Source organism: Salvelinus fontinalis, chromosome 6, assembly GCF_029448725.1.
Source record: "Salvelinus fontinalis isolate EN_2023a chromosome 6, ASM2944872v1, whole genome shotgun sequence".
In the NCBI taxonomy this organism is placed as follows: domain Eukaryota; kingdom Metazoa; phylum Chordata; class Actinopteri; order Salmoniformes; family Salmonidae; genus Salvelinus; species Salvelinus fontinalis.
This window is the reverse complement of record NC_074670.1, coordinates 5,891,019-5,963,107: the sequence shown is the minus strand read 5'-3', so window position 1 is coordinate 5,963,107 and position 72,089 is coordinate 5,891,019. Positions and strand designations below refer to the sequence as shown.

Sequence of the window (72,089 nt, the reverse complement as noted above, 5' to 3'; positions counted from 1 at the left end):
TGGTTAGCCTTGTCCCATACCCTCTCTGTTGGTTAGCCCTGTCTGTTGGTTAGCCTTGTCCCATACCCTCCTTGTTGGTTAGCCTTGTCCCATACCCTCTCTGTTGGTTAGCCTTGTCCCATACCCTCTCTGTTGGTTAGCCTTGTCCCATACCCTCTCTGTTGGTTAGCCTTGTCCCGTACCCTCTCTGTTGGTTAGCCTTGTCCCGTACCCTCTCTGTTGGTTAGCCTTGTCCCATACCCTCCCTGTTGGTTAGCCTTGTCCCATACCCTCTCTGTTGGTTAGCCTTGTCCCGTACCCTCTCTGTTGGTTAGCCTTGTCCCGTACCCTCTCTGTTGGTTAGCCCTCTCTGTTGGTTAGCCGTGTCCCGTACCCTCCCTGTTGGTTAGCCTTGTCCCATACCCTCTCTGTTGGTTAGCCTTGTCCCGTACCCTCCCTGTTGGTTAGCCTTGTCCCATACCCTCTCTGTTGGTTAGCCTTGTCCCGTACCCTCTCTGTAGGTTAGCCCTCTCTGTTGGTTAGCCTTGTCTCATACCCTCCCTGTTGGTTAGCCTTGTCCCATACCCTCCCTGCTGGTTAGCCTTGTCTCATACCCTCCCTGTTGGTTAGTCTTTACATTTACATTTACATTTAAGTCATTTAGCAGACGCTCTTATCCAGAGCGACTTACAAATTGGTGCATTCACCTAATGACATCCAGTGGAACAGCCACTTTACAATAGTGCATCTAAATCTTTTAAGGGGGGGGGGGGGGGGGGGGGCAGAAGGATTGCTTTATCCTAGGTATTCCTTGAAGAGGTGGGGTTTCAGGTGTCTCCGGAAGGTGGTGATTGACTCCGCTGTCCTGGCGTCGTGAGGGAGTTTGTTCCACCATTGGGGTGCCAGAGCAGCGAACAGTTTTGACTGGGCTGAGCGGGAACTGTACTTCCTCAGTGGTAGGGAGGCGAGCAGGCCAGAGGTGGATGAACGCAGAGCCCTTGTTTGGGTGTAGGGCCTGATCAGAGCCTGAAGGTACTGAGGTGCCGTTCCCCTCACAGCTCCGTAGGCAAGCACCATGGTCTTGTAGCGGATGCGAGCTTCAACTGGAAGCCAGTGGAGAGAGCGGAGGAGCGGGGTGACGTGAGAGAACTTGGGAAGGTTGAACACCAGACGGGCTGCGGCGTTCTGGATGAGTTGTAGGGGTTTGATGGCACAGGCAGGGAGCCCAGCCAACAGCGAGTTGCAGTAATCCAGACGGGAGATGACAAGTGCCTGGATTAGGACCTGCGCCGCTTCCTGTGTGAGGCAGGGTCGTACTCTGCGGATGTTGTAGAGCATGAACCTACAGGAACGGGCCACCGCCTTGATGTTAGTTGAGAACGACAGGGTGTTGTCCAGGATCACGCCAAGGTTCTTAGCGCTCTGGGAGGAGGACACAATGGAGTTGTCAACCGTGATGGCGAGATCATGGAACGGGCAGTCCTTCCCCGGGAGGAAGAGCAGCTCCGTCTTGCCGAGGTTCAGCTTGAGGTGGTGATCCGTCATCCACACTGATATGTCTGCCAGACATGCAGAGATGCGATTCGCCACCTGGTCATCAGAAGGGGGAAAGGAGAAGATTAATTGTGTGTCGTCTGCATAGCAGTGATAGGAGAGACCATGTGAGGTTATGACAGAGCCAAGTGACTTGGTGTATAGCGAGAATAGGAGAGGGCCTAGAACAGAGCCCTGGGGGACACCAGTGGTGAGAGCGCGTGGTGAGGAGACAGATTCTCGCCACGCCACCTGGTAGGAGCGACCTGTCAGGTAGGACGCAATCCAAGCGTGGGCCGCGCCGGAGATGCCCAACTCGGAGAGGGTGGAGAGGAGGATCTGATGGTTCACAGTATCGAAGGCAGCCGATAGGTCTAGAAGGATGAGAGCAGAGGAGAGAGAGTTAGCTTTAGCAGTGCGGAGCGCCTCCGTGATACAGAGAAGAGCAGTCTCAGTTGAGTGACTAGTCTTGAAACCTGACTGATTTGGATCAAGAAGGTCATTCTGAGAGAGATAGCAGGAGAGCTGGCCAAGGACGGCACGTTCAAGAGTTTTGGAGAGAAAAGAAAGAAGGGATACTGGTCTGTAGTTGTTGACATCGGAGGGATCGAGTGTAGGTTTTTTCAGAAGGGGTGCAACTCTCGCTCTCTTGAAGACGGAAGGGACGTAGCCAGCGGTCAAGGATGAGTTGATGAGCGAGGTGAGGTAAGGGAGAAGGTCTCCGGAAATGGTCTGGAGAAGAGAGGAGGGGATAGGGTCAAGCGGGCAGGTTGTTGGGCGGCCGGCCGTCACAAGACGCGAGATTTCATCTGGAGAGAGAGGGGAGAAAGAGGTCAAAGCACAGGGTAGGGCAGTGTGAGCAGAACCAGCGGTGTCGTTTGACTTAGCAAACGAGGATCGGATGTCGTCGACCTTCTTTTCAAAATGGTTGACGAAGTCGTCTGCAGAGAGGGAGGAGGGGGGGGGGAGGGGGAGGAGGATTCAGGAGGGAGGAGAAGGTGGCAAAGAGCTTCCTAGGGTTAGAGGCAGATGCTTGGAATTTAGAGTGGTAGAAAGTGGCTTTAGCAGCAGAGACAGAAGAGGAAAATGTAGAGAGGAGGGAGTGAAAGGATGCCAGGTCCGCAGGGAGGCGAGTTTTCCTCCATTTCCGCTCGGCTGCCCGGAGCCCTGTTCTGTGAGCTCGCAATGAGTCGTCGAGCCACGGAGCGGGAGGGGAGGACCGAGCCGGCCTGGAGGATAGGGGACATAGAGAGTCAAAGGATGCAGAAAGGGAGGAGAGGAGGGTTGAGGAGGCAGAATCAGGAGATAGGTTGGAGAAGGTTTGGGCAGAGGGAAGAGATGATAGGATGGAAGAGGAGAGAGTAGCGGGGGAGAGAGAACGAAGGTTGGGACGGCGCGATACCATCCGAGTAGGGGCAGTGTGGGAAGTGTTGGATGAGAGCGAGAGGGAAAAGGATACAAGGTAGTGGTCGGAGACTTGGAGGGGAGTTGCAATGAGGTTAGTGGAAGAACAGCATCTAGTAAAGATGAGGTCAAGCGTATTGCCTGCCTTGTGAGTAGGGGGGGAAGGTGAGAGGGTGAGGTCAAAAGAGGAGAGGAGTGGAAAGAAGGAGGCAGAGAGGAATGAGTCAAAGGTAGACATGGGGAGGTTAAAGTCACCCAGAACTGTGAGAGGTGAGCCGTCCTCAGGAAAGGAGCTTATCAAGGCATCAAGCTCATTGATGAACTCTCCAAGGGAACCTGGAGGGCGATAAATGATAAGGATGTTAAGCTTGAAAGGGCTGGTAACTGTGACAGCATGGAATTCAAAGGAGGCGATAGACAGATGGGTAAGGGGAGAAAGAGAGAATGACCACTTGGGAGAGATGAGGATCCCGGTGCCACCACCCCGCTGACCAGAAGCTCTCGGGGTGTGCGAGAACACGTGGGCAGACGAAGAGAGAGCAGTAGGAGTAGCAGTGTTATCTGTGGTGAGCCATGTTTCCGTCAGTGCCAAGAAGTCGAGGGACTGGAGGGACGCATAGGCTGAGATGAGCTCTGCCTTGTTGGCCGCGGATCGGCAGTTCCAGAGGCTACCGGAGACCTGGAACTCCACGTGGGTCGTGCGGGCTGGGACCACCAGGTTAGGGTGGGCGCGGCCACGCGGTGTGAAGCGTTTGTATGGTCTGTGCAGAGAGGAGAGAACAGGGATAGACAGACACATAGTTGACAGGCTACAGAAGAGGCTACGCTAAAGCAAAGGAGATTAGAATGACAAGTGGGCTACACGACTCGAATGTTCAGAAAGTTAAGCTTACGTTGCAAAAAAATAAATAAAATAAAAGATCTAATTGACTAAAATGATATAGTACTGCTGGCTGGTGAAGTAGCCTGGCTAGCAGTGGCTGCGTTGTTGAAAGTGAAGCTGGCTAGGTGACCTCGACAATTTCTCTAAATTTCTCTAAACTACACAATTATCATGGATACAAGGACAGCAAAGACAACTAGCTAACACTACGCTAATCAAGTCGTTCCGTTGTAATGTAAGTTTCTACAGTGCTGCTATTCGGTAGAAGTTGGCTAGCTAGCAGTGTTAGTCTTGTCCCATACCCTCCTTGTTGGTTAGCCTTGTCCCATACCCTCTCTGTTGGTTAGCCTTGTCCCATACCCTCTCTGTTGGTTAGCCTTGTCCCATACCCTCTCTGTTGGTTAGCCTTGTCCCATACCCTCTCTGTTGGTTAGCCTTGTCCCATACCCTCTCTGTTGGTTAGCCTTGTCCCATACCCTCTCTGTTGGTTAGCCTTGTCCCATACCCTCCCTGTTGGTTAGCCTTGTCCCATACCCTCCTTGTTGGTTAGCCTTGTCCCATACCCTCTCTGTTGGTTAGCCTTGTCCCATACCCTCCCTGTTGGTTAGCCTTGTCCCATACCCTCTCTGTTGGTTAGCCTTGTCCCATACCCTCTCTGTTGGTTAGCCTTGTCCCATACCCTCCCTGTTGGTTAGCCTTGTCCCATACCCTCTCTGTTGGTTAGCCTTGTCCCATACCCTCTCTGTTGGTTGCCTTGTCCCGTACCCTCTCTGTTGGTTAGCCTTGTCCCGTACCCTCTCTGTTGGTTAGCCTTGTCCCGTACCCTCTCTGTTGGTTAGCCTTGTCCCGTACCCTCCCTGTTGGTTAGCCTTGTCCCGTACCCTCTCTGTTGGTTAGCCTTGTCCCGTACCCTCTCTGTTGGTTAGCCTTGTCCCGTACCCTCTCTGTTGGTTAGCCTTGTCCCGTACCCTCTCTGTTGGTTAGTCTTGTCCCGTACCCTCTCTGTTGGTTAGCCTTGTCCCATACCCTCTCTGTTGGTTAGCCTTGTCCCATACCCTCCCTGTTGGTTAGCCTTGTCCCATACCCTCTCTGTTGGTTAGCCTTGTCCCGTACCCTCTCTGTTGGTTAGCCTTGTCCCGTACCCTCTCTGTTGGTTAGCCTTGTCCCATACCCTCTCTGTTGGTTAGCCTTGTCCCATACCCTCTCTGTTGGTTAGCCTTGTCCCATACCCTCTCTGTTGGTTAGCCTTGTCCCATACCCTCTCTGTTGGTTAGCCTTGTCCTGTACCCTCTCTGTTGGTTAGCCTTGTCCCATACCCTCCCTGTTGGTTAGCCTTGTCCCATACCCTCTCTGTTGGTTAGCCTTGTCCCGTACCCTCTCTGTTGGTTAGCCTTGTCCTGTACCCTCTCTGTTGGTTAGCCGTGTCCCGTACCCTCCCTGTTGGTTAGCCTTGTCCCATACCCTCCCTGTTGGTTAGCCTTGTCCCATACTCTCTCTGTTGGTTAGCCTTGTCCCATACCCTCTCTGTTGGTTAGCCCTGTCTGTTGGTTAGCCTTGTCCCATACCCTCCTTGTTGGTTAGCCTTGTCCCATACCCTCTCTGTTGGTTAGCCTTGTCCCATACCCTCTCTGTTGGTTAGCCTTGTCCCATACCCTCTCTGTTGGTTAGCCTTGTCCCGTACCCTCTCTGTTGGTTAGCCTTGTCCCGTACCCTCTCTGTTGGTTAGCCTTGTCCCATACCCTCTCTGTTGGTTAGCCTTGTCCCATACCCTCCCTGTTGGTTAGCCTTGTCCCATACCCTCTCTGTTGGTTAGCCTTGTCCCATACCCTCTCTGTTGGTTGCCTTGTCCCGTACCCTCTCTGTTGGTTAGCCTTGTCCCGTACCCTCTCTGTTGGTTAGCCTTGTCCCGTACCCTCTCTGTTGGTTAGCCTTGTCCCGTACCCTCCCTGTTGGTTAGCCTTGTCCCGTACCCTCTCTGTTGGTTAGCCTTGTCCCGTACCCTCTCTGTTGGTTAGCCTTGTCCCGTACCCTCTCTGTTGGTTAGCCTTGTCCCGTACCCTCTCTGTTGGTTAGTCTTGTCCCGTACCCTCTCTGTTGGTTAGCCTTGTCCCATACCCTCTCTGTTGGTTAGCCTTGTCCCATACCCTCCCTGTTGGTTAGCCTTGTCCCATACCCTCTCTGTTGGTTAGCCTTGTCCCGTACCCTCTCTGTTGGTTAGCCTTGTCCCGTACCCTCTCTGTTGGTTAGCCTTGTCCCATACCCTCTCTGTTGGTTAGCCTTGTCCCATACCCTCTCTGTTGGTTAGCCTTGTCCCATACCCTCTCTGTTGGTTAGCCTTGTCCCATACCCTCTCTGTTGGTTAGCCTTGTCCTGTACCCTCTCTGTTGGTTAGCCTTGTCCCATACCCTCCCTGTTGGTTAGCCTTGTCCCATACCCTCTCTGTTGGTTAGCCTTGTCCCGTACCCTCTCTGTTGGTTAGCCTTGTCCTGTACCCTCTCTGTTGGTTAGCCGTGTCCCGTACCCTCCCTGTTGGTTAGCCTTGTCCCATACCCTCCCTGTTGGTTAGCCTTGTCCCATACTCTCTCTGTTGGTTAGCCTTGTCCCATACCCTCTCTGTTGGTTAGCCCTGTCTGTTGGTTAGCCTTGTCCCATACCCTCCTTGTTGGTTAGCCTTGTCCCATACCCTCTCTGTTGGTTAGCCTTGTCCCATACCCTCTCTGTTGGTTAGCCTTGTCCCGTACCCTCTCTGTTGGTTAGCCTTGTCCCGTACCCTCTCTGTTGGTTAGCCTTGTCCCATACCCTCCCTGTTGGTTAGCCTTGTCCCATACCCTCTCTGTTGGTTAGCCTTGTCCCGTACCCTCTCTGTTGGTTAGCCTTGTCCCGTACCCTCTCTGTTGGTTAGCCGTGTCCCGTACCCTCCCTGTTGGTTAGCCTTGTCCCATACCCTCCCTGCTGGTTAGCCTTGTCCCATACCCTCTCTGTTGGTTAGCCTTGTCCCATACCCTCTCTGTTGGTTAGCCTTGTCCCGTACCCTCTCTGTTGGTTAGCCTTGTCCCATACCCTCTCTGTTGGTTAGCCTTGTCCCATACCCTCCCTGTTGGTTAGCCTTGTCCCATACCCTCTCTGTTGGTTAGCCTTGTCCCGTACCCTCCCTGTTGGTTAGCCTTGTCCCATACCCTCTCTGTTGGTTAGCCTTGTCCCGTACCCTCTCTGTAGGTTAGCCCTCTCTGTTGGTTAGCCTTGTCTCATACCCTCCCTGTTGGTTAGCCTTGTCCCATACCCTCCCTGCTGGTTAGCCTTGTCTCATACCCTCCCTGTTGGTTAGTCTTGTCCCATACCCTCCTTGTTGGTTAGCCTTGTCCCATACCCTCTCTGTTGGTTAACCTTGTCCCGTACCCTCTCTGTTGGTTAGCCTTGTCCCATACCCTCTCTGTTGGTTAGCCTTGTCCCGTACCCTCTCTGTTGGTTAGCCTTGTCCCGTACCCTCTCTGTTGGTTAGCCTTGTCCCGTACCCTCTCTGTTGGTTAGCCTTGTCCCGTACCCTCTCTGTTGGTTAGTCTTGTCCCGTACCCTCTCTGTTGGTTAGCCTTGTCCCATACCCTCTCTGTTGGTTAGCCTTGTCCCATACCCTCCCTGTTGGTTAGCCTTGTCCCATACCCTCTCTGTTGGTTAGCCTTGTCCCGTACCCTCTCTGTTGGTTAGCCTTGTCCCGTACCCTCTCTGTTGGTTAGCCTTGTCCCATACCCTCTCTGTTGGTTAGCCTTGTCCCATACCCTCTCTGTTGGTTAGCCTTGTCCCATACCCTCTCTGTTGGTTAGCCTTGTCCTGTACCCTCTCTATTGGTTAGCCTTGTCCCATACCCTCCCTGTTGGTTAGCCTTGTCCCATACCCTCTCTGTTGGTTAGCCTTGTCCTGTACCCTCTCTGTTGGTTAGCCGTGTCCCGTACCCTCCCTGTTGGTTAGCCTTGTCCCATACCCTCCCTGTTGGTTAGCCTTGTCCCATACTCTCTCTGTTGGTTAGCCTTGTCCCATACCCTCTCTGTTGGTTAGCCCTGTCTGTTGGTTAGCCTTGTACCATACCCTCCTTGTTGGTTAGCCTTGTCCCATACCCTCTCTGTTGGTTAGCCTTGTCCCATCCCCTCTCTGTTGGTTAGCCTTGTCCCGTACCCTCTCTGTTGGTTAGTCTTGTCCCGTACCCTCTCTGTTGGTTAGCCTTGTCCCATACCCTCTCTGTTGGTTAGCCTTGTCCCATACCCTCCCTGTTGGTTAGCCTTGTCCCATACCCTCTCTGTTGGTTAGCCTTGTCCCGTACCCTCCCTGTTGGTTAGCCTTGTCCCCTACCCTCTCTGTTGGTTAGCCTTGTCCCATACCCTCTCTGTTGGTTAGCCTTGTCCCATACCCTCTCTGTTGGTTAGCCTTGTCCCATACCCTCTCTGTTGGTTAGCCTTGTCCCATACCCTCTCTGTTGGTTAGCCTTGTCCTGTACCCTCTCTGTTGGTTAGCCTTGTCCCATACCCTCCCTGTTGGTTAGCCTTGTCCCATACCCTCTCTGTTGGTTAGCCTTGTCCTGTACCCTCTCTGTTGGTTAGCCGTGTCCCGTACCCTCCCTGTTGGTTAGCCTTGTCCCATACCCTCCCTGTTGGTTAGCCTTGTCCCATACTCTCTCTGTTGGTTAGCCTTGTCCCATACCCTCTCTGTTGGTTAGCCCTGTCTGTTGGTTAGCCTTGTCCCATACCCTCCTTGTTGGTTAGCCTTGTCCCATACCCTCTCTGTTGGTTAGCCTTGTCCCATACCCTCTCTGTTGGTTAGCCTTGTCCCGTACCCTCTCTGTTGGTTAGCCTTGTCCCGTACCCTCTCTGTTGGTTAGCCTTGTCCCATACCCTCCCTGTTGGTTAGCCTTGTCCCATACCCTCTCTGTTGGTTAGCCTTGTCCCGTACCCTCTCTGTTGGTTAGCCTTGTCCCGTACCCTCTCTGTTGGTTAGCCCTCTCTGTTGGTTAGCCGTGTCCCGTACCCTCCCTGTTGGTTAGCCTTGTCCCATACCCTCCCTGCTGGTTAGCCTTGTCCCATACCCTCTCTGTTGGTTAGCCTTGTCCCATACCCTCTCTGTTGGTTAGCCTTGTCCTGTACCCTCTCTGTTGGTTAGCCTTGTCCCATACCCTCCCTGTTGGTTAGCCTTGTCCCATACCCTCTCTGTTGGTTAGCCTTGTCCTGTACCCTCTCTGTTGGTTAGCCGTGTCCCGTACCCTCCCTGTTGGTTAGCCTTGTCCCATACCCTCCCTGTTGGTTAGCCTTGTCCCATACTCTCTCTGTTGGTTAGCCTTGTCCCATACCCTCTCTGTTGGTTAGCCCTGTCTGTTGGTTAGCCTTGTCCCATACCCTCCTTGTTGGTTAGCCTTGTCCCATACCCTCTCTGTTGGTTAGCCTTGTCCCATACCCTCTCTGTTGGTTAGCCTTGTCCCGTACCCTCTCTGTTGGTTAGCCTTGTCCCGTACCCTCTCTGTTGGTTAGCCTTGTCCCATACCCTCCCTGTTGGTTAGCCTTGTCCCATACCCTCTCTGTTGGTTAGCCTTGTCCCGTACCCTCTCTGTTGGTTAGCCTTGTCCCGTACCCTCTCTGTTGGTTAGCCCTCTCTGTTGGTTAGCCGTGTCCCGTACCCTCCCTGTTGGTTAGCCTTGTCCCATACCCTCCCTGCTGGTTAGCCTTGTCCCATACCCTCTCTGTTGGTTAGCCTTGTCCCATACCCTCTCTGTTGGTTAGCCTTGTCCCGTACCCTCTCTGTTGGTTAGCCTTGTCCCATACCCTCTCTGTTGGTTAGCCTTGTCCCATACCCTCCCTGTTGGTTAGCCTTGTCCCATACCCTCTCTGTTGGTTAGCCTTGTCCCGTACCCTCCCTGTTGGTTAGCCTTGTCCCATACCCTCTCTGTTGGTTAGCCTTGTCCCGTACCCTCTCTGTAGGTTAGCCCTCTCTGTTGGTTAGCCTTGTCTCATACCCTCCCTGTTGGTTAGCCTTGTCCCATACCCTCCCTGCTGGTTAGCCTTGTCTCATACCCTCCCTGTTGGTTAGTCTTGTCCCATACCCTCCTTGTTGGTTAGCCTTGTCCCATACCCTCTCTTATGGTTAGCCGTGTCCCGTACCCTCTCTGTTGGTTAGTCTTGTCCCATACCCTCTCTGTTGGTTAGCCTTGTCCCGTACCCTCTCTGTTGGTTAGCCTTGTCCCATACCCTCTCTGTTGGTTAGCCTTGTCCCATACTCTCCCTGTTGGTTAGCCTTGTCCCATACCCTCTCTGTTGGTTAGCCTTGTCCCATACCCTCTCTGTTGGGTAGCCTTGTCCCATACCCTCTCTGTTGGGTAGCCTTGTCCCGTACCCTCTCTGTTGGTTAGCCTTGTCCCGTACCCTCTCTGTTGGTTAGCCTTGTCCCGTACCCTCTCTGTTGGTTAGCCTTGTCCCGTACCCTCTCTGTTGGTTAGCCTTGTCCCGTACCCTCTCTGTTGGTTAGCCTTGTCCCGTTCCCTCTCTGTTGGTTAGCCTTGTCCCGATCCCTCTCTGTTGGTTAGCCTTGTCCCGTTCCCTCTCTGTTGGTTAGCCTTGTCCCGTTCCCTCTCTGTTGGTTAGCCTTGTCCCGTACCCTCTCTGTTGGTTAGCCCTGTCCCATACCCTCCTTGTTGGTTTGCCTTGTCCCATACCCCCCTTGTTGGTTAGCCTTGTCCCATACCCCCCTTGTCTGTTAGCCTTGTCCCGTACCCTCTCTGTTGGTTAGCCTTGTCCCGTACCCTCCCTGTTGGTTAGCCTTGTTCCATACCCTCTCTGTTGGTTAGCCTTGTCCCATACCCTCTCTGTTGGTTAGCCTTGTCCCATACCCTCTCTGTTGGTTAGCCTTGTCCCATACTCTCCGTGTTGGTTAGCCTTGTCCCATACCCTCTCTGTTGGTTAGCCTTGTCCCATACCCTCTCTGTTGGGTAGCCTTGTCCCATACCCTCTCTGTTGGGTAGCCTTGTCCCGTACCCTCTCTGTTGGTTAGCCTTGTCCCGTACCCTCTCTGTTGGTTAGCCTTGTCCCGTACCCTCTCTGTTGGTTAGCCTTGTCCCGTACCCTCTCTGTTGGTTAGCCTTGTCCCGTACCCTCTCTGTTGGTTAGCCTTGTCCCGTTCCCTCTCTGTTGGTTAGCCTTGTCCCGATCCCTCTCTGTTGGTTAGCCTTGTCCCGTTCCCTCTCTGTTGGTTAGCCTTGTCCCGTTCCCTCTCTGTTGGTTAGCCTTGTCCCGTACCCTCTCTGTTGGTTAGCCCTGTCCCATACACCCTCTGTTGGTTAGCCTTGTCCCATACCCTCCTTGTTGGTTTGCCTTGTCCCATACCCCCCTTGTTGGTTAGCCTTGTCCCATACCCCCCTTGTCTGTTAGCCTTGTCCCGTACCCTCTCTGTTGGTTAGCCTTGTCCCGTACCCTCCCTGTTGGTTAGCCTTGTTCCATACCCTCTCTGTTGGTTAGCCTTGTCCCATACCCTCTCTGTTGGTTAGCCTTGTCCCATACCCTCTCTGTTGGTTAGCCTTGTACCATACCCTCCCTGCTGGTTAGCCTTGTCCCATACCCTCTCTGTTGGTTAGCCTTGTCCCGTACCCTCTCTGTTGGTTAGCCTTGTCCCGTACCCTCTCTGTTGGTTAGCCTTGTCCCGTTCCCTCTCTGTTGGTTAGCCTTGTCCCGTTCCCTCTCTGTTGGTTAGCCTTGTCCCGTTCCCTCTCTGTTGGTTAGCCTTGTCCCGTACCCTCCCTGTTGGTTAGCCTTGTCCCATACTCTCCCTGTTGGTTATCCTTGTCCCATACCCTCTCTGTTGGTTAGCCTTGTCCCATACCCTCTCTGTTGGGTAGCCTTGTCCCATACCCTCTCTGTTGGGTAGCCTTGTCCCATACCCCCCTTGTTGGTTAGCCTTGTCCCGTACCCTCTCTGTTGGTTAGCCTTGTCCCGTACCCTCCCTGTTGGTTAGCCTTGTTCCATACCCTCTCTGTTGGTTAGCCTTGTCCCATACCCTCTCTGTTGGTTAGCCTTGTCCCATACCCTCTCTGTTGGTTAGCCTTGTACCATACCCTCCCTGCTGGTTAGCCTTGTCCCATACCCTCTCTGTTGGTTAGCCTTGTCCCGTACCCTCTCTGTTGGTTAGCCTTGTCCCGTACCCTCTCTGTTGGTTAGCCTTGTCCCGTTCCCTCTCTGTTGGTTAGCCTTGTCCCGTTCCCTCTCTGTTGGTTAGCCTTGTCCCGTTCCCTCTCTGTTGGTTAGCCTTGTCCCGTTCCCTCTCTGTTGGTTAGCCTTGTCCCGTTCCCTCTCTGTTGGTTAGCCTTGTCCCGTACCCTCTCTGTTGGTTATCCCTGTCCCATACACCCTCTGTTGGTTAGCCTTGTCCCATACCCTCCTTGTTGGTTTACCTTGTCCCATACCCTCCTTGTTGGTTTGCCTTGTCCCATACCCCCCTTGTTGGTTAGCCTTGTCCCATACCCCCCTTGTTGGTTAGCCTTGTCCCGTACCCTCTCTGTTGGTTAGCCTTGTCCCGTACCCTCCCTGTTGGTTAGCCTTGTTCCATACCCTCTCTGTTGGTTAGCCTTGTCCCATACCCTCTCTGTTGGTTAGCCTTGTCCCATACCCTCTCTGTTGGTTAGCCTTGTCCCATACCCTCTCTGTTGGTTAGCCTTGTCCCATACCCTCTCTGTTGGTTAGCCTTGTCCCATACCCTCTCTGTTGGTTAGCCTTGTCCCATACTCTCCCTGCTGGTTAGCCCTCTCTGTTGGTTAGCCTTGTCCCATACCCTCTCTGTTGGTTAGCCTTGTCCCATACCCTCTCTGTTGGTTAGCCTTGTCCCATACCCTCTCTGTTGTTTAGCCTTGTCCCATACCCTCTCTGTTGGTTAGCCTTGTCCCATACCCTCTCTGTTGGTTAGCCTTGTCCCGTTCCCTCTCTGTTGGTTAGCCTTGTCCCGTACCCTCTCTGTTGGTTAGCCCTGTCCCATACACCCTCTGTTGGTTAGCCTTGTCCCATACCCTCCTTGTTGGTTTGCCTTGTCCCATACCCCCCTTGTTGGTTAGCCTTGTCCCATACCCCCCTTGTCTGTTAGCCTTGTCCCGTACCCTCTCTGTTGGTTAGCCTTGTCCCGTACCCTCCCTGTTGGTTAGCCTTGTTCCATACCCTCTCTGTTGGTTAGCCTTGTCCCATACCCTCTCTGTTGGTTAGCCTTGTCCCATACCCTCTCTGTTGGTTAGCCTTGTACCATACCCTCCCTGCTGGTTAGCCTTGTCCCATACCCTCTCTGTTGGTTAGCCTTGTCCCGTACCCTCTCTGTTGGTTAGCCTTGTCCCGTACCCTCTCTGTTGGTTAGCCTTGTCCCGTTCCCTCTCTGTTGGTTAGCCTTGTCCCGTTCCCTCTCTGTTGGTTAGCCTTGTCCCGTTCCCTCTCTGTTGGTTAGCCTTGTCCCGTACCCTCCCTGTTGGTTAGCCTTGTCCCATACTCTCCCTGTTGGTTATCCTTGTCCCATACCCTCTCTGTTGGTTAGCCTTGTCCCATACCCTCTCTGTTGGGTAGCCTTGTCCCATACCCTCTCTGTTGGGTAGCCTTGTCCCATACCCCCCTTGTTGGTTAGCCTTGTCCCGTACCCTCTCTGTTGGTTAGCCTTGTCCCGTACCCTCCCTGTTGGTTAGCCTTGTTCCATACCCTCTCTGTTGGTTAGCCTTGTCCCATACCCTCTCTGTTGGTTAGCCTTGTCCCATACCCTCTCTGTTGGTTAGCCTTGTACCATACCCTCCCTGCTGGTTAGCCTTGTCCCATACCCTCTCTGTTGGTTAGCCTTGTCCCGTACCCTCTCTGTTGGTTAGCCTTGTCCCGTACCCTCTCTGTTGGTTAGCCTTGTCCCGTTCCCTCTCTGTTGGTTAGCCTTGTCCCGTTCCCTCTCTGTTGGTTAGCCTTGTCCCGTTCCCTCTCTGTTGGTTAGCCTTGTCCCGTTCCCTCTCTGTTGGTTAGCCTTGTCCCGTTCCCTCTCTGTTGGTTAGCCTTGTCCCGTACCCTCTCTGTTGGTTATCCCTGTCCCATACACCCTCTGTTGGTTAGCCTTGTCCCATACCCTCCTTGTTGGTTTACCTTGTCCCATACCCTCCTTGTTGGTTTGCCTTGTCCCATACCCCCCTTGTTGGTTAGCCTTGTCCCATACCCCCCTTGTTGGTTAGCCTTGTCCCGTACCCTCTCTGTTGGTTAGCCTTGTCCCGTACCCTCCCTGTTGGTTAGCCTTGTTCCATACCCTCTCTGTTGGTTAGCCTTGTCCCATACCCTCTCTGTTGGTTAGCCTTGTCCCATACCCTCTCTGTTGGTTAGCCTTGTCCCATACCCTCTCTGTTGGTTAGCCTTGTCCCATACCCTCTCTGTTGGTTAGCCTTGTCCCATACCCTCTCTGTTGGTTAGCCTTGTCCCATACTCTCCCTGCTGGTTAGCCCTCTCTGTTGGTTAGCCTTGTCCCATACCCTCTCTGTTGGTTAGCCTTGTCCCATACCCTCTCTGTTGGTTAGCCTTGTCCCATACCCTCTCTGTTGTTTAGCCTTGTCCCATACCCTCTCTGTTGGTTAGCCTTGTCCCATACCCTCTCTGTTGGTTAGCCTTGTCCCATACCCTCCCTGTTGGTTAGCCCTCTCTGTTGGTTAGCCTTGTCCCATACCCTCCCTGTTGGTTAGCCCTCTCTGTTGGTTAGCCTTGTCCCATACCCTCCCTGTTGATTAGCCCTCTCTGTTGGTTAGCCTTGTCCCATACCCTCCCTGTTGATTAGCCCTCTCTGTTGGTTAGCCTTGTCCCATACCCTCCCTGTTGATTAGCCCTCTCTGTTGGTTAGCCTTGTCCCATACCCTCCCTGTTGATTAGCCCTCTCTGTTGGTTAGCCTTGTCCCATACCCTCCCTGTTGATTAGCCCTCTCTGTTGGTTAGCCTTGTCCCATACCCTCTCTGTTGGTTAGCCTTGTCCCACACCCTCCCTGTTGGTTAGCCCTCTCTGTTGGTTAGCCTTGTCCCATACCCTCCCTGTTGGTTAGTCTTGTCTCATACCCTCTCTGTTGGTTAGCCTTGTCCCATACCCTCCCTGTTGGTTAGTCTTGTCTCATACCCTCTCTGTTGGTTAGCCTTGTCCCATACCCTCCCTGTTGGTTAGTCTTGTCTCATACCCTCTCTGTTGGTTAGCCTTGTCCCGTACCCTCCCTGTTGGTTAGTCTTGTCTCATACCCTCTCTGTTGGTTAGCCTTGTCCCGTACCCTCTCTGTTGGTTAGCCTTGTCCCATACCCTCCCTGTTGGTTAGTCTTGTCTCATACCCTCTCTGTTGGTTAGCCTTGTCCCATACCCTCCCTGTTGGTTAGCCTTGTCCCATACCCTCTCTGTTGGTTAGCCTTGTCCCATACCCTCTCTGTTGGTTAGCCTTGTCCCATACCCTCCCTGTTGGTTAGTCTTGTCTCATACCCTCCCTGTTGGTTAGCCTTGTCCCATACCCTCTCTGTTGGTTAGCCTTGTCCCGTACCCTCCCTGTTGGTTAGCCTTGTCCCGTACCCTCCCTGTTGGTTAGCCTTGTCCCATACCCTCTCTGTTGGTTAGCCTTGTCCCATACCCTCCCTGTTGGTTAGCCCTGTCTGTTGGTTAGCCTTGTCCCATACCCTCCCTGTTGGTTAGCCTTGTCCCATACCCTCCCTGTTGGTTAGCCCTGTCTGTTGGTTAGCCTTGTCCCATACCCCCTCTGTTGGTTAGCCTTGTCCCATACCCTCTCTGTTGGTTAGCCTTGTCCCATACCCTCTCTGTTGATTAGCCTTGTCCCATACCCTCTCTGTTGGTTAGCCTTGTCCCATACCCTCCCTGTTGGTTAGCCTTGTCCCATACCCTCCCTGTTGGTTAGCCCTGTCTGTTGGTTAGCCTTGTCCCATACCCTCTCTGTTGGTTAGCCTTGTCCCATACCCCCTCTGTTGGCAGTGGTGGAAAAAGTACCACATTGTCATACTTGAGTAAAAGTAAAGATACCTTAATAGAAAATGACTCAAGTAAAAGTGAGTCACCCATTAAAATACTACTTGAGTAAAAGTCAAAAAGTATTTGGTTTTAAAAGTACTTTAGTATCAAAAGTAAATGTAATTGCTAAAATATACTTAAGTATTAAAAGTATAAATCATTTCAAATTCCTTATATTATGCAAACCAGACGGCACAATTTTCTTGTTTTTAATTTATGGATAGCCAGGGGCACACTCCAACACTCAGACATCATTTACAAACAAAGCATTTAGTGAGTCCGCCAGATCAGAGGTAGTAGGGATTACCAGGGATGTTCTAGTTAAGTGCGTGAGTTGGACCATTTTCCTGTCCTGCTAAGCATTCAAAATGTAACGAGTACTTTTAGGTATCAGATTTTATTGGTCACATGTAGACAACTCTAGGCTACAGTGCAGCCAGGGGGACAGGATTCCAGGTGTAACATCAGTGACAGGAGTGAAAATGATGGACATGAATTCAGTATACTACATCAGATACAGTATAGGGCCAGACTACTAATAGTTGCTCTGGGATTATTACCAGAACACATTTAACAAAGAATCAGATGTTTTTCCCCCTCACACAACAGAATTCACACAGTGTCTCTGAATGTTTCTTAAGAGACCTTTAATTGCAAGATGTTCATACATACAGTTGTTGTTGGAGGGGCGAAGACGCAAGAAAAGCTCACAGAGTCTGGATGTGCTTGTGTCCAAGTCCCACACTGACTTACAGTACAGCAGTGGGTGAGAAGGAGATAATATAGCCAATCACAGAAAACATGGGTGTGCATCCCAAATGGCTCCCTATTCCCTACACAGTGCACTACTTTTGAACTCTATGGGCCCTGGTAAAAAAAAAGTTGTGCACTATATAGGGAATAGGGTGCCATTTGGGACACAAACCGTGTTTTATTGAGTGCAATGTAATGAAAGGTTGCTGAAGGTTCCATAGGAGTACTAGGGGCTGAAGCGTTACAGATTGCGTCGACATATGCAGTGTTTACCATGAATGCAGTCTATGCTAATGCAGGAACATTTTCAATCACGCTAAAACGCTGAACTTCAGCGATACAGATTGAATCCAGCCCTAGCTGGTTACATCGACCTCTCCGTCTATCCTAATGTGTTTCAAGTCATGTGCAGAGGAAAAACAATCAAACATAACAAATGCTAAGCCTCTGAGCATTCAAATCAAATCAATCTCCCTTTATCCATAACACGCCACGTCTGTAGACATTTTTTAAAAACCATGCATGGTTTGGTTATCACTTAAATTACAATTTCCATAGAATAACACTGCTTTGTTTAACCTATAATACACTATTCTATACAAAATACCAACAATTGAAAGACATAAAATACATCGTTGTGACTTTTACATAATTTTACAGCATTCTTCCCCCATTATTACTTTACATGTACTCAGAGTTACAATACTCAAAATGACCATCTGAGAAAAAGGCTGAAAGAATATACTTTGTCACTGTTAATGTTCTGGTTGTCCTCAGTAAAAGATGCATGCTACAAAATGGTGTATAAGGTGCTGGATAGTTTCATACCAAATTGTAAGTTCTCCATGAGAAAGACATATAGGTGTGTGACTGTTATGTTGTGGCTTGTGTTGCTGCAAGCATATATTCTTTCATGTTTAGTCGACAATGGCTGTTTCCATCACAGTGAATGTTTGTGACTGTGTAGAATCATCATACAACTCTCTACACAATTCCAAATGTAAACTGGAATTATGCACTTTAAAAAACTAGCTAGCTAGCTGACTGTAACCACTACACCTCAATAAAAGTCAACAGTGTAGGAAAGTTCAGATATACTATATGCCCTAATTCTACATTAAGGCAAATGGAAACAACTAATATCTTTTTGTAGAACATTTTTTGTGACAAAACTGCTAAAATGGAAATATTGTCATTAGACAATCAGCTATAACCCTAGTTTAGTTGTGATTCAAAATAAAACCGCAATGCTCAAATGGAAGAGGAGAACTGTTTCCAAGACATAAAGCCATGGAACATAGTACTGAAATGTATTCATCTAGGAAAGAATGAAAACAGGAAGTCACAGCTGTTGAATTGACCTAAGGAGGAAGTCCTTTCATTACACACAGTAACATTTTCTGTAACAAATATCTCCCTGAACATGACTGAATAAATAGACTTGTCTATAAAAGGCACTCATTCAGTTGAAGCTCATATCGTTTTTCTATAATAACCTATTATTCATCTCTTACTTGAAAACAAAATCTTAAATGTTGCCTAACTCTTTGACACAGAGAGTAGAGAGAGAGTACGTAAATGTAACTAGTGTAAATATATCTCCCAGTCAGTTCTAACACTCCACAATAAGTGTGTCTCAACCATAGAAGAAAGGCTTTGCAGCGAACAGCAGGAGCTTGCGTAACACTGGTGTCATGCATGCAACACGTGTGCAATTATAGGTACTAGGCAGGCCTATAGGCTAAAGCTGGAACATGTATGTTGTAGGTAGGCCTATAGGTTAAAGCTGGAACATTCGCTTCGCGTGATTGACAGACGTCAGTCTGTCTGGACCCAGTAGCATCGTCCCTTCTGTACACTTGTCAGCTCACAGACTGTTCTCATCAAAGTTGATGACTCTGATATGCTATGTGTTTTTTAAAAGTGGAATCCAGTAATTCAATTGTATGTAGTAAATGATACCTTCCCTCTTAACACATCATGGTGTGTCCTCTTGGAATTCCACTTTGTTCCATCTCTATCAAATCCAACTGAATCAACAACATGCACAATTGGAAACGTTTTAGTTTGCAAAAGTCAAAGGAATCTGTTCACTTTTCCTCCAAAATTAGAGTGTATAATCAGTTGTGCTACTGTCTCATTACTGGTTCTATCTGGTGAATTCTTGAATTCATCTGATATCTGATTGGTACATCAGTGTGTGTCAAGGATTTCACCTTCCTTTCCTCTAAATATCCAACTTCTACATCCAGTGCAAATATTCCTTCTCTGAGCACCTTTTTCTCACGCATTAAAGTATTTTAAAACCAAAAAACTACCACAGTAGTATAGTAGAACAAAACAGCCTGTGGACACAGACATTTTTTTTATATAAACAAAAATTGTTCGAACTAAAAATACTGTCTGACACCAAGCCCAACACACATGCTCATCATAAGTGGGGATAGATAGCATCAATGCTAACGTCTTTAACATCAATGCTAACGTCTTTAGCATCAATGCTAACTTCTTTAGCGTCAATATTCAACTCCGAGGCCTTTTTGGTTCAGACACAAGTCCACAGTGATTCAAGCACTCGCATGTCCCTCCCTTTAGAAGTCCTGAGGCTAAAGGTCTTCTGTGTAGGTTCGTCTCAGTTTGTATCGTTCAATCTTAGGGTGAATCTCAATTGAGGAAAAGGTTAGGGAGGAGGAACCTCAGATCTAGTCCTCCAATGCCTTGTATAGACAGGTGAGGATAGAAGACACGAGTAATCAAGGAAATACAACTGAGATTCACCACTAGTCATGTGGTCACTGTGGACTTCATCAAGTGATTAAGACTTACAGTTGGGATGGGAGCTGTTCCTCAAAGGCCTCAGCCTCATATTCAAAGGTCAGGAGAAACAACTGATTGGAACAACAGGATTAAGAAGCACTCACGTTGGCACAGCAGCATAGTGTAGTGGTTTGGATGCTGAACTTTACCTGAGTGTGTGTGTGTGGAGCTGGGTCAGCTGGATCACTCAACCCCTTCACCTGCCCCTATACCAATACCACTGAAAACCATCTATTATCCTGGGTGAGGACCATATTCCTCATGGTCTCTTCCTGAACATTGTTTACCATCTTAACCAGGTGACACACTGTGTCACAGCTACCTGCACAAACCACAGACAGAAAGGTGAGCTACAGTCATCATAAAGCTGAACCAGGGGAAATACCAAGCTAAGCTATGGTGCAGCGGTTGACGGGCTGGCTGGATGAGCAGGGGTTAGAGGTCAGGGGTCAGTGAAGGGCGGTAAGAGGGTTTCCCAGGTGTCTGTGTGTGCTGTGCTGCCGGATCCAGCTCTACTTCTCTTCCTGTCACACAGCCATCTCTGAACCACTGGACAACCCCAAGGCATTGGCCTCCTCTGGCGTCAGACCGCTTTTCAGTGTTCTTCTCACTAGAGAGAGAGAGAGAGAGAGAGAGAGAGAGAGAGAGAGAGAGAGAGAGAGAGAGAGAGAGAGAGAGAGAGAGAGAGAGAGAGAGAGAGAGAGAGAGAGAGAGAGAGGAGAGAGAGAGAGATGAGAGAGAGAGAGAGAGAGAGAGATGAGAGAGAGAGGAGAGGAGAGAGAGAGAGAGAGAGAGAGAGAGAGAGAGAGAGAGAGAGAGAGAGAGAGAGAGAGAGAGAGAGAGAGAGAGAGAGAGAGAGAGAGAGAGAGAGAGACCACATCCAAAGCTAATGTAAGGATACTGTAAAAAGAAAAGTTGCAAATCTGATGTCAAACAAAGGCAACTCTTACTTCAAATATTTTGTTACTGTAAAAAGCCCCTCTGACTCACGTGACTTGCGGTTGGCTCTGGACCTCTTCCTCTCGCGAGGCTCTGTCCGTGTCCTGGGCCCCTGAGTGGCTGACCTGACGATGCGCTCCATGATCTCATCTGCAGCGTCTGTGCAATTAGGTGGGTCTTCAATCACTGATGAGCCCCAAGGACCCACACGGCCTAGGAGAGAAGACAAGGATAGGAGAGAAGACAAGGAGATAAGAGAAGGAGAGACGAGAAGGAGAGAAAACAAGAAGAGAAGTAGAGAAGACAAGGAGAGAAAGAGAAGGAGAGAAAGAGAAGGAGAGAAGACAAGGAGAGAAGACAAGGAGAAAAGGAGAGAAGAGAAGGAGAGAAGAGAAGGACAGACAGAATCAACCTCAGGTGTAGTAGAGCTGGCGGTTGTAAAAAAAAAAAAAAAAAGTCCTTCAGAAGTTTCCCTTTTTTACAGGAGTTGTGTGAAGGTAGTGGTCTGTCAGACTGACCTGGTCTGCTGGCTCTGGTGCGTGTACGTAGGCCTGGCACGGTGGACGCTCCACTGTCACTGCAGCCCTGCAAACTGCTCTTCAGCACTGCCTTCATGTTCTCATGCTCCGCTGCTTCCTCTGCGTACTGCAGACCCTGCGTCAGCACGCCCTCCTGGCTTACAGGCCCCGGGGCGCTACCGCCAAACTTTCCATCCTGTGGGGTGGATTAGGAGAGAAGAGCTAGGTTAGAGATTAAATTTCCTAAATCTATCTACGAAAATGGTTCAATTAGTCATCATGCTCTGGCACCATTAAGAGCACTCAATTAGAAAACAACTAGAAAACAACGACATACAAATCCATTCTGGCTTAATCACAGTTCTATACAGTATTCTCCTGACCAACAGCATGGGAGCTATATTTAAATGGTCACATGCTGCATGCACTTTTAAAAATTGTATCCCACAAACAGAAGCCATATTTATTTAGTATCTGCAACAAACAAACAAACCAACAACACCCGCCACCCCCCACATTCACCACAGGTCTTTGTCATAACTTATTAGTCATAAGTTAACCTTACTTAGACCTAAGTTGTCAGCGCTATGTGACGACCGTCTTATGAACCTATACATCACATACAGTGAAGTAAAACCTAACCATCTGTATTGAAACCTGCTGATTTCTTCCCTGTTGATGGTGATCGCCATCTTGGTTACATTATAGAACAAACAGAGCTGTGTAAGCTGATCCTGGTCAGCAGAGTGAGGCTTCATCCCAAATGGAACCCTATTCCTTTTATAGTGCACTATTTTAGACCAGGACTCTGGTCAAATGAAGTACACTATACTATATAAGGAATAGGGTGGCATTTAGGACTCAGACTCTCATGTAGACCTCATTGTTTTTTAAGAGATGATTCTCTGGTTCTCATAAGGTCTACTCCCCAGGATTAGGTTTTATCAGGAAGTGCTTGTCTGTGGATTCTGACCCCCCGGGGTCTGGTTAGAGTTTGGCCTACCCTGCTTCCCTTGTCTGTGGATTCTGACCCCCCGGGGTCTGGTTAGAGTTTGGCCTACCCTGCTTCCCTTGTCTGTGGATTCTGACCCCCCGGGGTCTGGTTAGAGTTTGGCCTACCCTGCTTCCCTTGTCTGTGGATTCTGACCCCCCGGGGTCTGGTTTGAGTTTGGGCTACCCTGCTTCCCTTGTCTGTGGACTTGCAGTGAACAGAACTTCCATAGCCTACCTATCTCTCTCTCTCTCTCACACACACGCACGCACACTATTTATCCTATTTTCCCTAAACATGAACCTAACCCTTCACCTAACATCAAACCCCTAATTCTAATTCTAACCCTTAAGCCTTGTCTGATATGTCCTTGTTTTACAATCCTTGTGAGATTCTTCTACCTAGTCTGATAACTACTACTGTAGCTGGATCATCTAAACACACTGTCAATACCTAGTCTGATAACTACTACTGTAGCTGGATCATCTAAACACACTGTCAATACCTAGTCTGATAACTACTACTGTAGCTGGATCATCTAAACACACTGTCAATACCTAGTCTGATAACTACTACTGTAGCTGGATCATCTAAACACACTGTCAATACCTAGTCTGATAACTACTACTGTAGCTGGATCATCTTAACACACTGTCAATACCTAGTCTGATAACTACTACTGTAGCTGGACCATCTAAACACACTGTCAATACCTAGTCTGATAACTACTACTGTAGCTGGACCATCTAAACAACCTGTCAATACCTAGTCTGATAACTACTACTGTAGCTGGATCATCTAAACACACTGTCAATACCTAGTCTGATAACTACTACTGTAGCTGGATCATCTAAACACACTGTCAATACCTAGTCTGATAACTACTACTGTAGCTGGATCATCTAAACACACTGTCAATACCTAGTCTGATAACTACTACTGTAGCTGGATCATCTAAACACACTGTCAATACCTAGTCTGATAACTACTACTGTAGCTGGATCATCTAAACACACTGTCAATACCTAGTCTGATAACTACTACTGTAGCTGGATCATCTAAACACACTGTCAATACCTAGTCTGATAACTACTACTGTAGCTGGATCATCTAAACACACTGTCAATACCTAGTCTGATAACTACTACTGTAGCTGGATCATCTAAACACACTGTCAATACCTAGTCTGATAACTACTACTGTAGCTGGACCATCTAAACACTCTGTCAATACCTAGTCTGATAACTACTACTGTAGCTGGATCATCTAAACACTCTGTCAATACCTAGTCTGATAACTACTACTGTAGCTGGACCATCTAAACACACTGTCAATACCTAGTCTGATAACTACTACTGTAGCTGGATCATCTAAACACACTGTCAATACCTAGTCTGATAACTACTACTGTAGCTGGACCATCTAACCACACTGTCAATACCTAGTCTGATAACTACTACTGTAGCTGGACCATCTAACCACACTGTCAATACCTAGTCTGATAACTACTACTGTAGCTGGACCATCTAAACACACTGTCAATACCTAGTCTGATAACTACTACTGTAGCTGGACCATCTAAACACACTGTCAATACCTAGTCTGATAACTACTACTGTAGCTGGACCATCTAAACACACTGTCAATACCTAGTCTGATAACTACTACTGTAGCTGGACCATCTAAACACACTGTCAATACCTAGTCTGATAACTACTACTGTAGCTGGACCATCTAAACACACTGTCAATACCTAGTCTGATAACTACTACTGTAGCTGGACCATCTAAACACACTGTCAATACCTAGTCTGATAACTACTACTGTAGCTGGACCATCTAAACACACTGTCAATACCTAGTCTGATAACTACTACTGTAGCTGGACCATCTAAACACACTGTCAATACCTAGTCTGATAACTACTACTGTAGCTGGACCATCTAAACACACTGTCAATACCTAGTCTGATAACTACTACTGTAGCTGGACCATCTAAACACACTGTCAATACCTAGTCTGATAACTACTACTGTAGCTGGACCATCTAAACACACTGTCAATACCTAGTCTGATAACTACTACTGTAGCTGGACCATCTAAACACACTGTCAATACCTAGTCTGATAACTACTACTGTAGCTGGATCATCTAAACACACTGTCAATACCTAGTCTGATAACTACTACTGTAGCTGGACCATCTAACCACACTGTCAATACCTAGTCTGATAACTACTACTGTAGCTGGACCATCTAAACACACTGTCAATACCTAGTCTGATAACTACTACTGTAGCTGGATCATCTAAACACACTGTCAATACCTAGTCTGATAACTACTACTGTAGCTGGACCATCTAACCACACTGTCAATACCTAGTCTGATAACTACTACTGTAGCTGGACCATCTAACCACACTGTCAATACCTAGTCTGATAACTACTACTGTAGCTGGATCATCTAAACACACTGTCAATACCTAGTCTGATAACTACTACTGTAGCTGGACCATCTAACCACACTGTCAATACCTAGTCTGATAACTACTACTGTAGCTGGACCATCTAAACACACTGTCAATACCTAGTCTGATAACTACTACTGTAGCTGGATCATCTAAACACTCTGTCAATACCTAGTCTGATAACTACTACTGTAGCTGGATCATCTAAACACTCTGTCAATACCTAGTCTGATAACTACTACTGTAGCTGGATCATCTAAACACACTGTCAATACCTAGTCTGATAACTACTACTGTAGCTGGACCATCTAAACACTCTGTCAATACCTAGTCTGATAACTACTACTGTAGCTGGATCATCTAAACACTCTGTCAATACCTAGTCTGATAACTACTACTGTAGCTGGATCATCTAAACACTCTGTCAATACCTAGTCTGATAACTACTACTGTAGCTGGATCATCTAAACACTCTGTCAATACCTAGTCTGATAACTACTACTGTAGCTGGATCATCTAACCACACTGTCAATACCTAGTCTGATAACTACTACTGTAGCTGGACCATCTAAACACACTGTCAATACCTAGTCTGATAACTACTACTGTAGCTGGATCATCTAAACACTCTGTCAATACCTAGTCTGATAACTACTACTGTAGCTGGATCATCTAACCACACTGTCAGTACCTAGTCTGATAACTACTACTGTAGCTGGATCATCTAAACACTCTGTCAATACCTAGTCTGATAACTACTACTGTAGCTGGATCATCTAACCACACTGTCAATACCTAGTCTGATAACTACTACTGTAGCTGGACCATCTAAACACACTGTCAATACCTAGTCTGATAACTACTACTGTAGCTGGACCATCTAAACACACTGTCAATACCTAGTCTGATAACTACTACTGTAGCTGGACCATCTAAACACACTGTCAATACCTAGTCTGATAACTACTACTGTAGCTGGATCATCTAAACACACTGTCAATACCTAGTCTGATAACTACTACTGTAGCTGGACCATCTAAACACACTGTCAATACCTAGTCTGATAACTACTACTGTAGCTGGACCATCTAAACACACTGTCAATACCTAGTCTGATAACTACTACTGTAGCTGGATCATCTAAACACACTGTCAGTACCTAGTCTGATAACTACTACTGTAGCTGGATCATCTAACCACACTGTCAATACCTAGTCTGATAACTACTACTGTAGCTGGATCATCTAAACACTCTGTCAATACCTAGTCTGATAACTACTACTGTAGCTGGATCATCTAACCACACTGTCAATACCTAGTCTGATAACTACTACTGTAGCTGGACCATCTAAACACACTGTCAATACCTAGTCTGATAACTACTACTGTAGCTGGATCATCTAACCACACTGTCAATACCTAGTCTGATAACTACTACTGTAGCTGGACCATCTAAACACACTGTCAATACCTAGTCTGATAACTACTACTGTAGCTGGATCATCTAACCACACTGTCAATACCTAGTCTGATAACTACTACTGTAGCTGGACCATCTAAACACACTGTCAATACCTAGTCTGATAACTACTACTGTAGCTGGACCATCTAAACACACTGTCAATACCTAGTCTGATAACTACTACTGTAGCTGGACCATCTAAACACTCTGTCAATACCTAGTCTGATAACTACTACTGTAGCTGGATCATCTAAATACACTGTCAATACCTAGTCTGATAACTACTACTGTAGCTGGATCATCTAAACACACTGTCAATACCTAGTCTGATAACTACTACTGTAGCTGGATCATCTAAACACACTGTCAATACCTAGTCTGATAACTACTACTGTAGCTGGACCATCTAAACACACTGTCAATACCTAGTCTGATAACTACTACTGTAGCTGGACCATCTAAACACACTGTCAATACCTAGTCTGATAACTACTACTGTAGCTGGACCATCTAACCACACTGTCAATACCTAGTCTGATAACTACTACTGTAGCTGGATCATCTAAACACACTGTCAATACCTAGTCTGATAACTACTACTGTAGCTGGACCATCTAAACACACTGTCAATACCTAGTCTGATAACTACTACTGTAGCTGGACCATCTAAACACACTGTCAATACCTAGTCTGATAACTACTACTGTAGCTGGACCATCTAAACACACTGTCAATACCTAGTCTGATAACTACTACTGTAGCTGGACCATCTAAACACACTGTCAATACCTAGTCTGATAACTACTACTGTAGCTGGACCATCTAAACACACTGTCAATACCTAGTCTGATAACTACTACTGTAGCTGGACCATCTAACCACACTGTCAATACCTAGTCTGATAACTACTACTGTAGCTGGACCATCTAAACACACTGTCAATACCTAGTCTGATAACTACTACTGTAGCTGGACCATCTAACCACACTGTCAATACCTAGTCTGATAACTACTACTGTAGCTGGATCATCTAAACACACTGTCAATACCTAGTCTGATAACTACTACTGTAGCTGGACCATCTAAACACACTGTCAATACCTAGTCTGATAACTACTACTGTAGCTGGATCATCTAAACACACTGTCAGTACCTAGTCTGATAACTACTACTGTAGCTGGACCATCTAAACACACTGTCAGTACCTAGTCTGATAACTACTACTGTAGCTGGATCATCTAAACACACTGTCAATACCTAGTCTGATAACTACTACTGTAGCTGGACCATCTAAACACACTGTCAATACCTAGTCTGATAACTACTACTGTAGCTGGATCATCTAAACACACTGTCAGTACCTAGTCTGATAACTACTACTGTAGCTGGATCATCTAAACACACTGTCAATACCTAGTCTGATAACTACTACTGTAGCTGGACCATCTAAACACACTGTCAATACCTAGTCTGATAACTACTACTGTAGCTGGACCATCTAAACACACTGTCAATACCTAGTCTGATAACTACTACTGTAGCTGGATCATCTAAACACACTGTCAGTACCTAGTCTGATAACTACTACTGTAGCTGGATCATCTAAACACACTGTCAATACCTAGTCTGATAACTACTACTGTAGCTGGATCATCTAAACACACTGTCAATACCTAGTCTGATAACTACTACTGTAGCTGGACCATCTAAACACACTGTCAGTACCTAGTCTGATAACTACTACTGTAGCTGGATCATCTAAACACACTGTCAATACCTAGTCTGATAACTACTACTGTAGCTGGACCATCTAAACACACTGTCAATACCTAGTCTGATAACTACTACTGTAGCTGGATCATCTAAACACACTGTCAGTACCTAGTCTGATAACTACTACTGTAGCTGGATCATCTAAACACACTGTCAATACCTAGTCTGATAACTACTACTGTAGCTGGACCATCTAAACACACTGTCAATACCTAGTCTGATAACTACTACTGTAGCTGGACCATCTAAACACACTGTCAATACCTAGTCTGATAACTACTACTGTAGCTGGATCATCTAAACACACTGTCAGTACCTAGTCTGATACCTACTACTGTAGCTGGATCATCTAAACACACTGTCAATACCTAGTCTGATAACTACTACTGTAGCTGGATCATCTAAACACAATGTCAATACCTAGTCTGATAACTACTACTGTAGCTGGATCATCTAAACACCCTGTCAATACCTAGTCTGATAACTACTACTGTAGCTGGATCATCTAAACACACTGTCAATACCTAGTCTGATAACTACTACTGTAGCTGGATCATCTAAACACACTGTCAATACCTAGTCTGATAACTACTACTGTAGCTGGATCATCTAACCACACTGTCAATACCTAGTCTGATAACTACTACTGTAGCTGGATCATCTAAACACACTGTCAATACCTAGTCTGATAACTACTACTGTAGCTGGATCATCTAAATACACTGTCAATACCTAGTCTGATAACTACTACTGTAGCTGGATCATCTAACCACACTGTCAATACCTAGTCTGATAACTACTACTGTAGCTGGATCATCTAAACACACTGTCAATACCTAGTCTGATAACTACTACTGTAGCTGGATCATCTAAACACACTGTCACTACCTAGTCTGATAACTACTACTGTAGCTGGATCATCTAAACACACTGTCAATACCTAGTCTGATAACTACTACTGTAGCTGGATCATCTAAACACACTGTCAATACCTAGTCTGATAACTACTACTGTAGCTGGATCATCTAAACACACTGTCAATACCTAGTCTGATAACTACTACTGTAGCTGGACCATCTAAACACACTGTCAATACCTAGTCTGATAACTACTACTGTAGCTGGATCATCTAAACACACTGTCAGTACCTAGTCTGATAACTACTACTGTAGCTGGATCATCTAAACACACTGTCAATACCTAGTCTGATAACTACTACTGTAGCTGGACCATCTAAACACACTGTCAATACCTAGTCTGATAACTACTACTGTAGCTGGACCATCTAAACACACTGTCAATACCTAGTCTGATAACTACTACTGTAGCTGGATCATCTAAACACACTGTCAGTACCTAGTCTGATACCTACTACTGTAGCTGGATCATCTAAACACACTGTCAATACCTAGTCTGATAACTACTACTGTAGCTGGATCATCTAAACACAATGTCAATACCTAGTCTGATAACTACTACTGTAGCTGGATCATCTAAACACCCTGTCAATACCTAGTCTGATAACTACTACTGTAGCTGGATCATCTAAACACACTGTCAATACCTAGTCTGATAACTACTACTGTAGCTGGATCATCTAAACACACTGTCAATACCTAGTCTGATAACTACTACTGTAGCTGGATCATCTAACCACACTGTCAATACCTAGTCTGATAACTACTACTGTAGCTGGATCATCTAAACACACTGTCAATACCTAGTCTGATAACTACTACTGTAGCTGGATCATCTAAATACACTGTCAATACCTAGTCTGATAACTACTACTGTAGCTGGATCATCTAACCACACTGTCAATACCTAGTCTGATAACTACTACTGTAGCTGGATCATCTAAACACACTGTCAATACCTAGTCTGATAACTACTACTGTAGCTGGATCATCTAAACACACTGTCAGTACCTAGTCTGATAACTACTACTGTAGCTGGATCATCTAAACACACTGTCAATACCTAGTCTGATAACTACTACTGTAGCTGGATCATCTAAACACACTGTCAATACCTAGTCTGATAACTACTACTGTAGCTGGATCATCTAAACACACTGTCAATACCTAGTCTGATAACTACTACTGTAGCTGGATCATCTAAACACACTGTCAATACCTAGTCTGATAACTACTACTGTAGCTGGATCATCTAAACACACTGTCAATACCTAGTCTGATAACTACTACTGTAGCTGGATCATCTAAACACACTGTCAATACCTAGTCTGATAACTACTACTGTAGCTGGATCATCTAAACACACTGTCAGTACCTAGTCTGATAACTACTACTGTAGCTGGATCATCTAAACACACTGTCAATACCTAGTCTGATAACTACTACTGTAGCTGGATCATCTAAACACACTGTCAGTACCTAGTCTGATAACTACTACTGTAGCTGGATCATCTAAACACACTGTCAGTACCTAGTCTGATAACTACTACTGTAGCTGGATCATCTAACCACACTGTCAGTACCTAGTCTGATAACTACTACTGTAGCTGGATCATCTAAACACACTGTCAATACCTAGTCTGATAACTACTACTGTAGCTGGATCATCTAAACACACTGTCAATACCTAGTCTGATAACTACTACTGTAGCTGGATCATCTAAACACACTGTCAATACCTAGTCTGATAACTACTACTGTAGCTGGATCATCTAAACACACTGTCAGTACCTAGTCTGATAACTACTACTGTAGCTGGATCATCTAAACACACTGTCAGTACCTAGTCTGATAACTACTACTGTAGCTGGATCATCTAAACACACTGTCAGTACCTAGTCTGATAACTACTACTGTAGCTGGATCATCTAACCACACTGTCAATACCTAGTCTGATAACTACTACTGTAGCTGGATCATCTAAACACACTGTCAATACCTAGTCTGATAACTACTACTGTAGCTGGATCATCTAACCACACTGTCAATACCTAGTCTGATAACTACTACTGTAGCTGGATCATCTAAACACACTGTCAATACCTAGTCTGATAACTACTACTGTAGCTGGATCATCTAACCACACTGTCAATACCTAGTCTGATAACTACTACTGTAGCTGGATCATCTAAACACACTGTCAGTACCTAGTCTGATAACTACTACTGTAGCTGGATCATCTAAACACACTGTCAATACCTAGTCTGATAACTACTACTGTAGCTGGATCATCTAAACACACTGTCAATACCTAGTCTGATAACTACTACTGTAGCTGGATCATCTAACCACACTGTCAATACCTAGTCTGATTACTACTACTGTAGCTGGATCATCTAAACACACTGTCAATACCTAGTCTGATAACTACTACTGTAGCTGGATCATCTAAACACACTGTCAATACCTAGTCTGATAACTACTACTGTAGCTGGATCATCTAAACACACTGTCAATACCTAGTCTGATAACTACTACTGTAGCTGGATCATCTAACCACACTGTCAATACCTAGTCTGATAACTACTACTGTAGCTGGATCATCTAAACACACTGTCAATACCTAGTCTGACAACTACTACTGTAGCTGGATCATCTAAACACACTGTCAATACCTAGTCTGATAACTACTACTGTAGCTGGATCATCTAAACACATTGTCAATACCTAGTCTGATAACTACTACTGTAGCTGGATCATCTAAACACACTGTCAGTACCTAGTCTGATAACTACTACTGTAGCTGGATCATCTAAACACACTGTCAATACCTAGTCTGATAACTACTACTGTAGCTGGATCATCTAAACACACTGTCAATACCTAGTCTGATAACTACTACTGTAGCTGGATCATCTAAACACACTGTCAATACCTAGTCTGATAACTACTACTGTAGCTGGATCATCTAAACACACTGTCAATACCTAGTCTGATAACTACTACTGTAGCTGGATCATCTAAACACACTGTCAGTACCTAGTCTGATAACTACTACTGTAGCTGGATCATCTAAACACACTGTCAATACCTAGTCTGATAACTACTACTGTAGCTGGATCATCTAAACACACTGTCAATACCTAGTCTGATAACTACTACTGTAGCTGGATCATCTAAACACACTGTCAATACCTAGTCTGATAACTACTACTGTAGCTGGATCATCTAAACACACTGTCAATACCTAGTCTGATAACTACTACTGTAGCTGGATCATCTAAACACACTGTCAATACCTAGTCTGATAACTACTACTGTAGCTGGATCATCTAACCACACTGTCAATACCTAATCTGTATCCCAAATAGCACCCTATTCCCTATACAATGCACTAGAATAGAGTGCCATTTTGGATGCAACTCTAGTATTCAGTAAATACTGTAAAGACTATAAATACTACATCTAGTAGATGTTTTTTTAAATGATGCCGTTAGTAGAGTTACATTCTAGTAGGAATCAATAACAACAAGGATTTGGCAGTAATGTTGGTTGTACAGGTGGCTGCATTAAAAATCACAGCAAGAAATACAGCGGACACACAACCAGAGAAGAATATGTCAACTTGATCGTGATGAAGAATTCTGGCCTTTGGTTCAAGGTTAGAGACATTACTAACACAGGAAAAAATTCCACACACACATGCACCTGTTCACACTTTCACACACACACCCATACCTCACCATCCTCTTCATCCTCACTCTACAGAGGAAAGGGAAGAAGATGAAATGAAGAGGAAGACAGAAAAGGAGATGCTATGAGATGTGCTGGAGGCGTCATAGTCAAACAGAAAGAGCAGAAATATGACCTCTGACAAAAAGAAGAATGAGGAATGTTCTATTCTGTAAATGAGGTTATCTAAAAACGGTGGTTGACCATTAACACACGTCTTGTCTTTTGTACGGTCCACAAATTCACCACTGGGTACGGCGACCACACAACTGTGCCCCCCTCCTCCCTGTGAGAGCAGCGTGATCACGCTGTGGGGATAGTTATTTCTCCTGCAGGGACATCCAAAGGTTGGAATATTTCACACAGTGATTGAATTAGGGTGCTCTTGAACTGGAGGTGAACCCTACCAAGGACAACAGGCCCTGGAATGCCGCTCCATCTCCCTCCTACAGCAGGCTGCAGGCCCCTCTGGGCTGGAGGGAGTTTCATCATCACACAGGGAGGAGGGGGAGCAGGAGGAGCAGGAGGAGGGGGAGCAGGAGGAGGAGGAGCAGGAGGAAGGGGGCAGAGGAAGAGGAGAAGAGGGAAGAGGAGCAGGAGGAGGAGGAGGAGCAGGTGGAGGGGGGGCAGAGGAAGAGGAGCAGGAGTATGAGGAGAGGGGATCAGTCCTGCTGTTTTAGAATAGGATACATACTAAACAGATCACTGATTATTGTTACAGTAATCAATCACTGTACTGGATGTGTGAAACTATGCTGATGTCATTGGAAATTAATGTGTTGTCTGGGGTGACCAGTGGCCACGTGTTTGGAGAGTGAGCAGGTCGGTATGAAATCCTGAGGATGACAATGAGGAAGTTCAAGAAAGAAATTGAGAGAGTCTCAGGTGAAGAGAACACAGGAGAAGACTGGAGAAGACAAAAGAACACCGGAGAAGACAAGAGAACACAGGAGAAGACTGGAGAAGACATAAGAACACAGGAGAAGACAAGAGAACACATGAGAAGACTGGAGAAGACATAAGAACACAGGAGAAGACAAGAGAACACAGGAGAAGACTGGAGAAGACATAATAACACTGGAGAAGACAAGAGAACACAGGAGAAGACAAGAGAACACATGAGAAGACTGGAGAAGACATAAGAACACAGGAGAAGACTGGAGAAGACAAAAGAACACCGGAGAAGACAAGAGAACACAGGAGAAGACTGGAGAAGACATAAGAACACAGGAGAAGACAAGAGAACACATGAGAAGACTGGAGAAGACATAAGAACACTGGAGAAGACAAGAGAACACAGGAGAAGACTGGAGAAGACATAAGAACACAGGAGAAGACAAGAGAACACATGAGAAGACTGGAGAAGACATAAGAACACAGGAGAAGACTGGAGAAGACATAAGAACACTGGAGAAGACAAGAGAACACAGGAGAAGACTGGAGAAGACACAAGAACACAGGAGAAGACAAGAGAACACATGAGAAGACTGGAGAAGACATAAGAACACAGGAGAAGACTGGAGAAGACATAAGAACACCGGAGAAGACAAGAGAACACAGGAGAAGACTGGAGAAGACATAAGAACACAGGAGAAGACTGGAGAAGACATAAGAACACCGGAGAAGACAAGAGAACACAGGAGAAGACAGGAGAAGCCTACAAAAGAAAAAGTGACCAGATGGGGCAAGGGACTAAAAGTGTTTAAATATACAAGGTCTGCATCCCAAATTCTACCCTATTCCCTTTATAGTACACCATTTTTTAGCGAGCCCTGGTCAAAGGTAGTCCACTATATAGGGAGTAGGGCACCATTTGAGCCACTTCCCATGAGCAGGCCTGTTAGGTGAACAACAACACTCACATCTGTGATCATCTTTCCTCTGGTCTTGTTCCTCTCTCTGTGGTTGGCCCTCTTCTGTTTCTGTTGCAGGACGCGTTCCCGCGTGGTCCGGTACTCCAGGGCAAACTCACTGAGGATCTTACTGAAGCGGTGGATGCTGACCTCCCGCACAGCGTACACTGGATGGCCCAGGAACAACAGGAAGGCATGGAACCTGCAAGACGTAGAGAGAAAAACATGTTAACATCACATTGCAGTTTACGCTGTCAGATATCACACCGTTATCTCTCTCTGGAGAAACAGATGGGGTCAAAGCTACGCTAGATGATATTTCAATGAGGTAAAAGAATACATCAGAAGACCCTTCACTATAATCATACCGGTTGATAATTCTCCGATGGACTATCTTCAATATGATGATTCTCTCTGCACAGTCCTTTAGGAAGTCAGACATCTTCTGTTTGAGCGCAGGCTTCATCTCGTGCTTGGCGATGACCTTGAGGTTGTCCCACGATGCTTTGCAGCGTCGCTCCATCTGGCTCAGGTTGTCTTGGAGCTGGTCGAAGTCCACCTGAGAAACAAGGTGGCAGAGAAGAAGTTTACTTTATTGTCCGTTGTTCACAGGAAATGTGTTGCCCATGGATTAGTTTAGAGGTTAGACTGAGTGCCTTGCTCAAGCTACACAATGACAGGAGATGGCATTTTGGATTTGATACAAGCAACCGTCGTAATTAATGAGTAACACCTAAAGCTGCCTACATGGACATAAAATACATTATTTATGACACTCATTATTGATTAGGGCCTAGGTTCAATCCAGACTGCAGAGCATCGCGTTATAGCGCGACTTAAATTTAAAGGTAATTTCCGATTGAGCCGACATATGCAGGGTTTACCGTGAATGTGGTCTCCACGGAAACATTGCAAAAAGGTACATAGTCGAAATGGGGTGATCAGATTGAATCTAGCCAGAGGTTTTGCTTGATAGCAAGAAATGGATTACAAGGATAAACATCATTTCCATGAGTCCTTTATACTAAGTTAATCACAGGCGTACCTTAGCCGAGCGGGTGATGGCTCCTATCTCAGAGTACAGGTCTGAGCTGTCTGGAAACTTCTCCACCACAATGGAACAGGCATGGTGCAGTAGAGACTGCTTATGAACCGTGTCCTTTACCTCCGGAACCTTCTCCAGGTAACCCAGCTCAAAGCCCTTCGCCTGGATACATAAACGCACACACACACACACACGCACGCACGCACGCACGCACGCACGCACGAACACACACACACACGCACAAACACACACACATGCACACACACGCACACACACACACACACGCACGAACACACACACACGCACACACACGCACACACACACACACACACAAGAAGCACACCCATTATGTAACTACAACAGATACAAGTCTATGCTATTAACATCAGACTCCCAAAATGAGGCACAAATGAGGCCCAAATTGCAGTATATTTCCCGCTTTAGCATGAGTCACCAATATGCACCACAACAAGATTACAGAACATCGGTATTTTTATGTTGGACAGCGAGATCTTGTACAAAGAGAAAGGGTTTCTATCGAGTGGTCAACCAGTAATTCAGCTTCATTAGTCGGTGATTATCACAAACCATAATCAATTGCAGACCTACCAATTGTTAGTTAGCAAGAGCAGAGCTCCTAAAAAGGAGAATAAAAAAACATCTCCTGAAAGACATCATCCTAACTGGGTTTGCTTTGTTCCTTTGCCCATTTTAAATGGTTTATCGTCAAATATAAACACAGGCATTATTTAGCTGAACTACTTGCTTGATGCCTCATGTTTTCTGACTTGCATGTTTGGCTCTCATATCCTAAACCTTTGAGACACACAAGCACGGCATGGACGCACACACGCAGGCAAACACACACACACTCATACCCTCTCTGTCTCTCTTTCTCTCTTTATGCCTCTCTTTCATTCCAATAGACAGACAGCGCCAGGTTGGGTGCATCGCTGAGCAGAGGCCTTCCCTTTCCAGATACACTGCTGTAGTGGGCTAGCTAGTGTCTGGTGCACAGACAGACAGACGGACAGCATACAGCACATTCCTCTACAAACAGAGAGCACACTGTTGTCTTTGCCAAGTCAATATGGCAGTGCTTAGCAGGGGGCACAGAGGGAAGGAGGGAGAGAAGGAGGGAGAGAGAGAGAGAGAAAGAGAAAGGGAGAGAGAGAGAGAGAGAAAAAGAGAGGGAGAGAGAGGGGGGGTGGGAAGAGGGGGAGAGAGAGAGAGAGAGGGGGGAGGAGAGAGAGAGAGGGGAGGGGGAGAGAGAGACAGAGAGAACGACGGGGAGAGAGAGAGAGGGGGAGAGAGCTCATCTCTTCTCCACCTCCAGCCCCAGGCCAGACTTCTGTAATGTTACTCACGTTGGATCCGTTAAGGAAGTTGCCTATAGCCAGCAGCGTGGACAGGATGTAACGCAGCGTCTTGTTCTTCTCCAGTTGGTCCATCCCTTCCTTAAGGTCCTGCAGAGGCTCTGCCACTTCCTGTAAAACAGAGAGGGAGAGAGAGAGGGAAGGAGAGAGTGAGAGAGGGAGGGAGAGAGTGGCACACACATCAAATACAGCCTTTTAAACTGAAGCTAGTCATTACAGGAACCAGCTGAGAATACTTTATGATGGTTAAATGTCAGAGAGATTTGTTTGAAGGTTAAATGTTAAAGTGATTTGTTTGGGAGTATTTCTCTAGTTACTGTAAGATGATTCTCTGCGTGTGTGCTGGACAGATGGTGACCGTCTGTCACGAGATTATTACTTTAAGACTGCAACTAGAAACAACATCCAGGAATAATTCATGTTGTTCTTTGTTGAACCCGTATGTTCAACAACAACGGACAATCAGTAACAACCATAGAGGAGTCAGGTGCTATATGGAAATCAACACCTATTTCCTTAACTACGACACCTTGGTATGTGAACTACGACAAGCCAATCCATATTCATATCCAACAATTCTCTCTTGTATTGCACAATCCGCCGATTATGATGATGTACACGTAGGAAGTGTGAGGTAGTGCATGACTCCATTTATAGGAATTGGTGCGGTGATGACAGAAAGGTGGCGGTGCTCTGACCTTCTCCGTGACCTCGTAGTCCATCTTGAAGGCCCAGAGCTGCAGCCGGGCGGACAGCTCCGTGATGGAGGACAGGGTGAGGAGGAACTGCTCTGCTGATCCCAGGGGGACGTCAGGGTTCACCAGCTGAGCATCCTGGATCCTCTGCTTCTCCTCCTCCGTGGGGATCATCGTCAGGATTTTCTAGGAAAGGAGGACAAGAAGACGACTTCATGAATCCATACGAGACATAAATGTCTCTGCTGCTGTACCAACCCCTCAGTTACACACACACACACACACACACACACACACACACACACACACACACACACACACACACACACACACACACACACACACACACACACACACACACACACACACACACACACACACACACACACACACACACACACACATTAGGTTGGAGAGGCTGGACCAGAGTTGAAGGAGGAGAGGAAAGGAGGGATTTGAAGGAGGAGAAGAAAGGGAGGCTGGACGTGCATATGGGAGAGGAAAGGGGGAGTTGAAGGAGAAGAGGAAAGGGAGGGATGGAGATAGAGATGAGTGGTGGGAGAGGAAAGGGGGAGTTGAAGGAGAAGAGGAAAGGGAGGGATGGAGATAGAGATGAGTGGTGGGAGAGGAAAGGGGGAGTTGAAGGAGAAGAGGAAAGGGAGGGATGGAGATAGAGATGAGTGGTGGGAGAGATGGAATGTTTCTAATTTCCAGTTATTTTTTATTATCAACGAACATATTTGCTATTGGAAAAATAATAATTCCTGCCTTGGCCTCCAACCTTGTCAGACATCTGAACGTTCTACCTTTCTGCTGCTGTCTGTCTGTGAGAAATAGACGTAGAAGGTGGAGCAGTACATTACAGTGCTCCTCTCCTCTAAATTAGAATGTTCCCATGGAAACGATGGAAGAGTACAGCAGATTATATAAGACTGAGGAGATGCAACATGAATCATTATTTACACCATCTGAAGTCCTCCACAGGTCTATATTATGGTTAGAAAAGCATCGTTAAATATGCATGTGTAGCTAACTTTTAATGGTACGTACCAATAATTAATTATATGAGATTAGCTAAGATTCCAGGCTTCCAGCTGAGAAACCACATGACATGTCCACACCGACCACAGCCAGTCCCAAATCATTGAGAACATACATTTCTTGGAGTGAAAAGTTGGTTGTGGAAATACATTGGAAACATATGTCTTTTTTTGTGCAGGTTTTAAGTGAAACCAAGTTTATTTTTGGACTTAGTTGAAGTAAATTACTTGTTTCTTTGGCAGAAATAAGCAGTGTTTTCAGTATTGACTGTACAGATACACAGACACATGTTTTTCCAACATGCTTTCATTGAGATTACTAGACATCACAGATTCACACTCAAGAGATAATGGTTACAGTGACTTTGCTAGAGATACACATCGATAACGACTAGGATATATAATCATAATAGCCCAATCATTTCAATATACCATGTCACATGCAGCTTACCTCGATCCCCTCCTTGTTCAAAGCGTACTCGTCAAAGTTGAGGATGGCTGTCTTGATGGTGCGGGGAGGGGGGAGGACGGTCAGCCCGATGTTGATGGCATTGCTCCGTTTGGAGTCCAGGACAATAATCTCTTGTCGTTTCCCATCCACTGCTGTTTTCTGAGTAGAGATACACAGAAACAGGACATTATATTAACAATAATAAAGTACTAGTATTATACCATACAGTGCATTCGGAAAAGTATTCAGACCCCTTCACGTTTTCCACATTTTATTACATTACAGCCTTATTCTAAAATGCATTAAATAAAACATTTTCCTCATCAATCTACACAGAAAACCCCATAATGACAAAGCAAAAACAGGTTTTTAGACATTTTTGCAAATGTATTATACATAAAATCAGTTCAGGGATCCCATAAAACTTCCAACATAAAAATACACCATGAACAAATGACGGTGAGATCAAATGTTGAAACACTCAGAATCACAATGGATCAGGGCAAGGGACCAAAACTGTGTGACTATAATACTGTATATGACCTTTTATAGTAGATCTGATCTCCCTGTGCGGTTGGCCTCTCTACAGTATATCTAGCTACATCTATATTTATATATATCCCTCCTGCTTTCAGTTTTGGACCATCTCAGAGTCAGTCGAGTTTAAAGTGACGGAGAAAAGTTTATAGAAGACAGGCTGCACCTTTGATGATGTTGACAAGATACTAGAGGGAATCCATCACATTCCATCATTCTGTCTACTAGCAGGTCGGACGACAGGGGTGACCTAGAGTACATTTAAGACAATCTGGTTTAAATCCTGCACTGCATTCTTCAATAGTTTGAAGCAGGAGACAGCGTGGTGCGGGGCGTAGTCAGAACGTCACCATGGACAGCAGGGTTACGTCCCAAGTGGCACCCTGTTCCCTACAAATGGCACTACGTTTGTTGCTGTGGATGAGAGAAGCATGAACACGGGGGTCCAGCTCAACAGGCTCAATGGACAAAACCAAAACACACACACAGAAAGAAACAGTGAATTATGAAGAGAAAACATAGTTCCCTCTGTCAGCTTTGAGAATCCAACCAGAGCAGACAACATCCAGGTCAGCCTTTACCAACACGGCGAAGCTGGTTAGTGCTATTCTGCTGAGTGTATACAGAACAGAAGGTGTGGATAGTAGATCCTTATGTCTAAACCTATGTGCTCTGGAGGAAGAGGACAAGTTGGAAACATCTATGGGGCTGTTTCCTGGACTAGTCTTAATCTGTGTCCGGGAAACCGCCCCTAAATGCTTTAAGTGACATCATTTCACAAATGAATTTCTTGAGCAAACCACATACATTTCCTCTACGTATAAATATGTAGGACCAAACCAGTCAACAAAGGTACCTTGGTAACAGGCAGCTCCTTGGACTTTGTTTCAAACAGGTGTTCCAGCTTGGACGTGTCCACTTTGACCGGCTCCAGTTTGGACCAGAGAGACTCTCTACAACGCTTGTGGTTCCTGTACTGGCCGTCCATGGGCCTTACCTCGTTCCAGAAGAGACGGATAGTCTTCTTCTTCTTCTGGAACAGAGGGGGCTCCCCTGTCCCCCGGCTCAGCTGGGGGGACCCCGGGTAGGGCTGGGCGGGTCCGGGGGGCATGAAGGGCGGGGGAGGGGGCATCATGCCAGGGACAGGAGGGGGTGGGGGGCAGCCAAACAGGCCCAGGGGAGGGGGAGGGGGCAGGGCGGAGAGACAGGGAGGAGGGGGAGGGATCATCAGGTCACTGGAGCCCATCAGCACACTGTCCACGTCTAGGATGTCCAGATCATCCTCGTCTGCCAGGTCTGTAAAGTCCATCTCTTTAATACGCAGCTCCCTGGGGGCTGCCATCAGCTGGTCCCAGATATAATCTGACTCCTTCTTCGGAGGTAGGGGAGAGGAGGACGGGGCCGGAGGAGCTTTGTCTTTATCAGGTTGAAGCTGGCCCTGCTGCTGCTTCTCCAATGCCTCCAGCTCATGAGGCGACACAAGGCTTTTAACAAGGTCTCCAAATTTCTCGGCCACGGCCCTGACGCTCCCCTGGTTTTCCAGGTGTTGCACCTCCATCTTCTTGACATTCTCCTCGCAGGCCTGCCTGCTGGCCTCAAGTGTAGAGATACGACTGGCTAGGCTGGCCACCGACGACCCGTCCTGACCCTCCAGTGATGACGTCTCCATCCCCTCTTTGCATTTCTCAGTCTGTTCCGTCTCTCCCGCCTTCTCTTCGTCCTCGTCGGCAGTGGTCTTGTTCTGGGCATAGAGCATGTCCAGCATGAAGCGCTTGCTGTTGAGGATCTTGCTGCACTGCCCATTCACGTCTTCCTCCTTAATGCACTGGCCTAGAGGAGGACAAACACAAGGAGGAAGGGTGGATTGGATTACTATTGGAATACTATTGGATTGCTAGCCTTCAGAACAGAATAGAGAGCAGATCTATATATCAGAAACTGAAATGAGAGCATGGGCAGAATGAAATGTTCTGACATGAGTTGAACTTCAATGTTTGCCTACTGATGTACAGCATATGGAAGATCAGCAAGTGTTCCATTTACAGTATGGGCACAAATCACAAGTCATATGTTAAGTCATAAAAGGCCAAGTGTCCTAAAGTCTGTATTTCCTGCTGGTGGGCAGCTGGTACCTGGTTCATGGTTGCTGTTGACTTTCTCCTCCCTCTCCTCTCTCTCCAGAGTGCTACTGGCTGAGGAGATACTGGAGGCAGAACAGTTGTCCTTCTCATTCACTTCCTCGTTCTGCCTTTCCTTCTCACTGAGGAGGACCAGTCTCTCCTCCACCTCCCTCTCCTCCGACGCAGCCTGCTCCCTCTCTCCCTCCTCCTCCACCTCTATCTCTACCACTTCTACATCCTCTATCTCCACCTCTTCTCCCTCTACCTCTACCTCCTCTTCTACCTTCTCTTCTCCCTCCACCTCATTCCCTGACTGTCTCTCTTCCTCCTTACCCTCCTCCTCACTTTCTTCCTGCTCTTTACCCTGTGTCTGTTCATCTACCGCTAACTCCACTAGCTCTAGTACTTCCTGCTTGGGCTCAACTTCAGTTACTTCCTGCTTCTCTGTCTGCGTCTCTGTCTCTGCCTGCTCCTCGCCTGGCGCCGAGGGGGTTTGGGAGGGGGGCTCTGTGGGTTCTGGAGAAGGTCCTGATACTATTAACTCTGGCGCTGGACTTGTAGTTCTAGTCTGAAGGTCACGGCTTGGCTCTACGTCTACTTCACTTCCTGGTAGAGAAAACAGGACCAAACAAAACAGAACGCTACTTTAAGGGTTTCCATTGTGTGCCTTTTCAATATTGTCTGATATCATTTTTAAATGCTCTTGTTTATAATGTAAATCCCATAAAATTCCTCTGTGACATTTAATGAATTAAAATGATAAATTGTCTAGATTTTGGTCCGGAGCACAAGTCGTTAAGCATGTATATTCGTACTTCATTGAATGTTACAGGAAATGAATTAACAGCTATGATGACAATGTGTTTCGAAATTAGATTCGACATCTCATTTGATCCCATTATCCCATTTTGGTGGATTAGAATAACCACCCCAGACTAGCAACATCTAGTTCTCATGATATTCATTCATGTATCATCATAACTGAGTCTGTGAGGTATTGAAAGGCTTGTCCCTCTATGGTCAGTGCTGTAGTCCACAGTCCACCACACCTCTTCCTGGCTCCTACTGTAGAATGTGAATGGAACCCCATATTAAGAGTTCCACGCCCTAGCGGCTGGCGCTACCACAGCCAAAACCACACTACAATCACATACAAATCACTGGGGTATGCCTGGGACCTAAAAGCTAGCCTCTCACTACATTTCAAACCATCATGCAAAGCATTTTCCCACAGGCAGCTAAAGTAATGTCCATCCCATCCTAAAACATATTTGGGATTTAGCAACATACACTTACAGACACCTCATTCTGAAGCACACAGAAAAACAATAATTAAATCCTTTTCTTATCAAGTCCTGCTGATTTTTTTGCCCAACAGACAACATGCAGCCATCATTAGTCCAGCTGACTCTAATTCCAGTGTGAGTGACTCACCCTCCATGTGTTAATTCAGACCCCGGGAACAAATACATAAAACTTCTCTGGACCGGTAATGATTGTTAAATGTTTGGAGAATGTGATGTTACTCTGAGTCTGGGATGGGAGCTTTAATATTGGTTAAATGTTTGGAAAATGTTATTTACCCTGCGTCTGGGATGTCTGGGATGGAATGGGGCCAGCCTCTTCCGGAGAGGCGTTGGAGGAGGGCGTGGCACAGCGGGGGGAGGCGGAGCGACTGGAGGGGGTGGGGCTCAGACTCAGGGTGATCTCTGTGCGCCCCCTAGGTGGCGCTCTCGCGCGCTCTCTCTCTTTCTCATACTCCTCTGCTGCGACCCTCTCAACGCACTTATATCTGGAAGAGGAAGTCACAGAATATTCTTCAGAAAGGATGTTACTCCACCTGTTTAGGTCTATTGTTATATCATCTCTATCTCATGGGGGTAGGAGACGATTCCTGCTTCTCTAACCTCGAGGCTACTGCCACCCCCTACCAGTAATATACTGTATTCACTTCCCTCACACTTCCTTTTCTGAAACAGTGGCCAAATGTCTGGGACTCTGTGATGCTTCTCGGATTTCTCCAGGTGCTTAATTGACACATAAATGTTGAAGATACCTACAGTATACTACCTAGACTTCTCCACAGATGGGTCTGATAACAGTGTTTCATCTTGATTTAGACGTCACACTCTATTCAGTCAGAGGTACGGGACTGAAAATCCTATCAATTTACTGGACATACATTTAAAAAAGGCACCAAACATAACCTAGGATTCCTGTTTTAAATAACACTGATCATACATACGTCTGGAAGGTGGTACATTACACATAGCCTACCTTATCTGGAGCGTATCCATGACTTAAAGCCAATTCCACCCCTCGTCCCATTCAGTTGTAGATGTCTTAATGCACAGCAGCAGGTCTAGAGGGGGCCTGACACCTATATTTCGGCCCAGAGGCTGAGCCTGACTTGTTCTACATCTGCTAACAATTCTCCTCAAAAAGGTTTCAAGGCATATTACTCCCTCATGTCAGAGTCTTTCTGTTGTACTTATTACAGCTGAATGATTCTAGAATCTAGATTTATATGGAGCACAGTGTCTATCTGAATGATTCTAGAATCTACATTTATATAGAGCACACTGTCTATCTGAATGATTCTTGACTCTACATTTATATAAAGCACTGTGTCTATCTGAATGATTCTAGAATCTTAATTGATATAAAGCACTGTGTCTATCTGAATGATTCTAGAATCTTAATTGATATAAAGCACTGTGTCTATCTGACTGATTATAGAATCTTAATTGATATAAAGCACTGTGTCTATCTGAATGATTCTAGAATCTTAATTGATATAAAGCACTGTGTCTATCTGAATGATTCTAGAATCTTAATTGATATAAAGCACTGTGTCTATCTGACTGATTCTAGAATCTTAATTGATATAAAGCACTGTGTCTATCTGAATGATTCTAGAATCTCCATTGATATAAAGCACTGTGTCTATCTGAATGATTCTAGAATCTCCATTGATATAAAGCACTGTGTCTATCTGAATGATTCTAGAATCTCCATTGATATAAAGCACTGTGTCTATCTGAATGATTCTAGAATCTTAATTGATATAAAGCACTGTGTCTATCTGAATGATTCTAGAATCTTAATTGATATAAAGCACTGTGTCTATCTGACTGATTCTAGAATCTTAATTGATATAAAGCACTGTGTCTATCTGAATGATTCTAGAATCTTAATTGATATAAAGCACTGTGTCTATCTGAATGATTATAGAATCTACATTGCTAGAGAGCACTGTGTCTATTTGTATATTAGAAATGAAAGTAGACAACATACCTCTCTTCTCTGGCCTGTCTTGTCTCTTCCCTCTTGTCCATGTAATCCCGACTGATAATGTTCCAAGTAAGTGAGTGTGAGAGAGAGAGAGAGAGAGAGAGAGAGAGAGAGAGAGAGAGAGAGAGAGAGAGAGAGAGAGACAGAGAGACAGTATGTGTAAAGAATGTGAGATCTATATCTTATTGTGCATATCAATTCATATTTGTTTTCATTCACATTCTATAGTACCTTTTTAAAAGACATCCTTAGTTAACCAATGAGACAGTGTGAATAGATGTAGATACTGTGGGAGAGAAATAGTCTGACATGACAGAGGAGACACACAGACCAGAGGAGCTTTCCAGCGCTCCGTCTGACATCCAGCTCTTTATATGGCCATAGAAAACAAGTAAAAGGCAGGCCAACAGGACTTTGTTTTCTGCCGAACCAACGTTTCCATGGCTGCACCCCAAATTGCACCCTATCCCATAATAAGTGCCCTACTTTTGACCAGAGACCTATGGCCCAGTAGAGCTCCATTTGGGATGCAGACCATGTATCTCCTCCTTAGATCCACAGTATGTCCCTGACTGATGACCACAATAAACAGACAGACAGACAAGTATGTCCAGTCTCTAAACATCTCCAACTCGTCTGATATATTGTGGAACAAGGCTCAGACTCTTATTCATCCCAGATAAAACTACATCACTCCAGCCGGTAACCTTACAGATAAGTGTAAAAATCTGTGGACAAAGTAGTTCCGTGTTTGATTCTGGTGAATTGGTTTGGGACTTTTAATGAGGGAACTGAACTGCAATGTAAACGTCAAAAGGATAGTTCCATCTATGAGTAGTGTGATGTGATGCAGGTTGGGACTCACTTGAAGCGGGTCCTCTCCTCCCTCTCGATTTTCTGCAGTCGTTCCTCCCTCTCTTGTCTCCTCCTCTCTCTCTCTGCAGTCAGAGACTCCTGGTGTTGTCTGTAGGAGGAGGACAACAAGCTCCCCAGAGAAGGTCTGGGTAACCCAACAGAGGAAGACCATATTACTTTTCCATTGGTCCTATTACACTGGGCAAGCTAAAACAAGCGCACCTAAATTATTTGAAAGAAAATAAATAATGTTTCAATCCAGGTCTGGAACTCATACACAGAGGTGGCTTATTTAATTGATTGATTGATTGATTGATTGAGTGCTGACCTGTCAGGCTTGGAGTCCAGCTGTGGGGCCCCTGAGGTGGCAAAGGTGCGGTGTACAGGGGTGGTGGGGGCGCTGGCAACACCCTGGGAGCGGTTTACAGGGGTGGTGGGGGCGCTGGCGCTGGCTACACCCTGGGACCTGCCAGGGAGCGCCATGACGTGGCCTATGTGTCGGCTGGAAACAACAGGAGGAGGAAACATTGTTATTCACGGTTATAATTCCCAACACTACGGAGGTGTGTCTCAAATGGCACCCTATTCCCTATATAGTGCACTACTTTTAACCAGAGCCCTATGGGCCCTTGTCAAAAGTAACGCACTATAAAGGGAATAGGGTGCCATTTGGGACTCAGCCCAACTTTTGGCTCTGATTCGGTCACTGTGTGACATTCACTAACTCAAAGTATGGTGTCAAAAAAGACCAGACACATGTGCCTATAAAAACAACGTCCTCCCTGGACAGCTTTAAAAATAAAGTAAAAATATGTTTGATGTCTTCTGTGCCCATATGAATACCTCCTATGATGTAACTGGAATGATGAGATAGATGTTCTTCTTTTATGTTTTTGTTTTATTATTTCACTGCCATACTGTGTTCGGTCTTGTCTAGCCATGTCTCAAGAGGACCACAATGGAAATAAGTCCCAGACTTTATTGTGCGTTATCCTCAATGATTTTATTCATGTGCATGTATGGCTTTTTCAAGTTTTATGTGTGCTTGTTTTTTTAAATGGTCGAATTAATAAACTAAACTAAACTTAACCTTTCCCACTGTATGTTAAATAGCTGTGGTTGTACAGTGTTGACTAACCAAGGCTGACTGTAGTTCTGTGTATGACCATGAGACCTATTCGCATCATGGGTATACACTGACAGTATAGGTTTCTATAGGTTTATCACCACGGTCATCACACATCTCACACTGCTCTATGAGGACAGCCTTGCTAGCACTCTCTCTGGGCAGCTGGCATCAGCAGCCAGGAGGCATCAGGCTTATTCCACTCTCTCTGGGCAGCTGGCATCAGCAGCCAGGAGGCATCAGGCTTATTCCACTCTCTGGGCAGCTGGCATCAGCAGCCAGGAGGCATCAGGCTTATTCCACTCTCTCTGGGCAGCTGGCATCAGCAACCAGGAGGCATCAGGCTTATTCCACTCTCTCTGGGCAGCTGGCATCAGCAGCCAGGAGGCATCAGGCTTATTCCACTCTCTCTGGGCAGCTGGCATCAGCAGCCAGGAGGCATCAGGCTTATTCCACTCTCTCTGGGCAGCTGGCATCAGCAGCCAGGAGTCATCAGGCTTATTCCACTCTCTCTGGGCAGCTGGCATCAGCAGCCAGGAGGCATCAGGCTTATTCCACTCTCTCTGGGCAGCTGGCATCAGCAGCCAGGAGTCATCAGGCTTATTCCACTCTCTCTGGGCAGCTGGCATCAGCAGCCAGGAGGCATCAGGCTTATTCCACTCTCTCTGGGCAGCTGGCATCAGCAGCCAGGAGGCATCAGGCTTATTCCACTCTCTCTGGGCAGCTGGCATCAGCAGCCAGGAGGCATCAGGCTTATTCCACTCTCTGGGCAGCTGGCATCAGCAGCCAGGAGGCATCAGGCTTATTCCACTCTCTCTGGGCAGCTGGCATCGGCAGCCAGGAGGCATCAGGCTTATTCCACTCTCTTGGCAGCTGGCTACGGCAGCCAGGAGGCATCAGGCTTATTCCACTCTCTCTGGGCAGCTGGCATCAGCAGCCAGGAGGCATCAGGCTTATTCCACTCTCTCTGGGCAGCTGGCATCAGCAGCCAGGAGGCATCAGGCTTATTCCACTCTCTCTGGGCAGCTGGCATCAGCAGCCAGGAGGCATCAGGCTTATTCCACTCTCTGGGCAGCTGGCATCAGCAGCCAGGAGGCATCAGGCTTATTCCACTCTCTCTGGGCAGCTGGCATCGGCAGCCAGGAGGCATCAGGCTTATTCCACTCTCTTGGCAGCTGGCTACGGCAGCCAGGAGGCATCAGGCTTATTCCACTCTCTTGGCAGCTGGCATCGGCAGCCAGGAGGCATCAGGCTTATTCCACTCTCTTGGCAGCTGGCATCAGCAGCCAGGAGGCATCAGGCTTATTCCACTCTCTGGGCAGCTGGCATCAGCAGCCAGGAGGCATCAGGCTTATTCCACTCTCTCTGTGCAGCTGGCATCAGCAGCCAGGAGGCATCAGGCTTATTCCACTCTCTCTGGGCAGCACAAATGGCACCCTATTCCCAATATAGTGCCCTACGGGCTCTGGTCAAAGGTATTGCACTATATAAGGGGCGGCAGGTAGCCTAGTGGTTAGAGTGTTGGGCCAGTAACCGGGAGGTTGCTGGATCGAATCCCCGCGCTGACAAGGTAAAAATCTGTCGTTCTACCCCTGAACAAGGCAGTTTAACCCACTGTTCCCTGGTTGGCTGTCATTGTAAATAAGAATTTGTTGTTAACTGACTTGCCTGGTAAAATATATATTTTTAAACATGAAATATAAGAGATTGGGACACTTCCTCTGCCTGTGGAGGTTCTGAAAGGCAGTCGCCAGACACCCAAGACAAGCACACAGCCAAGAGCAGCGGAACTTGAGTGGGATTCAACTTAAGGGAGGAAATGACTCAAGAGCAGAGCTGACCCCTAAACAACCCTGCTGCTTTTTAAGGTGCTTCTTAATGGCTCTGTTGAATGAGATAGTGAAGCAAGCAGCGCTGCATTCCAAGAGGTGCTCAGCATGCAGCAGCAGGGTTCACTGCCATGTCATGGTGTGTTTGATACAGTTGGAAAGGACTGACGCATCATTTAAATCTCCAGGGTGTCCAGGTCACCACTGTCAAATCACTAGGAATTCAGCTAAAAATAGCATTTAGAGATGTAGAAATTAGTTTCATGTAGAAATTTGTTTCACTAAAGGGAACCGAATTCCCCTCAACCCCCCATGCGTGTACAGTATCTAAATAGATGCCCTAAGATAGCAGAGGCCAAGTCTTACCAATAAGACTATAAGACTAGTGTTAACCTGGAGGCTAAGTCTTACCTATAAGACTATAAGACTAGTGTTAACCTGGAGGCTAACTGTTACCTATAAGACTATAACACTAGTGTTAACCTGGAGGCTAAGTGTTACCTATAAGACTATACGACTAGTATTATCCTAGAGCCCAAGTCTTACCTATAAGACTATAAGACTAGTACTATCCTAGAGCCTAAGTCTTACCTATAAGACTATAAGACTAGTGTTAACCTGGAGGCTAAGACTTACCTATAAGACTATAAGACTAGTGTTAACCTGGAGGCTAAGACTTACCTATAAGACTAGTATTAACCTGGAGGCTAAGTCTTACCTATAAGACTAGTGTTAACCTGGAGGCTAAGTCTTACCTATAAGACTATAAGACTAGTGTTAACCTGGAGGCTAAGTCTTACCTATAAGACTATAAGACTAGTGTCAACCTGGAGGCTAAGTCTTAACTACAAGACTATAAGACTAGTGTTAACCTGGAGGCTAAGTCTTACCTATAAGACTATAAGACTAGTGTTAACCTGGAGGCTAAGTCTTACCTATAAGACTATAAGACTAGTGTTAACCTAGAGCCTAAGTCTTACCTTTAAGACTATAAGACTAGTATTAACCTGGAGGCTAAGACTTACCTATAAGACTAGTGTTAACCTGGAGGCTAAGTCTTACCTATAAGACTAGTGTTAAACAGGAGGCTAAGTCTTACCTATAAGACTATACGACTAGTGTTAACATGGAGGCTAAGTCTTACCTATAAGACTATAAGACTAGTATTAACCTGGAGGCTAAGTCTTACCTATAAGACTAGTGTTAACCTAGCGGCTAAGTGTTACCTATAAGACTATAAGACTAGTGTTAACCTGGAGGCTAAGTCTTACCTATAAGACTATAAGACTAGTGTTAACCTGGAGGATAAGTCTTACCTATAAGACTAGTGTTAACCTAGCGGCTAAGTCTTACCTATAAGACTATAAGACTAGTGTTAACCTGGAGGCTAAGTCTTACCTTCCAGCACTAACGGGTGCTCTAGATGTATACAATACAGCTGTTTGGCTGCTGAAGGGAAACAGTGAGGAGAGAGAGAGGAGAGGGACAGTCAAGTACAAATTGTAATGAAGGAAAGAAGCATGCAAGGGTTAAACACAAAGAAAACGGAAGTCTGGAGAACGATTGACTGAACGGATAGTAGCAAGATACATGGTGATTCCAAGAAGCAAGAGAATATTTCTGCCCCTCCCCCACCAACACAGACTCTACATACTCTTTAAAAACAATCAAACCATTTTAAAATTCCCATAAAGCCCACAGTTAAAAGACCTGTACTTCCTGGTGGGTCATTAAGACTAGGATGATATGGGATAGGAGGTAGGGGGTGCTCTACTGTAGGCCTACACACTGAGGCACTTCTGGCCTGGTCACAATATGGCCCCACTACTTTCCATCCTATCTCTATTGCTGCAGCTCCACACAACATTACACAGACATCTAAGAGACACTCAAACGTGAGTTATGGTGCGTTTTCATTCTTGAATTTTATTTTCTAGGCATGTCTGGGTTTAACTGTGGTGCAACGCCACAATGAAAGACAGATGAGCAGTAAATGTCAGGAAAACGTAGTGTTCTCAACTGGAGTTGCACATCTAGCAGCTGACTCAGTCAAGGAAATGATACGTCTTTGTTCAAATTCTTCTCTTTCTTTTTTTTCTGTGTATGCGTGCCATCCGGGATGGATGATAGAAGCAACATCAAATAAAACACAGCGGACAGGAAAATGTAGCAGCCTACTGGGCACCTGGTGTTAAACTATCTTTAAAAGGCCCAATGCAGACGTTTTTATAGTACCTCAGTGATTTTTTTTTCAGTTCAAATGGTCAAAAATAAACAAAAATAGCTTCTTAGGAAAGAGCAATTTCTCAAGCAAGAATTTAGCTAGGACTATCTGGGAGTGGTTTGAGTACGGAGGGGGAAACTGAAAACTAGCTGTTATTGGCAGAGAGGTTTGTAAATCTCTTTCTTATTGGTCTATTAATAAAGTGGAGCCGGTTCAGAAGGGAAACCCCAGTGTGGTGACATCAGCTGATCGCATCAGCAGATATTGCACCAATTGGATTCACACTCTACTTCCATTCAGTCTATTTAAGTTGACCAGTTGTACACATGCTTCCTGGATGCTGGATGGCACGTGAATGCATGCACTGGTGTCTCTTGCTGTCGTTGTTGCTGTAACTAGCTGTTACTCGCTATGCTTGCTGATTCTGATATCCCACCAGCACCCCAGCCTCCACCTGTGGGTTCTGTGTTTCTTCCTTCTGGGGATTTGATACAGCATGTCGTGCTCACTGCCTGCACTTATTTGATCATCTTCATATGACGCTTGGCTCTGGCAGTGAGCTAGCCTGAAGGAGCAGAGCCCTAATGCCAAGACTATGCATTGTCATTTTTTCTAACGAATGGTTAAATGTAGATGTGGTGTTTCATTTCTGAAACTCATTTACCGCCTGGTGATGTCAGCAGACAGGCCAAATCATCCCATCATAACAGGAGGAGATTTAAGGCTGTCTTTCCAATCAGTTCTTACACTAAAAGGGTATTTTCACAATTTCACAGTATTATTCCAACCTCATAGTGTGGAAATATATATACAACACAGGAAAAGCAAATGTTTTACTGCACTGGGCCTTTAAAGGTCAAAGGAATGGCGAGGCAAGCTAAAGATGTGTTCAACTGGACACAAGCTAAAGTATACATAACATGCATGAGGGAGACCATCTACAAGTGCCGTAAAGCAAATATGACTCGACAACACAGAATCTGTCTGACACGGTAGACATTAACACTGTCTATACCCCTGTCCAAAAGACATTCAGTACAGCAGCTTCTCAGCCAAATGGATTGTGAGGGAGCAAGCCAGGCAGACATGAAGACACAGACACCAGTGTTGAGGGATGACAGTGTATATTTAAGAGTTGGGGAGGTATTCCTTCATAGTGAATGTAATGCCAGAGGTGAAGAAGTGAACTGTATAGCTCCTGTTGCTGCTGCACCTCTACCTGTAGCGCTGTTGTCTGGCCACGCCCCTCTCAACACACTCCTCGGCCCCAGCAGAGGCAGACACCTGGCTCAGGTCCACGTCAGGGGGGAGTGGGAGGGGGTGGGGGAGGGGCTTGGGCTTGGGCGGTTGGAGGTAGGACTGACTACGTCCCCTCGAGGGGGAGGAGGAGCAGGAGAAGGAGGAAGAGGAGGGTACAGAGGTGCTGTGCTGTTGGCCCAGAGGGTGGGCAGTGCCTGGCAGTCTCCCCCAGCCCAGAGCTATGACCAGGGAGGTAGATCTGGGACTGGGAGAGACATCCTGGGGGTTAGAGCCAGTGTTTCTAGGGGGAGTGGACACAGGGGCCATAGGGCTGGCCATGGCCACACTCTCTCTCTCTCGCTGAGGCGGCTGAGGCGTCAGGGATGAGGTTGACCATACAGTGAAAAGGAGAACACAAGCTAGAGGAGTCCTCTACTGCCTGCACGGGCACCGTGCTATAACAACAGAGTAACAGAGCATAGGGGAGGACAAAGGGGGTGGGGTATATCCAAGGGGAATACATTACACGTTTACAATAACAGATATGCTTTTTTTGTAGTTCTAACACACCCATACACTGCTAACACCACTATATATCGTCCAGTAAGGGAGAGATGGATGGAGGACAAGACTGAAAGAAAGATATGGAAGAAGAGGTTCTATTTGGGGGAAAACCTGTTTTCCTGAAATACCTGTGGAAGCCCTTTCTAGTGGTCTCTGTGATATCATGACTCTCATCATCTTCCTCATCCTCATCCTCCTCTTCCTCCTCATCCTCTTCCTCCTCTCTGAAAAGGAGGGGTGGAGGGATGGATGGAGGGGAGGGGAGGGAGAAAATAGACGGGAAAGAGTAGAAAGAGGAAAAGGAGGAGAAATTGCAACAGACAACATGAACAAAATACAGTAGAAAACTGTCCAGATAAAGAGACAAAGAACTGACAGACAGAATGCAGTACACACAGCACGCCCTGTCAAAACTGACAAGGGACCTAAAAATGTGTACACAAGGCAGTATAGTTCAAAGAGGTTCAAAGCTTTTAGTTAGTATGTCCTCATTTCATTCATTACATACAGTGCTTGATAACGTTAAAAAACAGCATGAGAACTGACTAAATCAATGTCAGCTAACCATCTGGCATACACCAGCAGCTCTGGACCAGCCAGTAACATCTTAGGGACCAGTAACGGTCCCCGGACCAGAGGTTGATCAATGATCATAGTGTACATCCCAAACGGCACCCTATTCCCTATATAGTGCACTACTTTTGACCAGAGCCATATGGGCTTTGGTCAAAAGTAGTGCACAATGTAGGAGAATGGTGCCACTTGGGACACAACCATTGACTAGGCTGTGACTGTGTGGTCATATCTGGAGGGTTTTAATTGATAAAGGATTGTCGCATACATCATATGCATACGAGAGTCCTTCTAGTCCCATTGTGCTGCCAAGTTTCCTCTGACCCGCCCGCCTGTGTTTCATTACCGATATGGAAAACACTGATCTTCAAAGGCGGTCTGAATTTCCTGTGTGTGGTGGACTGGACTGATGGGAGTCAGTATCATATAGCCCTCTGGGTTCAATTGAACTATCTGCAGAACTGAACTGGAGCGCTAACAGAAATGCTACCAGAAATGCTAGTTAAAAATAACTGTCATTACTAATGGTGGACAGTATGATGCTGTGTGTGGCAGGGTGAAAGGTAGCCATCACACTGTGCCTTCAGAAATGACCCCTTGACTTTTTCCACATTTTGTTGTGCTACAGCCTGAATATATATTTTTTTAACAAATTGATTAAAAATGAAAAGCTGAAATGTCTTGAGTCAATAAGTATTCAATCCCTTTGTTATGGCAAGCTGAAATAAGTTCAGGAGTAAACATGTGCTGAACAAGTCACATAATACATTGCTCTGTGTGCAATAATAGTGTTTAACATGATTTTTTGAATGACTACCTCATCTCTGTACCCCACACATACAATTATCTGGAAGGTCCCTAAGTAGTGCATTTTTTTAAATTTGAAGAACCTACAAAGACCAGGGAGGTTTTCCAATGCCTCGCACCTATTGGTAGATAGGTCAAAATAAAAAAGCAGACATTGAATATCCCTTTGAGCATGGTGAATATTAATTACACTTTGGGTGGTGTATCAATACACCCAGTCACTACAAAGTATGAGGCCAATGGTGACTTTAAAACAGTTACAGAGTTTAATGGCTGTGATAGGAGGAAAATGAGGATGGATCAACAACATTGTAGTTACTCCACAATACTAACCTAATTGACAGAGTGAAAAGGAAGCCTGTACAGAATAAAAAATATTCCAAAACATGCATCCTTTTTGCAACAAGGCACTAAAGTAATACTGCAAAAAATGTCACAAAGCAATTCCCTTTTTGTCCTGAATACAAAGTTTTATGTTTGGGGCAAATCTAATACAACACATTGTACCACTCTCCATATTTTTAAGCATAGTGGTGGTTGCATCATGTTATGGGTATGCTTATAATCATTTTTCAGGATAAAAAAATAAATGGAATGGAGCTAAATCCTAGAGGAAAACTTAGTTCAGTCTGCTTATCACCAGACACTGGGAGATGAATTCACTTTTCAGAAGGACAATAACCTAAAGCACAAGGCCAAATCTACACGAGTTGCTTAACAAGAAGACAGTGAATGTTCCTGAGTGGCCCAGTTACAGTTTAGACTTACAAATCTGTTTGAAAATCTATGGCAAGACCTGAAAACTGTTGTCTAGCAATAATTAACAACCAATTTGACAGAGCTTGAAGAATTTTGAAAAGAATAATGGTTAAATGTTACACAATCCATGTGTGGAAGCTCTTAGAGACTTACCCAGAAAGACTCACAGCTGAAATCACTGCCAAAGGTGCTTCTACAAAGTATGTGAATACTTATCTAAATGAGATATTGCAGTATTTCAATTTCAATAGATTTGCAAACATTTCTAAAAACATGTTTTCACTTGGTCATTATGGGGTACTGTGTGGAGATGGGTGAGAGAGAAAAAAAATGTAATGACGTTTGAATTCAGGCTGAAACACAACAAAATGTGTAATAAGTCAAGGGGAAGGAATACTTTATGAAGGCGCTGTAGTACAGTTTTACATCATTGGTCCTTCATCTTGAAACATAGGAAGGTTATGAGTAAGGTTTGTAATGACTGTGATATGTGGTTGCCTTATTTAACTTAGTTGAATGCACTGACTGTAAGTCACTCTGGAGAAGAGTGTCTGCCGAATGGCCAACATGTTTAAATGTAACGTACCTGTGGTGGTTAACAGAGAACTTCTTATCATATTAGATGTACTATACTTATTATCAGTAAGAAATGATCAGTTAAGAACAATTCTAGCCCTGTTCTTGTCCAGTGAGTTTATAACACTGGGACAGAGAGTTCACAAATAATCATTTCTTTAGGCAAAGACAAAGACCATTTCTGTTACTGTATTGGGCATACCAGACCGGTAGTCAAATTGTATCACACAAAAAATAAACGCATTATTATTTTGCTTTAGTTAAGTGTGAATTCCTAGTGGCTGTGTACACATTAACATTATTGAAGTAAAACTATTGCAGTGTTGGTTGAAATTCAACAAACATTCCCTCAAAGGGAAACATGACTTGTGACAGACACATACAGGGATGCATCCCAAATGGTACCTTTACTGCCAAAAGTAGTGCACTACATAGGTAATAGGGTGCCATTTGGGACACGAGCACAGTAATAACTAATAATAACTCCTAATAACCAATAATAACTCCTAATAATTAATAATAACTCCTAATAATTCCTAATAACGCCTATCACTGTTTACAGAAGCTTCCTATTTCCTTCAGCAGCTCCACGAGGTCACAAAATGTTGTTGACAGTCTGAAGATGAATCTAAACATCACTTTGAAACAGCAGCCCATGCCCTGTCTCTCTTTTATAACTATATAATGACATTCTTCATTCATATTGGCTCTGGTTGGAACACACACATCTGTACAAGACTGTAACGTAATACTACACTGGCAGTCAAACCCTTTCCTGTTCTGAACTGTATCATGTATCCAGAATCATCTGTGTGTTTTCCCGTTCCTCACAGTTGATTTCTATGGGTAGTGAAGTAAAAATAAACCGAACCATTTCAGCTGACCATTTAAGATCATATTGGCAAGTTTTAGTTAATAACAGAAGCAGGGATATGCTTCTCCCTTTAACCCATTCACACTTTCTACCTCTCCCCCGCCCTTCTCCTGTTTTCCCCCCCCATCACCCACTCTCCTCCGCTCCAACTCACCTTTCGCTAACGTCGTCGATGCCCTGACCTCCGAAGGGCAGAAAGCTACCGTTGTGTCCCCCGTGAGAGTGAGGGCTGCTGGGAGAAGCGGGGGCCGAGGTGAGGCCTCTCCCATTCTGGAGGGAGTGTCTCCGGCTGCGTCTCCTCTCCAGGCCTCGCCGGTCGTTGGTGCCCCCCACGCTGGCACGCCGCCGGTTCTTCCGACCCACGGTAGGCGGCTGGCTCTCGTCGTCCCCGTCCTCGTGGCGCAGAGCAGTCTGGAGGCACAACAGGGAACAGTTAGACTAGCAGGGGACATGAGGTCCCTAGCAGACATGGGTCAACACTTTAGGACTATTTCATTGGTCCCATTGAGGACAAACTAAATCAAGCTTGTCAAGTATTTATTTGTATATTTGACCAAGATTTGTACCTATAGCGCTCTGGTAGTGTTTCAACAACAAACTAGTTAAGAGGCTAAGCCAGGAAGTGAATTCCACTAAGCCGAGGAGGTGGAGGTACCTCGTAAATGTTAAACTGCTCCATGAGGTCCAGGTCTGTTCCCTTCCTGCTTCGGTGTCTCTGAGACATGGCCTCCATGCCCTGCTCCTCCAAACAGTCCACCACGTCATAGAATGAGTCCTGGTCAGGCAGGCCCGCTAGAGTCTGAAACACACACACAAATGTCATAATTTGGGAGGGAGAGAAAGAAAGAGAGAGAGAGTTGTAAAGAGAGAGATGTAGAAAGAGAGAAAGAAATAAAAGACAAAGAGATGCGAGTGAAATGTAGAGAGAGAAAAAAAAATTGAGAGAGAGAGAAAAAGAGATGAAGAGAGAGAGAGGAATGAAGAGAGAGAGAGACCGACCTTGTTGATGAGGGTCATGGCATACACCAGCAGCTCTGTGTCCACCCCATCCTTCTCCTCCAGAATCTCCATGGCATTGGACCACAGCTTACAGCCTGCACCACAAAGCATGCACCACACAGTCGGTCCAAAGGTACCACAATCCACCTATGCTCTGAATTCAAATTAACCATATACAGTATATAGAGAAAATACACTTTAAACAAAACGATATGGATATCAGGAGTAGATCATGAAATATAAGACTAATAGAAGCTGAAACAGTAATGATATCAGGAGTAGATCATGTAATATTAGACTAATAGAAGCTGAAACAGTAATGATATCAGGAGTAGATAATGTAATATCAGACTAATAGAAGCTGAAACAGTAATGATATCAGGAGTAGATCATGTAAAATTAGACTAATAGAAGTTGAAACAGTAATGATATCAGGAGTAGATCATATAATATTAGACTAATAGAAGCTGAAACAGTAATGATATCAGGAGTAGATCATGAAATATTAGACTAATAGAAGTTGAAACAGTAATGATATCAGGAGTAGATCATGTAATATTAGACTAATAGAAGCTGAAACAGTTATGATATCAGGAGAAGATCATGTAAAATTAGACTAATAGACGTTGAAACAGTAATGATATCAGGAGTAGATCATGAAATATTAGACTAATAGAAGTTGAAACAGTAATGATATCAGGAGTAGATTATGTAATATTAGACTAATAGAAGCTGAAACTGTAATGATATCAGGAGTAGATCATGTAATATTAGACTAATAGAAGCTGAAACAGTAATGATATCAGGAGTAGATTATGTAATATTAGACTAATAGAAGCTGAAACTGTAATGATATCAGGAGTAGATCATGAAATATTAGACTAATAGAAGTTGAAACAGTAATGATATCAGGAGTAGATTATGTAATATTAGACTAATAGAAGCTGAAACTGTAATGATATCAGGAGTAGATCATGTAAAATTAGACTAATAGAAGTTGAAACAGTAATGATATCAGGAGTAGATCATATAATATTAGACTAATAGAAGCTGAAACAGTAATGATATCAGGAGTAGATCATGAAATATTAGACTAATAGAAGTTGAAACAGTAATGATATCAGGAGTAGATCATGTAATATTAGACTAATAGAAGCTGAAACAGTTATGATATCAGGAGAAGATCATGTAAAATTAGACTAATAGACGTTGAAACAGTAATGATATCAGGAGTAGATCATGAAATATTAGACTAATAGAAGTTGAAACAGTAATGATATCAGGAGTAGATTATGTAATATTAGACTAATAGAAGCTGAAACTGTAATGATATCAGGAGTAGATCATGTAATATTAGACTAATAGAAGCTGAAACAGTAATGATATCAGGAGTAGATTATGTAATATTAGACTAATAGAAGCTGAAACTGTAATGATATCAGGAGTAGATCATGAAATATTAGACTAATAGAAGTTGAAACAGTAATGATATCAGGAGTAGATTATGTAATATTAGACTAATAGAAGCTGAAACTGTAATGATATCAGGAGTAGATCATGTAATATTAGACTAATAGAAGCTGAAACAGTAATGATATCAGGAGTAGATCATGTAATATTAGACTAATAGAAGCTGAAACAGTAATGATATCAGGAGTAGATCATGTAATATTAGACTAATAGAAGCTGAAACAGTAATGATATCAGGAGTAGATCATGTAATATTAGACTAATAGAAGCTGAAACAGTAATGATATCAGGAGTAGATCATGTAATATTAGACTAATAGAAGCTGAAACAGTAATGATCTCAGGAGTAGATCATGAAATATTAGACTAATAGAAGCTGAAACAGTAATGATATCAGGAGCAGATCATGTAATATTAGACTAATAGAAGTTGAAACAGGAATGATATCAGGAGTAGATCATGTAATATTAGACTAATAGAAGTTGAAACAGTAATGATATCAGGAGTAGATCATGTAATATTAGACTAATAGAAGCTGAAACAGTAATGATATCAGGAGTAGATCATGAAATATTAGACTAATAGAAGCTGAAACAGTAATGATATCAGGAGTAGATCATGTAATATTAGACTAATAGAAGCTGAAACAGTAATGATATCAGGAGTAGATCATGTAATTTTAGACTAATAGAAGCTGAAACAGTAATGATATCAGGAGTAGATCATGTAATATTAGACTAATAGAAGCTGAAACAGTAATGATATCAGGAGTAGATCATGTAATATTAGACTAATAGAAGTTAAAACAGTGATGATATCAGGAGTAGATCATGTAATATTAGACTAATAGAAGCTGAAACAGTAATGATATCAGGAGTAGATCATGTAATATTAGACTAATAGAAGCTGAAACAGTAATGATATCAGGAGTAGATCATGTAATATTAGACTAATAGAAGCTGAAACAGTAATGATATCAGGAGTAGATCATGTAATATTAGACTAATAGAAGCTGAAACAGTAATGATATCAGGAGTAGATCATGTAATATTAGACTAATAGAAGCTGAAACAGGAATGATATCAGGAGTAGATCATGTAATATTAGACTAATAGAAGCTGAAACAGTAATGATATCAGGAGTAGATCATGTAATATTAGACTAATAGAAGCTGAAACAGTAATGTTATCAGGAGTAGATCATGTAATATTAGACTAATAGAAGCTGAAACAGTAATGATATCAGGAGTAGATCATGTAATATTAGACTAATAGAAGCTGAAACAGTAATGATATCAGGAGTAGATCATGTAATATTAGACTAATAGAAGCTGAAACAGTAATGATATCAGGAGTAGATCATGTAATATTAGACTAATAGAAGCTGAAACAGTAATGATATCAGGAGTAGATCATGTAATATTAGACTAATAGAAGCTGAAACAGTAATGATATCAGGAGTAGATCATGTAATATTAGACTAATAGAAGCTGAAACAGTAATGATATCAGGAGTAGATCATGTAATATCAGACTAATAGAAGCTGAAACAGTAATGATATCAGGAGTAGATCATGTAATATTAGACTAATAGAAGCTGAAACAGTAATGATATCAGGAGTAGATCATGTAATATTAGACTAATAGAAGCTGAAACAGTAATGATATCAGGAGTAGATCATGTAATATTAGACTAATAGAAGCTGAAACAGTAATGATATCAGGAGTAGATCATGTAATATTAGACTAATAGAAGCTGAAACAGGAATGATATCAGGAGTAGATCATGTAATATTAGACTAATAGAAGCTGAAACAGGAATGATATCAGGAGTAGATCATGAAATATTAGACTAATAGAAGCTGAAACAGTAATGATATCAGGAGTAGATCATGTAATATTAGACTAATAGAAGCTGAAACTGTAATGATATCAGGAGTAGATCATGAAATATTAGACTAATAGAAGCTGAAACAGTAATGATATCAGGAGTAGATCATGTAATATTAGACTAATAGAAGCTGAAACAGTAATGATATCAGGAGTAGATCATGTAATATTAGACTAATAGAAGCTGAAACAGTAATGATATCAGGAGTAGATCATGTAATATTAGACTAATAGAAGCTGAAACAGTAATGATATCAGGAGTAGATCATGTAATATTAGACTAATAGAAGCTGAAACAGTAATGATATCAGGAGTAGATCATGTAATATTAGACTAATAGAAGCTGAAACAGTAATGATATCAGGAGTAGATCATATAATATTAGACTAATAGAAGTTAAAACAGTAATGATATCAGGAGTAGATCATGTAATATTAGACTAATAGAAGCTGAAACAGTAATGATATCAGGAGTAGATCATGAAATATTAGACTAATAGAAGCTGAAACAGTAATGATATCAGGAGTAGATCATGTAATATTAGACTAATAGAAGCTGAAACAGTAATGATATCAGGAGTAGATCATGTAATATTAGACTAATAGAAGCTGAAACAGTAATGATATCAGGAGTAGATCATGTAATATTAGACTAATAGAAGCTGAAACAGTAATGATATCAGGAGTAGATCATGTAATATTAGACTAATAGAAGCTGAAACAGTAATGATATCAGGAGTAGATCATGTAATATTAGACTAATAGAAGCTGAAACAGTAATGATATCAGGAGTAGATCATGTAATATTAGACTAATAGAAGCTGAAACAGTAATGATATCAGGAGTAGATCATGTAATATTAGACTAATAGAAGCTGAAACAGTAATGATATCAGGAAATGATATCAGGAGTAGATCATGTACAGTTGGACTAGTTGGAGGCAGCTCAAGTGTCCTGAACAGTTTCCAGGGTAGTAGTATCCGTGTGTGTGTGTGTGTGTGTGTGTGTGTGTGTGTGTGTGTGTGTGTGTGTGTGTGTGTGTGTGTGTGTGTGTGTGTGTGTGTGTGTGTGTGTGTGTGTGTGTGTGTGTGTGTGTGTGTGTGTGAGGCAGCGCTGCAGTCAGACAGTGGGGTCATGGACCGTCTCAGTCTTACCCAGAGCTCCTGGTATCAGGTTCTCTCTCCTTACACAGCCACAGGAGTGATGGGCTTAGACAGAGTTGAGACACACACACCTCCCTCCACTACTGGAGAGGACACAATGTGGGGCTTTTACAGAGGCAGGTAACTGAACCCCACCAGAGGAGAGCGTTACAGTCTTTTTCAATAAACACACACACTTACCTCCCGTGGTGTCTACAATGTGTGTGGTGTGTGTGTGTGTGTGTGTGGTGTGTGTGGTGTGTGTGGTGTGTGTGTGTGTGTAGGGTAGTGGTCTGGTCTCTCCTACCTCTCTTGGTGTCCACGGTGTTGACAGCATGGATGAGCAGGGCAGTGTTGGGTTCAGTGTACTCCACAAACACCAGTAACAGTTTCAGAGCTGTCTTCACTACCAGACGGAACTACACACACACACACACACACACACACACACACACACACACACACACACACACACACACACACACACACACACACACACACACACACACACACACACACACACACACACACACACACACACACACACACACACACACACACACACACACACACACACACACACACACACACACACACACACACACACACACACACACACACACACACAGCAGAGCAGAAACAGGTTTTATGCACCATACCAATCTCATTCTGCATGTTATAACTGTATAGGCGCCATAACAGCCTTGGCTTCAGTGACTAACGGGGTACAGCATGCATGTTAACCACTGATAGGGTTTAAATGTGTCATTACATAGTGCCCGATAAGAGGTTTTCCTGCTCTGACAGCCCTGAGTGGTTGAGATAATGGCCTGATAGAAGATGTGTAGGAAATAAGGGAACAGGGGTTGTACTTGTAGGGGTGAATAATGCCGAGGGTTGTACTTGTAGGGGTGAATAATGCCGTGGTACAGCCAGAATGGAAAGACAGAAAAGAGAAAGAAAGACAGAGAAACAGAGAAAGAAAGGAAGGGTGGTGAAGATCTGTGTGTAATAAAGTGAGTGCCTGACCGGGACATGATCAAAACCATGCTGTGTGTTACACTTGGCCAGGAAGAAGGAGCAGAGGAGAGAAGAATCGGTTAGAACAGGAAATGCAGAGACACTCTCGCCCAGAGGAGAAAGAGGGAGAGAGAGAGAAAGACAGAGATAGAAAGGACAGAGAAAGAGTGGGCGAGAGAGAAAGAGAGGACAGAGAGAGTGAGAGAAGGAGAGAGGGAACAGAGAGAGAGAGAGAGAGAGAGAGAGAGAGAGAGAGAGAGAGAGAGAGAGAGAGAGAGAAGGAGAGAGGGGACAGAGAGAGACAGAGAGGACAGAGAGAGTGAGAGAAGGAGAGAGGAGACAGAGAGAGACAGAGAGAGAGAGAGAGAGAGAGAGAGAGAGAGAGAAGGAGAGAGGGGACAGAGAGAGACAGAGAGGACAGAGAGAGTGAGAGAAGGAGAAAGAAGACAGAGAAAGACAGAGAAAGATAGAGAGAGAGAGAGAGAAGGACAGAGGGGACAGAGAGAGAAGGATTGGGGGAGAAAATAGATTGACCTGGCCATCAGAGGATGGATGCATGTTTTACAGTTGTTATATGGTCAAATGCAAAAGTACAATGATATTTCCTTTGCAGGAAACTTCGTACTGTACCTTGGATCCAACGAGTGTGTAAAGCCATTGGACGGTTTCGTTGTGACTTATGAGGCCGTTCATTCCATCCACATACAGCATGATCTGTCCCAGAGCTGGAGAGAGACAGAGAGTGAGAGAGTTGAATTGAATTGCAAGAGAGAGCAAGAGAGAGAGAGAGAGAGAGAGAGAGAGAGAGAGAGAGAGAGAGAGAGAGAGAGAGAGAGAGTAGAGAGGAGAGGAGAGAGGAGAGAGAGAGAGAGAGAGGAGGAGAGAGGAGAGAGAGAGAGAGAGAGACAGACAGAGAGAGGAGAGAGACGAGAGAGAGAGAGAGAGGAGAGAGACGACGAGAGAGGAGGGATGGAGAGAGTGAGAGAGATAGAGACAGAGACAGAGAGAGAGAGGAGAGAGAGAGAGATAGAGACAGAGAGAGAGAGAGAGAGAGAGAGAGAGAGAGAGAGAGAGAGAGAGAGAGAGAGAGAGAGAGAGAGAGAGAGAGAGAGAGAGAGAGAGAGAGAGAGAGAGAGATGAGAGAGAGAGAAGAGAGAGAGAGAGAGAAAGAGAGAGAGAGAGAGATAGAGACAGAGAGAGAGAGAGAGAGAGAGAGATAGAGAGTTGAATTGAATTGCGGAGTTCCGGAGTTCCAAATTAAGCAGCAACAGCTGAAAAGATGAGCTCCTAAAAATATTGAATTTTACATGGTTTTTAGAGGAAAGTATATCGAAAAAAAGCAAAAGAAAACTGCAAGACTGATTAGGAGACCAAACAAGCAGCAAACAAAGAAGAAAGGCCTTCGAAAAAAGTAAAATTATACAATTTTCTTAGCTAGCTAAGTTGTTTACCTGTTGCTAGGCAGTTGCTAGGGACTCTCCTGAAAGAAGCTAGCTAGCTAACAAGGAGAGAGAGAGAGAGAGAGGTCATGATCAGATGATCAGATGAGCTCCTGCATTTTTCAGCATTTTCTTTAAAAAAGATAGATTTAGAGTTAGTTAAACTTGGATTTTTTGTGGAACTGAGAGAGATACAGCTTCAACTGTATTCAACTGTAACTGACTTGATACAGCTTCAACTAGCACTGACGTGTCAAGTGAGAGATGTCAAAGACCATTAGCCCAACAATGGCAGGAGAGTCGAATAGTCTACCCCAACCAAATGGAGAGGCCTTAGAAGCTCCCTCCTGCTGTTCAGAGGTAATTAAAATACAGTACCCTGTGAGTGTAAAGAATGATAAGGCAAGAAAAGAGCACAAAATGAAGCTCCTTATGGAAAATCAAGAGACACTTTTTGCTGACTATTACAAAAATGGGAACATCAGCAACCTTATCTTCCACACAAACCATCCCCTGGCATGGCACAGTGCTATATTAGCACACTACCCCTCTGTTAAGAGAGGGGGGGTTAACGAGGGGTGGAAACTCAGGATACTTGACAACGAGGACTCTGAGTCAGCTAACATAAATCTATATAAGTCTGGAACAGTATTGGTACAGGGCAACCCCAAACAGTTTCAGCTGGACTTTCACCTAATCAAAGAATTAGCCCAGCAGGAGAAGCTCTCCCTTGATAAAGATACCCCCACCCCAAGCGGGTCAGACCAGACCTCTTCATCATATAACCCCACAGACGAGCAACCCTCAGCAGACAGTCAACCTCCCAGTACAGAGTACTTCTCCCTCATTGAAATGAAGGATAAATTCACCCAGCTGGAGGTAAGGCAGGTGGAGCTGGAACAGCAGGTGATTACACTCCAGTCAGCACAGACCCAGACAACAGTCCAGCACAACAACCCCTTAACCAGACCAGGAGAGCTGGAGGTGGAGAGAGACATATCTGCACTCTGGACAGTGGTGAGACAACTTCAACAGGAGAAAGAGCAGAAGCAGGAGCAGAACAAAGCACTAGAGGAGAGGATCAGACTGCTGGAGGAGAGGGAGAGGGGGATGGAGGAGAGGATCAGACTGCTGGAGGAGAGGTTGAGGGGGATGGCATGTGACAGAGAACAACCCACTAGGGATGTGGCCATCCCCACAGAGACGCCAGCAGAACAGCCCACCTCAGCACCGGACAAAAGTCTCGACACCACAGCAGAACAGTCCACACCAGACCCTGACCATAGAGTCAACATCACAGCAGAACAGACAAAAGAAAAAACCCAAGCCCAGCAGCTCTCACCCCCCCTGAGCACCCCCCCTGTCAGCCACCCTGATAGCCCTCCTGACAACCCCCCCACACCCACTGAGAACAAACACAAGACACAGATTGTTCTCCTTATGGACTCAAATGGGAAATATATAGAAGAAAAAAAACTTTTTCCCAAACACAGTGTGTCTAAACTCTGGTGTCCAAACACCCAGCGCGCCCTAGACCTTCTGTCTGAGGACAAACTAGGCTCACCTAGCCACATAATAATACACACAGGCACAAACGACCTGAGAGCAAAGCAGGAAAGGGTGGCCACAGCACTGAAGGGAGTGATTGAAAAAGCTTCTTCTACTTTCCCCAATGCACAAGTGGTTATCTCCACCCTGCTACCACGAAAAGACTTCCACCCTGCTACAATACAGCGGGTAAACGCAAGCATTTCCCGTGACTGTGCCTCAAAACCAAATGTTTTCCTGGCCCACCACTCCACCCTGGACTTGAACAGCCTCTATGACCAGGTCCACCTCTATAAGGCAGCAGTGCCCACCTTTGTCCGGACTCTAAAGGACATCGCTCTCAAACGCAGCCCCAACACTTCACACAGGAGCAACAGATCAATAGACACCCCACCCAGACCAGCGAGACACCCTCCAAGACCTGCAGGACCCCCCCGTGGACCTACACATAGAGGACCCACGCCAAGAGGACTTACATCCAGACCACAGCACCCCCAGACACATCCACACCCCCACCCCAACCAATCAACACCCCCCCACATCAACCATGCCCACACCCCATTTAGGCCCCCTCAGATCAGACCTATGCCACTCCTGCCCACCACATGCACCCCACCCCCGCAAAGAGAGCATCAACATGGAAGTCACACATACGCCCAGGTAGTGAGCGGGCAAACAGGCCCAACCCCCACTCTTACACTCGCCCAAGCCAACGGCATGTACCAGATGCTCAGCAGGCTCTGCTCACACTTACTGGCCTGAGGCCAAACCACACGGCCAACAACATTGGACACTTTATGGAACAAAAAGCCTTCACTATATCATCCTGGAATATCCAAGGCCTGAGGTCATCTGCCTTTGGCCTAAAGAGCAGGAACACGGACTTCACCAAAGAAATCGGTAATGCAGACATTGTCATCCTGCAAGAAACATGGTATAGCGGAGACGGACCCACTGGTTGCCCTCTAGGTTACAGAGAGCTGGTAGTCCCATCCACCAAACTACCAGGTGTGAAACAGGGAAGGGACTCAGGGGGAATGCTAATTTGGTATAGAGCAGACCTAACTCACTCCATTAAATTAATCAAAACAGGAACATTTTACATTTGGCTAGAAATTCAAAAGGAAATTATCTTAACAGAGAAAAATGTCCTCCTGTGTGCTACCTATATCCCCCCACTAGAATCCCCATACTTTAATAAAGACAGCTTCTCCATCCTGGAGGGGGAAATCAATCATTTCCAGGCCCAGGGACATGTATTAGTCTGTGGCGACCTAAATGCCAGAACTGGACAAGAACCTGACACCCTCAGCACACAGGGGGACAAACACCTGCCTGCAGGTGACAGCATTCCCTCCCCCATATGCCCCCCTAGGCACAACTATGACAACATAACCAACAAAAACGGGTCACAACTCCTGCAGCTCTGTCGCACGCTGGGTATGTACATAGTCAATGGTAGGCTTCGAGGGGACTCCTATGGTAGGTTCACCTATAGCTCATCTCTTGGCAGTAGCACTGTAGACTACTTTATCACTGACCTCAACCCAGAGTCTCTCAGAGCGTTCACAGTCAGCCCACTGACACCCCTATCAGACCACAGCAAAATCACAGTCTACTTGAACAGAGCAATACTCAATCATGAGGCATCAAAGCCAAAGGAACTGAGTAACATTAAGAAATGCTATAGATGGAAGGAATGCAGTTTGGAAACCTACCAAAAAACAATTAGGCAACAGCAAATTCAATCCCTTTTAGACAACTTCCTGGGTAAAATGTTCCACTGCAATAGTGAAGGTGTAAACTTGGCAGTAGAAAATCTTAACAGTATATTTGACCTCTCAGCTTCCCTATCAAATCTAAAAATCTCAAATAGAAAACCGAAGAAAATGAACAACAATGACAAATGGTTTGATAAAGAATGCAAAAATCTAAGAAATAAATTGAGAAACCTGTCCAACCAAAAACATAGAGACCCGGAAAACCTGAGTCTACGCCTTCACTATGGTGAATCACTAAAACAATACAGAAATACACTACGGAAAAAGAAGGAACAGCACGTCAGAAATCAGCTCAATGTAATTGAAGACTCCATAGACTCTAACCAATTCTGGGAAAATTGGAAAACACTAAACAAACAACAACACGAAGAATTATCTATCCAAAATGGAGATGTATGGGTAAACCACTTCTCCAATCTTTTTGGCTCTATAACAAAGAATAAAGAGCAAAAACATATACATGATCAAATACAAATCCTAGAATCAACTATTAAAGACTACCAGAACCCACTGGATTCTCCAATTACCTTGAATGAGTTACAGGACAAAATAAAAACCCTCCAACCCAAAAAGGCCTGTGGTGTTGATGGTATCCTTAATGAAATGATCAAATATACAGACAACAAATTCCAATTGGCTATACTAAAACTCTTTAACATCGTCCTTAGCTCTGGCATCTTCCCCAATATTTGGAACCAAGGACTGATCACCCCAATCCACAAAAGTGGAGACAAATTTGACCCCAATAACTACCGTGGAATATGCGTCAACAGTAACCTTGGGAAAATACTCTGCATTATCATTAACAGCAGACTCGTACATTTCCTCAATGAAAACAATGTACTGAGCAAATGTCAAATTGGCTTTTTACCAAATTACCGTACAACAGACCATGTATTCACCCTACACACCCTAATTGACAACCAAACAAACCAAAACAAAGGCAAAGTCTTCTCATGCTTTGTTGATTTCAAAAAAGCCTTCGACTCAATTTGGCATGAGGGTCTGCTATACAAATTGATGGAAAGTGGTGTTGGGGGTAAAACATACGACATTATAAAATCCATGTACACAAACAACAAGTGTGCGGTTAAAATTGGCAAAAAACACACACATTTCTTCACACAGGGTCGTGGGGTGAGACAGGGATGCAGCTTAAGCCCCACCCTCTTCAACATATATATCAACGAATTGGCGCGGGCACTAGAACAGTCTGCAGCACCCGGTCTCACCCTACTAGAATCCGAAGTCAAATGTCTACTGTTTGCTGATGATCTGGTGCTTCTGTCACCAACCAAGGAGGGCCTACAGCAGCACCTAGATCTTCTGCACAGATTCTGTCAGACCTGGGCCCTGACAGTAAATCTCAGTAAGACCAAAATAATGGTGTTCCAAAAAAGGTCCAGTCACCAGGACCACAAATTCCATCTAGACACCGTTGCCCTAGAGCACACAAAAAACTATACATACCTCGGCCTAAACATCAGCACCACAGGTAACTTCCACAAAGCTGTGAACGATCTGAGAGACAAGGCAAGAAGGGCCTTCTATGCCATCAAAAGGAACATAAATTTCAACATACCAATTAGGATCTGGCTAAAAATACTTGAATCAGTCATAGAGCCCATTGCCCTTTATGGTTGTGAGGTCTGGGGTCCGCTCACCAACCAAGATTTCACAAAATGGGACAAACACCAAATTGAGACTCTGCATGCAGAATTCTGCAAAAATATCCTCCGTGTACAACGTAGAACACCAAATAATGCATGCAGAGCAGAATTAGGCCGATACCCACTAATTATCAAAATCCAGAAAAGAGCCGTTAAATTCTACAACCACCTAAAAGGAAGCGATTCCCAAACCTTCCATAACAAAGCCATCACCTACAGAGAGATGAACCTGGAGAAGAGTCCCCTAAGCAAGCTGGTCCTAGGGCTCTGTTCACAAACACAAACACACCCCACAGAGCCCCAGGACAACAGCACAATTAGACCCAACCAAATCATGAGAAAACAAAAAGATAATTACTTGACACATTGGAAAGAATTAACAAAAAAACAGAGCAAACTAGAATGCTATTTGGCCCTAAACAGAGAGTACACAGTGGCAGAATACCTGACCACTGTGACTGACCCAAACTTAAGGAAAGCTTTGACTATGTACAGACTCAGTGAGCATAGCCTTGCTATTGAGAAAGGCCGCCGTAGGCAGACATGGCTCTCAAGAGAAGACAGGCTATGTGCACACTGCCCACAAAATGAGGTGGAAACTGAGCTGCACTTCCTAACCTCCTGCCCAATGTATGACCATATTAGAGAGACATATTTCCCTCAGATTACACAGATCCACAAAGAATTTGAAAACAAATCCAATTTTGATAAACTCCCATATCTACTGGGTGAAATTCCACAGTGTGCCATCACAGCAGCAAGATTTGTGACCTGTTGCCACAAGAAAAGGGCAACCAGTGAAGAACAAACACCATTGTAAATACAACCCATATTTATGCTTATTTATTTTAACTTGTGTGCTTTAACCATTTGTACATTGTTACAACACTGTATATATATAATATAACATTTGTAATGTCTTTATTGTTTTGAAACTTCTGTATGTGTAATGTTTACTGTTAATTTGTATTGTTTATTTCACTTTTGTATAATATCTACCTCACTTGCTTTGGCAATGTTAACATATGTTTCCCATAACAATAAAGACCCTTAAATTGAATTGAATTTGAACTGAAAGAGACAGATGAAAGATTGACTTCGAATTGGGAGGGAGTCTGAGTCTGAGAGAGAGAGAGAGAGAGAGAGAGAGAGATTAAAGGAGAGGCAGAGAGAGAGAGAGGAGAGAGAGAGAGAGTAAAGGAGAGGCAGAGAGAGAGAGACAGAGAGAGAGAGAGAGTAAAGGAGAGGCAGAGAGAGAGAGAGAGAGAAATTGAGGGAGAGAGAGACAGAGAGTAAGGGAGTTAGAGAGGGAGTCTGAGAGAGAGAGAGAGAGAGAGAGAGAGAGAGAGAGAGAGAGAGAGAGACAGAGAGAGAGAGACAGAGAGAGAGAGACAGAGAGAGAGACAGAGAGACCGAGAGAGACAGAGAGAGAGAGACAGACAGAGAGAGAGAGAGACAGAGAGAGAGAGAGAGAGAGAGAGAGAGAGAGAGAGAGAGAGAGAGAGAGAGAGAGAGAGAGAGAGAGAGACAGAGAGAGAGAGAGAGAGAGAGAGAGAGAGAGAGAGACAGAAACAGAGAGAGAGACAGAGAGAGAGAGAGAGAGAGAGAGAGAGACAGAGAGAGACAGAGAGAGACAGAGAGAGAGAGGCCGAGAGAGAGAGAGACAGAGCCATGGGCTGGGCAGACTGGCTGGCTGCAGGGTACGAGACGGACTGGGTTGGGTTGGGGAGCCATAAGGACTGGGGGGACATGCTGGGCTGGCGTCGAGGCAGGGAGGCCGAAGGGAGGGAGGGGTGAACAGAAACATCAGCAGTGTATTTAGAACAGGAAGACTGTGGCGTCAGTAAAGACAGAGATAAGAGTGCTGCTGCTGCACACACAAACACAGGGATCTGACTGGTGACTGGCTGGTTCCATGATACAGATCTGGTCTGGAGGATAGCTGACTGGTGATTGGCTGGTTCCATGATACAGATCTGGTCTGGAGGATAGCTGACTGGTGACTGGCTGGTTCCATGATACAGATCTGGTCTGGAGGATAGCTGACTGGTGATTGGCTGGTTCCATGATACAGATCTGGTCTAGAGGATAGCTGACTGGTGACTGGCTGGTTCCATGATACAGATCTGGTCTAGAGGATAGCTGACTGGTGACTGGCTGGTTCCATGATACAGACCTGGTCTGGAGGATAGCTGACTGGTGATTGGCTGGTTCCATGATACAGATCTGGTCTGGAGGATAGCTGACTGGTGACTGGCTGGTTCCATGATACAGATCTGGTCTGGAGGATAGCTGACTGGTGACTGGCTGGTTCCATGATACAGATCTGGTCTGGAGGATAGCTGACTGGTGACTGGCTGGTTCCATGATACAGATCTGGTCTGGAGGATAGCTGACTGGTGACTGGCTGGTTCCATGATACAGACCTGGTCTGGAGGATAGCTGACTGGTGATTGGCTGGTTCCATGATACAGATCTGGTCTAGAGGATAGCTGACTGGTGACTGGCTGGTTCCATGATACAGATCTGGTCTGGAGGATAGCTGACTGGTGACTGGCTGGTTCCATGATACAGACCTGGTCTGGAGGATAGCTGACTGGTGATTGGCTGGTTCCATGATACAGATCTGGTCTAGAGGATAGCTGACTGGTGACTGGCTGGTTCCATGATACAGATCTGGTCTGGAGGATATCTGACTGGTGACTGGCTGGTTCCATGATACAGATCTGGTCTGGAGGATAGCTGATTGGTGATTGGCTGGTTCCATGATACAGATCTGGTCTGGAGGATATCTGACTGGTGACTGGCTGGTTCCATGATACAGATCTGGTCTAGAGGATAGCTGACTGTTGACTGGCTGGTTCCATGATACAGATCTGGTCTGGAGGATAGCTCTCTCTCTGTATATCTCTCTCTGTCTGTCTCTCTCTCTCTCTCTCTCTCTGTCCCTCTCTCTCTCTCTATCTCTCTCCCTCTCTGCCAGTACTCAGTACTCAGTACTCTGCCAGTACACAGCCTAACAGTACCACTATCTGTCCCCTGCCTGTCTGGCTCTCTATACCTGTCCTGTCCTCTATCCCTGCCTGCCTGGCTTCCCCCCTTGTCTCTACTGTCCTCTCCCCCG

At 45.3% G+C, this 72,089-nt stretch overlaps 1 protein-coding gene across 1 annotated transcript; it reads right to left on the bottom strand.

Moving 5' to 3' along the window:
- Positions 1-19,601: 19,601 nt before the first annotated feature.
- LOC129856889 (FH1/FH2 domain-containing protein 3-like) lies at positions 19,602-63,247 on the bottom strand. Its single transcript, XM_055924635.1, has 22 exons — positions 63,158-63,247; positions 61,815-61,926; positions 57,010-57,104; positions 56,666-56,809; positions 56,165-56,421; positions 52,550-52,645; positions 49,793-49,843; positions 45,768-45,941; positions 45,450-45,584; positions 44,588-44,638; positions 42,874-43,082; positions 41,303-41,896; positions 40,027-41,000; positions 38,634-38,792; positions 37,146-37,328; positions 36,439-36,558; positions 35,072-35,233; positions 34,395-34,585; positions 34,036-34,228; positions 20,833-21,028; positions 20,366-20,527; positions 19,602-19,985 (listed from the first exon to the last, which is right to left on the bottom strand). Exons 1-22 carry the CDS (start codon positions 63,236-63,238, stop codon positions 19,903-19,905), a joined length of 4,422 nt encoding a protein of 1,473 aa, XP_055780610.1. The 5' UTR covers positions 63,239-63,247; the 3' UTR covers positions 19,602-19,902.
- Between the last annotated feature and the right edge of the window lie 8,842 nt (positions 63,248-72,089).

Coding starts and splice junctions, on each gene's coding strand:
- LOC129856889 (XM_055924635.1), bottom strand. CDS start 63,238: ATGCTGTATGTGGATGGAATGAACGGCCTCATAAGTCACAACGAAACC. Junction 52,646..56,164: donor ATCGACGACGTTAGCGAAAG/GTGAGTTGGAGC, acceptor CCTCCTTTTCAG/AGAGGAGGAAGAGGATGAGG. Junction 35,234..36,438: donor ACTTCCTTAACGGATCCAAC/GTGAGTAACATT, acceptor TTATGTATCCAG/GCGAAGGGCTTTGAGCTGGG.